The sequence below is a fragment of the Bubalus kerabau genome, chromosome 3 (genome assembly GCF_029407905.1).
Source record: "Bubalus kerabau isolate K-KA32 ecotype Philippines breed swamp buffalo chromosome 3, PCC_UOA_SB_1v2, whole genome shotgun sequence".
Taxonomy (NCBI): Eukaryota; Metazoa; Chordata; class Mammalia; order Artiodactyla; family Bovidae; genus Bubalus; species Bubalus kerabau.
The window spans coordinates 64,799,065-64,871,153 of NC_073626.1; the positions used below are offsets into that span (position 1 = coordinate 64,799,065).

At 38.0% G+C, this 72,089-nt stretch overlaps 1 pseudogene; it reads right to left on the reverse strand.

Annotated features, from left to right (window-relative positions):
• Positions 1–26,306: 26,306 nt before the first annotated feature.
• Positions 26,307–30,301, reverse strand: LOC129647681 (cyclin-dependent kinase inhibitor 3-like; annotated as a pseudogene).
• Between the last annotated feature and the right edge of the window lie 41,788 nt (positions 30,302–72,089).

Here is a 72,089-nt window from a genome sequence, read left to right on the forward strand (position 1 = left end):
AGGCAGTCAATTTTCCCTTTAAAAGAATGACACAGGCAAGTACTCATATGACAGAAAGCTTGAATATCTTCCTGGATAAAACAGTCCTCCCGGCAATAAAAACCAAACAAAATCCATCTTGAACACTGATTAGTCTTGATCTTTTAAAGTTTTATTTCTTAAGCTTGAGGAAGGTTTTGTGGAGTTTATACTGTATTTACGATTATTTTAACTATATGTGATATATCTTGTACCTTTAAGTGCCACCTAATTTTTATCTTTATCTTAATTACTTTATTCTAGTGTTAATCTAATACAGCATTATGTTGTGTTGTTATTTTTCTGAGCCTGAATTTCTTGTTTGGATTTTAAGCCATGGGTTGTTCTCCTTGTTCCATTCTATTTCTTCCCTAAAATATTTATATTAATTTCTAAATATGATAAAACATTCTAATCAGCTAGGGATTATCACAGGATTATGTAGGATATAGGAGTTCAATATAAATGTCAGATATCCAGTCTGTTTCAAGAAGGAAATAGGATATTTTTCTAGGAATTATGCAATTTTATTCTTTAAAAATACCTCTTAAACAACTTTCCTCTCATTCTTACACCCAAACTACCCCCAACACACACATAGAGTTTTACTTATTTTTTAAGCTTGCCAAAAGATAATTTAAAAGTAGTAATCTATTACTACAGTACATATAATACTTGCCTAAGAATATGCTTAACTTGAAGTAATAATGCCAACTCACAAGACAATGACCATTTTCCAGACTCATCAATTCAAGCTTGAGATAATCTCATTTTTAATATTTGTATGCCTAACTGGTTTGTGATAAGTATATAGATTTATTAAATTTTTGAAATTTGTAGCTGGAAATAAAAGTTATTACTGTGGTCTTTGCATGTTTATTTTCTTACAAATTTCTGCCTATGAACTTCATAAAGGTGCTATTCCTCTGTAATTGATTTAGTTCCCTGTGCTATACAACTTATGTAATAATGTAAATCATCTATATTTCAATTAAAAAGTATAAATGAATTAAGCCTCCTTCCATTATATTATCCTAAATTCCATATCCAAATGAGTGGTCATCTGATAATATGTTGTAGTGTGTGCATGTGTGTCCATCAGTCGCTCAGTCATGTCCAAATCTTTGTGACCCCATGGACTATAGCCTGCCAGGCTCCTCTGTCCATAGGATTTCACAGGCAAGATTACTGGAGTGGGTTTCCATTTCATCCTCCAGGGATCTTCCCTACCAGGGATAGAACCTGTGTCTCCTATGTCTCCTGCATTGCAGACAGATTCTTTACTGCTGAGCCACCAGGGAGGCCCAGTGATACACATAAAAGCTATTATTTTCTAAGCAATTTGTCAGACAGTGAGATAAGAACTTTGCATTGTCCTACTGAGCCAGATTTAAAGTTTCAGAAAAAAGAATAAAACTTCAATGAACCTTTAGGTATATTCATGAGAAGGGCCACCCCTGCACCTTGATTCCCAGATCTTTGTATTCTGATTACAGGAAAAGAAGGCTTATGTATAATAGTCACTGCTTCAAATCTTAGGACGTACTTCATAAAACTACACATTAGGCCTTCAGGGTTTTGTTTACCAGATAGTATCACAAATGTGCTGTGTGCTGTGCTTAGTCCCTCAGTCTGTCTGACTCTTTTTGACCCTGTGAACTGTAGCCTCTGTCCATGGGGCAGCAGTCACCATCAGCAGTGATTTTGGAGCCCAAGAAAATAAAATCTGTCTCTAATTCCACTTCCCCCTTCTCTTAATATTTGCCATGAAGCAATGGGACCGGATGCCATGATCTTAGATTTTTTTTTTTTTTGAGGAATAAATCATATGCTTTATTTTTTAATTGTTCATTAAATGGTTTATAAAGTCAGATCAAGATATTGGTCTATTTCTTCACACTATCCCACAAATAAGGATTGATGAGATTATATCAGATGTTAAAACATTCCTTTTTCAATTTATTCATGACAGTATACAATGAAAGTGGAAGGCAGATCCTTGCATGTTAGAGAAGTTGTATTAATGTTCCCAGTAACATCCTTGTTTAAGTGGAGCACCAGGGTAAGTTGTTCTAGGTAGCACTCATGGCCTCCACCAATTTCCGCAACATTCTGTATACCATTTCCACCAATCAACTCTTAGATGTCTCAAACCAAATGGCTCCCATTCAACTGTGTACAGAAGACAGGACACCAAGCCTGGTCACCCTTGGGATAATTTATAGTCTGGAAAAGGACAGATGAACCATGATCAAAAAACCAAGTGAGGATTTTTAAGGAAGCTTTGACAGAAATATTAAGAATAACATCTAATTCAACTCCAGAGAAAAGTGATACCAAGGGAAAATAAAGTCTTAACTGATGTTCTGAAACTGGCCATAAGAGCGGGTGGAAGAATGATCCTCTAGGCATGAAATCTTAAGAGCTCTGAACACAATCAGGGCTTCAGCTGATCCAGAGCTAGGCTGAACCAGATGACCTGAGTGAGGGACACCCAGCAAGCACACTGCAGTCTGTCTGGCTCCATCAACAGTGAGAGGCCTTCAGCTCCATCACAGAGTACTCTCCAGTGTGTTATAGTTGTCCTTAAAGCTCTTCAATTCGAGGAAGTGCTTAAGTTTCAAGTTTCAATTACACTCACTATGGTTGGATCTGTTACAGGATAGTCTTTAATTCAAGCCAATGCCCATTTGTGTCTCCTGTAGGGCTCCTAGTAGGGTCCACTATAGCTTACTCACCAGCTAACAGATACTTTTTCTTGGGGAATTTTGTTTAAAGCCATCTTCACAACATTTCTTTCCTGCTGATAAGGAAATACAGTAAGTTACCCCACATTTGTTACTTCAACATGTGGAAGCAAATATGTAATCACTTGATCCATCTTTGCACTACTTAAGTCCATTTATTTCATGAACCCAGGTCTGAACCCAGTTCTAAGGATCTGATTTAGGCAGTAATTTAAGTAATCCAATCCATTTCTGAGCTAGCTACCAGGTTTTGTTGATGAGTCTTCATGATTCACCCCAATTTTCTCTCTAAATTTCCACAGATATTTTCAGAATTTTTAGTGTGGAAAATGGGGATGGTTTTACCACATAATTATCTGGGGCCTGTTTACATGACCATACTACCAGCTTAGTTATGGCTTTAGGATCTATAAATTTCCAGCTCCTCGTCTGAGGACACAGGCCTATTCTATTACTAAATAGTGTCCCTCGGCTTTAGTAATGGTGTAGATTTGCCCTTATTCTTTTCCACTAAGCATCTTACCTTCTTTTTCCAGAGATTTATAGTCTGTGTGATATTATACATTTCATTGCCAAATAGCTGCTAAGCAGCTCCTTTAATGTCTGTATGTCTTACTTGCATTACCAGAGACATGATAGTTATTCTGGGCTGAGGATTACCTGATGTATGTATGCCATTTAGTCTCAACTGACACCTGATGGCAAGTTAACAATTGTCTTTGAAAATAGATTTCTTGAGGAAGTGCATCATGCACTTTTGTCTATAAATTCAATTTGCTTGCACTCTAACTGTAGACACTTCTGAAATCATTTGAGTAATTGAATTAAATGTGTAAATGTTGTAGCCTGAGCAATAGCAGTTTATGAATCTTTTTCTAAGAAAAAAACTTCAGTGAAGTATAATTTATATGCAGTAAGCTGCATATATTGAGTGCACAATATGATATATTTTGATATATGCAGACATATATACCTGCATATACCAGAGGGATGGAATGAAACAAGTATTTCAATCAATATAACTATATCAGTTATCCTCAAAATTTATCTCATTCTCCTCTGTAAATTCTCCTTCCCACTCCTTCCCACCACTTCCTGCCCCATACAACCTCTGATCTGCTTTCTGTCATGATAGATTAGCTTGAAATATATAAAATTCTATACAAATTAAACCATAGAGTGGATATTCAGTTGTATCTGTCTTCTTTCACCAAATATTATTAATTATAATACCATAATTATTTACTAATTCATCCTTGTACCTATTAAATTTTGTTACTTTTTACTGTTGACTAATATTCCTTTAGATTACATATCAACATTTTATACATCTTGTTTTTTTATTGGTGATTATCAATAAAACTGCTATCAGCATTCACATCAAAGCATTTGTGTAAACATAAATTAACACTGAACCTGCTGATCCATATGGTAAGCTTATTTTTAACTTATGCAGATGACACCACCCTTATGACAGAAAGTGAAGAGGAACTCAAAAGCCTCTTGATGAAAGTGAAAGTGGAGAGTGAAAAAGTTGGCTTAAATCTCAACATTCAGAAAATGAAGATCATGGCATCTGGTCCCATCACTTCATGGCAAATAGACAGGGAAACAGTGGAAACAGTGTCCGACTTTATTTTTTGGGGCTCCAAAAATCACTGCAGATGGTGACTGCAGCCATGAAATTAAAAGGCACTTACTCCTTGGAAGGAAAGTTATGACCAACCTAGATAGCATATTCAAAAGCAGAGACATGACTTTGCCAACAAAGGTCCATCTAGTCAAGGCTATGGTTTTTCCAGTGGTCATGTATGGATATTAGAGTTGGACTGTGAAGAAGGCTGAGCGCCGAAGAATTGATGCTTTTGAACTGTGGCATTGGAGAAGACTCTTGAGCGTCCCTTGGACTGCAAGGAGATCCAACCAGTCCATTCTGAAGGAGATCAGCCCTGGGATTTCTTTGGAAGGAATGATGCTAAAGCTGAAACTCCAGTACTTTGGCCACCTCATGCGAAGAGTTGACTCATTGGAAAAGACTCTGATGCTGGGAGGGATTGAGGGCAAGAGGAGAAGGGTACGACAGAGGATGAGATGGCTGGATGGCATCACTGACTCGATGGACGTGAGTCTGGGTGAACTCCGGAAGTTGGTGATGGACAGGGAGCCCTGGGGGTCGCAAAGAGTCGGACACGACTGAGCGACTGAACTGAACTGAAGCTGTTTTCTAATGTGGTCAAACTGTGTTGCATTTATACAAGCAAAATTAGAAACACCAATTTCCTCTATGATGTAGCATTTGGTACAATCTATTTTTGTCTTGCATCCATTTTAAGAGATGTGTTGTGGTTATAAATTGTAGTTTTAATTTTATGTTTCCCTAATATATTCCATGTGTCTATCTGTCATCTTTATATCTTGTTTGGTAAAGTGAAAATGAAATGATAGTTGCTCAGTCATGTCCGACTCTTTGTGACCCCATGGACTATAGCCCACCAAGCTCCTCTGTCCATGGAATTCTCCAGGCAAGAATACTGGAGTGGGTTGTCATTCCCTTCTCCAGACGAATCTTCCCAATAGCATGTGTTCAAACCATTTACTTCTGTAAAGAATGTTTTTTATTATTGAAATTGAAAAAGAATTTTTAATGTATTCTAGCTACAAGAATTTTAACAGATATGTAAGTTTCAAATGTTTTTTCTCTTTGTGGCTCATCTTTTCATTCCCCAACAATGTCTGGATTTAATTCATCTGAGGTCTAATTTGTCAATTAGTCTTTCATGGATTATGTTTTGGTTCTAAATATCTCTGCAAAATATTTAAAATATTTGCCTAATCAAGATCTCAGAGATTTTTCTCATGTTTTCTTTTAGAAATTTTTTCATGTTGTGTTTTACAATTAGTTCTATGATTCACTGTCAATTAATTTTTGTTCAATGTTATATGGCATAGATTAAAAACTGTCTTTCCACCTATGGGTATTCAATTGTTTTAATATCCTTTGTTGAAAAGTGATAATTTCTCCTTGAATTGCCTTTGAAGTTTTGTAGAGTATGAATTTTCCACTTAGTGTTGGCTTATTACATGGTTCTCACTGTGTTGATTTATCAGGTTGTCTGTCCTTTTGTCAATACCTCTTACTCTTGATTACTGAAGCTGTATAATGACTCTACAAAATAGTGTTCCTACATCAGTTCCGTTCTTTTCCGAAGTTGTTTTGACTAATCGAGGTCCTTTGCATTTCCATATGAATTTTATACTCAGTTTTTTAATTTCTACAGTTGATGGTTGCTGGAAATTCAATTGAATGGTGTTGAAATTATAGATCTATTTAGAAAAATTGGCATCTTTATAATTTGAGTATATCAACCAATGAGCATAGTGTAGCTCATTATTTCTTTAGGCTTTCTTCACTTGTAGTCAGCAATGATTTATAGATTTCCATGTGTAAGTCTTGTGTGTTTTGTAAAGTTTATCTGTAAATTTTTCAGTGTATTTGTAGTAATGTAATATTTATTTTAAAGTTACATTTGCTTGTTGATTAAAAAAGTAATACAATTGATTTCTGTACGTTGATCTTGTATCTTGAATTTTCATGAACCATTTCATTCCTTCTAGGAGGTTTTTCATAGATTGTGTCAGTTTTTCTACATAGAAAATCATGTCATCTGTGAATACTTTTCCTTTTCTAAACACAATGCTTTTTGCTGCCTTTTGTCACTGAACTTGTTAGAACCTCCAATATAATGTTGAATTAGTGAGAGTGGAAATCCCATTTATTCCTAATTTGGGGGTAAATATTCAGTCTTTCATGATTAAATGTAACAGCTGTAGTTTTTCCGTAATTGATCACAATTAAGTTGAGGAAGTTCCCTTTTCCTAGTTTGCTGAGAGCTTTTTCTTTGTCTATTGGCTTGGTCTATCGGTTAATGTAATAAGTTACATTAACTGATCTTCAAATGTAAAAATAAATTACACTCAGAATAAATATTAGGAGGGAGGAGCCAAGATGGCGGAGGAGTAGGACGGGGAGAACACTTTCTCCCCCACAAATTCATCAAAAGAGCATTTAAACGTCGAGTAAATTCCACAAAACAACTTCTGAATGCCGGCAGAGGACATCAGGCACCCAGAAAAGCAGCCCAACTCTTCGAAAGGAGGTAGGAAAAAATATAAAAGACAAAAAAAGAGACAAAAGAGGGAGGGACGGAGTTCCGTCCCGGAAAGGGAGTCTTAAAAAGAGAGAAGTTTCCAAACACCAGGAAACCCTCTCACTGCCTAATCTGTGCCGAGCTTTGGAAACACAGAGGGCAACATAAAAGGGAGGGGAAAAAAAATAAACAATTAAAAATCGCGGATTGTGAGCCCTACAGTAACTCCCCCAGCGGAGAAGCAGCGCAGACGCCTGCACACGGCATTAGCAAGCGGGGGCTGGGCAGGGAAGTGCGGCGCAGGCTGTGTCCCTTAGGGTAAGAATTGGGCCGAATGTCCTGAGCGCTATCTGAGCGAAATAATTTGGGCTAGCAAACCAGGCTGTGGGATATCTACCACGCGAAACGCCAGCCCTAACCTAAGACACCGCCAGGCCCGCGCACAGAACAAAGGACTGAACAGAGATAGCCGGCTGCAGACCTTCCCCCTCCGGTGACAGGCAGCCAGAGCCGGAAGGGGGCAATCGCAGCCCCAGAGAGACACTATCTATAAAACTGTAAGCAGGCTTCTTTGCTAACTAAAACTTCTTGGGGGTCTGGACGGTCAACATCTGCCTGAGAAGGTGCGCCGGTTTTACACCCAGATAACCGAGTGGCGGGGAGGCGATAAGTCGCAGCATTGGCGCCCGCCAAACACCTCATCACCTGAGCTGCTCGGATCTGGGAAGAACACAAAACGCAGGCCCAACCGAGTCTGCGCCTCTGAGGACTACCCGAGTGCCTGAACCTGAGCGGCTTGGACCTGGGAGCTCAGCCCAGGGCCGGCCTCTGATTGTTCCCGGCGGAACAAACTAGAGCCCGAGCAGTGTGGGCAGGGAGGCTACACGCGCCGTGAGCGGGGGCAGACCCAGTGTGGCTGAGGCACTGCGAGCGCACGCCAGTGTTATCTGTTTGCAGCATCCCTCCCTCCCTCCCCACAGCGCGGCTGAACAAGTGAGCCTAAATTAAAAAAAAAAAAAAAAAAAAAATAGTGTCCTCAACCATCCCCTTTGTGTCAGGGCGGGAACTAGACACTGAAGAGACCAGCAAACAGAAGCTGTAACAGAGGGAAACGCCTTGGAAGCTACAGGCCATAGATTAAAACCCTGTGGTTACTACGGATTACATAGGAAGGGGCCTATAGATCTTGAGAAATATAAGTCGGACTAAGGAACTGCCAAAAATGAACTGAACCCACAATACTCACAACAAACCCAGAGAAAGACCTAGATATATTTTTACTATTTTTACGATCAATTTTTCTTTCTTTTTTTTCTAATTAAAAAAAAATTTTTAAGTCCTCTATTGTCCTTTAATTTTCACTTTTATAACTATTACTTTGCAAAAAAAAAAAAAAAAAAAAGACCCTATTTTTTTTTTTCTTCTTCAGCAAACTTCATATATATATTTTATAATTTTTTGACCGTGGTTTCTTTTTTTTTTCTTTTTTCTTTTTCTTCTTTTCTTTAACATTGTATTTTTGAAATTCCAAACTCTACTCTAGATTTTTAATTTTAGCCTTTTGATATATGTTATCAATTTTGTACCTATAGTTTTTTTCATAATTTCTGTGACTTTTTTTCCCTCTGTTTCTTTCTCTTCTTCTTTTATATAACATCGTATGTATGCAATTCCAAACTCTACTCAAGATTTTTAATTTATGCTTTTTGGTATTTGATATCAATTTTGTACCTGTATTTTCTTTATAATTTTTGCGACATTGTTTTTGTTGGTTTGTTTGTTTTCTCTCTTTATTTTTCTTCTTCTTCTTCTTTTTTTTTTTTAACGTTGTATTTTTGAAATTCCAAACTCTACTCTAGATTTTTAATTTTTGCTTTTTGGTATTAGTTATCAATTTTGTACCTGTAGTTTCTTTATTACTTTCACGACCTTGTTTGTTTTTCTTTGTTCGTTTTTTCTCTCTTTCTTTTCCTTCTTCTTTTCATTAACATCGCATTTTTGAAATTCCAAACTCTACTCTAGATTTCTAATTTTTGTTTTTATGTATTTGTTACCAATTTTGTACCTTTAAGAACCCAATCTTCAGGACCCATTTTTCACTAGTGTACAAGATTACTGGCTTGACTGCTCTCTCTCCCTTTGGACTCTCCATTTTCTCCACCAGGTCACCTGTATCTCCTCCCTAACCCCTCTCTACTCTACCCAACTCTGTGAATTTCTGTGTGTTCCAGACGGTGGAGAACACTTAAGGAACTGATTACTGGCTGGATCTGTCTCCCTCCTTTTCACTTCCCCCTTTTATCCTTCTGGCCACCTCTGTCTCCTGCCTCCTTCTTCTCTTCCCTGTATAACTCTGTGAATGTCTCTGAGCGGTCCAGTTGTGGAGTGCACATAAGGAAGTGACTACTGGCTAGCCCACTCTCTCCACTATTGATTCCACCTCATCTCATTTGGGTCACCTCTAACTCCCTCCTCCCTCTTCTCTTCTCCATGTAATGCTGTGAACCTCTATGAGTGACCCTCACAGTAGAGAAACTTTTCATCTTTAACGTAGATGTTTTATCAGTGGTGCTGTATAGAAGGAGAAGTTTTGAAACTACTGTAAAATTAAGACCGATAACTGGAAGTAGGAGGCTTAAGTCCAAACCCTGACTCCAGGGAACTCCTGACTCCAAGAAACATTAATTGACAGGAGCTCATCAAACGCCTCCATACCGACACTGAAACCAAGCACCACACAAGGGCCAACAAGTTCCAGGGAAAGACATACCAAGCAAATTCTCCAGCAACAAAGGAACACAGCCCTGAGCTTCAAGATACAGGCTGCCCAAAGTCACCCCAAAACCATAGACATCTCATAACTCATTACTGGACATTTCATTACACTCCAGAGAGAAGAAATACAGCTCCATCCACCAAAACATCGACACAAGCTTCCCTAACCAGGAAACCTTGACAAGCCACCTGTACAAACCCACACACAGCGAGGAAACGCCACAATAAAGAGAACTCCACAAACTGCCAGAATACAGAAAGGACACCCCAAACTCAGCAATTTAAACAAGATGAAGAGACAGAGGAATACCCAGCAGATAAAGGAACAGGATAAATGCCCACCAAACCAAACAAAAGAGGAAGAGATAGGGAATCTACCTGATAAAGAATTCCGAATAATGATAGTGAAATTGATCCAAAATCTTGAAATTAAAATGGAATCACAGATAAATAGCCTGGAGGCAAGGATTGAGAAGATGCAAGAAAGGTTTAACAAGGACTTAGAAAAAATAAAAAAGAGTCAATATATAATGAATAATACAATAAGTGAAATTAAAAACACTCTGGAGGCAACAAATAGTAGAATAACAGAAGCAGAAGATAGGATTAGTGAATTAGAAGATAGAATGGTAGAAATAAATGAATCAGAGAGGATAAAAGAAAAACAAATTAAAAGAAATGAGGACAATCTCAGAGACCTCCAGGACAATATTAAACGCTACAACATTCGAATCATAGGGGTCCCAGAAGAAGAAGACAAAAAGAAAGACCATGAGAAATACTTGAGGAGATAATAGTTGAAAACTTCCCTAAAATGGGGAAGGAAATAATCACCCAAGTCCAAGAAACCCAGAGAGTCCCAAACAGGATAAACCCAAGGCGAAACACCCCAAGACACATAGTAATCAAATTAACAAAGATCAAACACAAAGAACAAATATTAAAAGCAGCAAGGGAAAAACAACAAATAACACACAAGGGAATTCCCATAAGGATAACAGCTGATCTTTCAATAGAAACTCTTCAAGCCAGGAGGGAATGGCAAGACATACTTAAAATGATGAAAGAAAATAACCTACAGCCCAGATTATTGTACCCAGCAAGGATCTCATTCAAGTATGAAGGAGAAATCAAAAGCTTTTCAGACAAGCAAAAGCTGAGAGAATTCTGCACCACCAAACCAGCTCTCCAACAAATACTAAAGGATATTCTCTAGACAGGAAACACAAAAATTGTGTATAAATTCGAACCCAAAACAATAAAGTAAATGGCAACGGGGTCATACTTATCAGTAATTACCTTAAACGTAAATGGGTTGAATGCCCCAACCAAAAGACAAAGACTGGCTGAATGGATACAAAAACAAGACCCCTGCATATGTTGTCTACAAGAGACCCACCTCAAAACAGGGGACACATACAGACTGAAAGTGAAGGGCTGGAAAAAGATTTTCCATGCGAATAGGGACCAAAAGAAAGCAGGAGTAGCAATACTTATATCAGATAAAATAGACTTTAAAACAAAGACTGTGAAAAGAGACAAAGATGGTCACTACATAATGATCAAAGGATCAATCCAAGAAGAAGATATAACAATTATAAATATATATGCACCCAACACGGGAGCACCGCAGTATGTAAGACAAATGCTAACAAGTATGAAAGAAGAAATTAACAATAACACAATAATAGTGGGAGACTTTAATACCCCACTCACACCTATGAATAGATCAACTAAACAGAAAATTAACAAGGAAACACAAACTTTAAACGATACAATAGACCAGTTAGACCTAATTGATATCTATAGGACATTTCATCCCAAAACAATGAATTTCACCTTCTTCTCAAGCGCACATGGAACCTTCTCCAGGATAGATCACATCCTGGGCCATAAAGCTAGCCTTGGTAAATTCAAAAAAATAGAAATCATTCCAAGCATCTTTTCTGACCACAATGCAGTAAGATTAGATCTCAATTACAGGAGAAAAACTATTAAAAAATCCAACATATGGAGGCTGAACAACACGCTGCTGAATAACCAACAAATCACAGAAGAAATCAAAAAAGAAATCAAAATTTGCATAGAAACGAATGAAAATGAAAACACAACAACCCAAAACCTGTGGGACACGGTAAAAGCAGTCCTAAGGGGAAAGTTCATAGCAATACAGGCACACCTCAAGAAACAAGAAAAAAGTCAAATAAATAACCTAACTCTACACCTAAAGCAACTAGAAAAGGAAGAAATGAAGAACCCCAGGGTTAGTAGAAGGAAAGAAATCTTAAAAATTAGAGCAGAAATAAACCCAAAAGAAACAAAAGAGACCATAGCAAAAATCAACAAAACCAAAAGCTGGTTCTTTGAAAGGATAAATAAAATTGACAAACCATTAGCCAGACTCATCAAGAAACAAAGGGAGAAAAATCAAATCAATAAAATTAGAAATGAAAATGGAGAGATCACAACAGACAACACAGAAATACAAAGGATCATAAGAGACTACTATCAACAATTATATGCCAATAAAATGGACAACGAGGAAGAAATGGACAAATTCTTAGAAAAGTACAACTTTCCAAAACTCGATCAGGAAGAAATAGAAAATCTTAACAGACCCATCACAAGCACGGAAATTGAAACTGTAATCAAAAATCTTCCAGCAAACAAAAGCCCAGGTCCAGACGGCTTCACAGCTGAATTCTACCAAAAATTTAGAGAAGAGCTAACACCTATCCTGCTCAAACTCTTCCAGAAAATTGCAGAGGATGGTAAACTTCCAAACTCATTCTATGAGGCCACCATCACCCTACTACCAAAACCTGACAAAGATCCCACAAAAAAAGAAAACTACAGGCCAATATCACTGATGAACATAGATGCAAAAATCCTTAACAAAATTCTAGCAATCAGAATCCAACAACACATTAAAAAGATCATACACCATGACCAAGTGGGCTTTATCCCAGGGATGCAAGGATTCTTCAATATCCGCAAATCAATCAATGTAATACACCACATTAACAAATTGAAAAATAAAAACCATATGATTATCTCAATAGATGCAGAGAAAGCCTTTGACAAAATTCAACATCCATTTTTGATCAAAACTCTCCAGAAAGCAGGAATAGAAGGAACATACCTCAACATAATAAAAGCTATATATGACAAACCCACAGCAAACATTATCCTCAATGGTGAAAAATTGAAAGCATTTCCTCTAAAGTCAGGAACAAGACAAGGGTGCCCACTCTCACCATTACTATTCAACATAGTTTTGGAAGTTTTGGCCACAGCAATCAGAACAGAAAAAGAAATAAAAGGAATCCAAATTGGAAAAGAAGAAGTAAAGCTCTCACTGTTTGCAGATGACATGATCCTCTACATAGAAAACCCTAAAGGCTCCACCAGAAAATTACTAGAACTAATCAATGACTATAGTAAAGTTGCAGGATATAAAATCAACACACAGAAATCCCTTGCATTCCTATACACTAATAATGAGAAAACAGAAAGAGAAATTAAGGAAACAATTCCATTCACCATTGCAACGGAAAGAATAAAATACTTAGGAATATATCTACCTAAAGAATCTAAAGACCTATATATAGAAAACTATAAAACACTGGTGAAAGAAATCATAGAGGACACTAACAGATGGAGAAATATACCATGTTCATGGATTGGAAGAATCAATGTAGTGAAAATGAGTATACTACCCAAAGCAATCTATAGATTCAATGCAATCCCTATGAAGCTACCAACAGCATTCTTCACAGAGCTAGAACAAATAATTTCACAATTTGTATGGAAATACAAAAAACCTCGAATAGCCAAAGCGATCTTGAGAAAGAAGAATGCAACTGGAGGAATCAACCTACCTGACTTCAGGCTCTACTACAAAGCCACAGTTATCAAGACAGTATGGTACTGGCACAAAGACAGAAATATAGATCAATGGAACAAAATAGAAAGCCCAGAGATAAATCCACGCACATATGGACACCTTATCTTCGACAAAGGAGGCAAGAATATACAATGGATTAAAGACAATCTCTTTAACAAGTGGTGCTGGGAACTCTGGTCAACCACTTGTAAAAGAATGAAACTAGAACACTTTCTAACACCATACACAAAAATAAACTCAAAATGGATTAAAGATCTAAATGTAAGACCAGAAACTATAAAACTCCTAGAGGAGAACATAGGCAAAACACTCTCTGACATACATCACAGCAGGATCTTCTATGACCCACCTCCCAGAATATTGGAAATAAAAGCAAAAATAAACAAATGGGACCTAATTAACCTTAAAAGCTTCTGCACATCAAAGGAAACTATTAGCAAGGTGAAAAGACAGCCTTCAGAATGGGAGAAGATAATAGCAAATGAAGCAACTGACAAACAACTAATCTTGAGAATATACAAGCAACTCCTACAGCTCAACTCCAGAAAAATAAATGACCCAATCAAAAAATGGGCCAAAGAACTAAATAGACATTTCTCCAAAGAAGACATACTGATGGCTAACAAACACATGAAAAGATGCTCAACATCACTCATTATCAGAGAAATGCAAATCAAAACCACTATGAGGTACCATTTCACACCAGTCAGAATGGCTGTGATCCAAAAGTCTACAAGTAATAAATGCTGGAGAGGGTGTGGAGAAAAGGGAACCCTCTTACACTGTTGGTGGGAATGCAAAATAGTACAGCCACTATGGAGAACAGTGTGGAGATTCCTTAAAAAACTGGAAATAGACCTGCCTTTATGATCCAGCAATCCCACTGCTGGGCATACACACTGAGGAAACCAGAAGGGAAAGAGACACGAGTACCCCAATGTTCATTGCAGCACTGTTTATAATAGCCAGGACATGGAAGCAACCTAGATGTCCATCAGCAGATGAATGGATAAGAAAGCTGTGGTACATATACACAATGGAGTATTATTCAGCCATTAAAAAGAATACATTTGAATCAGTTCTAATGAGGTGGATGAAACTGGAGCCTATTATACAGAGTGAAGTAAGCCAGAAAGAAAAACACCAATACAGTATACTAACGCATATATATGGAATTTAGAAAGATGGTAACAATAACCCTGTGTACGAGACAGCAAAAGAGACACTGATGTATAGAACAGTCTTATGGACTCTGTGGGAGAGGGAGAGGGTGGGAAGATTTGGGAGAATGGCATTGAAACATGTAAAATATCATGTATGAAATGAGTTGCCAGTCCAGGTTCGATGCACGATACTGGATGCTTGGGGCTGGTGCACTGGGACGACCCAGAGGGATGGAATGGGGAGGGAGGAGGGAGGAGGGTTCAGGATGGGGAACACATGTATACCTGTGGCGGATTCATTTTGATATTTGGCAAATCTAATACAGTTATGTAAAGTTTAAAAATAAAATAAAATTGAAAAAAAAAATAAATAAAAAAAAAAAAAAAAGAAAATAACTGAGGAGAGAAGGCTCAACATTCCAGTCTCCTACATGTAACAAGGGCAAGAATTATTTGGCAAAACTGTTGTTTCAGTTATATAAATTCTACAGTTTGAAAGCAAAAAAAAAAAAAAAAAAAAGAATAAATATTAATAACACTTGAACTTGCTATATTAATGATTTTAATATGTAGTTGGATTTGGTGTGAAAAAACTTTTACAAATTACACATATTTGTTTAAAAGGAACATTGGCCATTAATTTATTTTTCTTTTGAGGTCTTTGGTTTTATTTCTGCCATCATAGATAATGTTGGGAAACATTTATTCATTTTTTTTCAATGTTATGGAAATTTGATTATTATTAGCTCTATTTCTTCACTAAAGGTTTGATAATCTATCACTAAGGCCATGTAGTCATAGAATTATTTTTTAGTGGGAAAGTTTTAATTACAAATACAATTTCTTTAATAAATGCAGTTCTAATCAAATGTCTACATTCCTCTTTGCCTGAAATTTATAACTATGCTCTTTCTCTTTGTTTTTGTTTTGTTTTGATTATACTGGCTGATGGATTATCACTTTTATCATTCCTGTCAGTAAAATCAAGTTTTGGTTTCATTGATTTTCTCTATAGGTTTTGTCTTTTATATTTCATTGATTTCCACCCTGGTCTTTCTTGCTTTCTTACTTCTACTTACTTTTGGTTTATTAGCTCTTTGTTTTCTTAAAAAGTAGAAGTTGTGGCCACTGGCTGAACCACACCTTTCTTCTAATTTATTTATGCTGTAACATTCCTCCCAAAGTGATGTAATGGCATTTCACACATTCTCACAAATTATGACATATTGAAATTTCATTTTCATTCAGTATGAGATATTCATTAAATTTCTTTTTGATTTCTCATTTGGTCCATACGTTATTTTAAAGTGCATTATTTAGGTAACTAATTTTGAGAGATCTTGTTTCAGACATCATTTTGTTACTGATTTTACTTTAATTTTATTGTGATTAGAGATTAAAATTTGTATGACTTGATTCTTTTACAAATTATTGAGACTGTTCTTATAGAAGATACAGCCTATCTTGGGAAATACTTTGTGCACATTTGAATGAATGCGTTCTATTATCTGTCACTCTATTCCATCATCTCAGTGTGTTGTCAGTTGTAAGATATGCTATACTGTTACTGATTTTTCATGCTTAATTCTATTAATTTTAAAGGGAAGAACATTAAAATCTCTAAGCTAAATTGTGGATTTATCTATTTTCATATTTAATTTGCATTGGCTTTTGCTTTATTTATTTTGAAATTATATTATTGTATGGACAAATATTTGGGATTGTTATGTCCCATGAGGAATTCATTCCTTTGTTATAATCAAATACAATTCTTTATCACTGATAATACCCTTTGCTCTGAAACCAGGATTTGATTTTTTTTATTGTTTCTCTAGTCTCAATATCATTGATTTCTGCTTTAATTTTTATTATTCCTACCCTTGCTTGGGTTTAATTTGTTCTTACGTCTCCATTTTTTTAAAAGGAAAAACACAGGTTACTTACTTATTGCTATTTCTTATTTTCTAATATAAATACTTCTTGCTATAAATTTTTCTCTAAATCACTTTAATTGTACTTCACAATTTTGATATATTTTCTTTTCATTTACAGTTACATCAAAATATACATTTTTCCTTTGAAACATACACTGTGACCCATGGTTTGCTTATAAATATGTTGTTTAATTTTCTAATTATTTGGGATTTGTTTCAACATATATCCCTATTATTGATTTCTACTTTATTTTAGTTTTATTTTTAATTTAAATTGTTTTAAATGTATTCATATTTGTTTGATGATCCAGTATGTGCTCTAACTTGGTGACTCTTCCATGTGTTCATAGATAATATGTATTCTCCTGTTGAGTATATTTTCTATGTCAATCAGGTCAAGTTTATTGACAGTGCAGTTTATTCTATTTATATGATTATTGATTTGTTTCCTGTTTATTCTATCAGTTACTGAGTAAAGAGTGTTATATAGCCAAGTAATTATGAGTTTGATAGCTTATGGTGAAAGATGTCAGATTCCTGACCTCTGAAGAAGAAGATTTGACTTCAGGATCAGGGACTAGGCTTGATCACTCAGAGCCTCTGTGTGGCAGAAGTTTTATTACAGTGATAAAGGACAGAGAAAGCCTCTGACACAGACATCAAAAAGGGGACAAAGAGTGCCTCCCTCACTAGTCTTAGCAAGGGAACTGTATGTTTTTTCAGTTGGCTATTACAGTAAATCAAAAGACTGTCTGAAGGTTGTAAAGGTCTTACCAGATCCACTCACACAATTTACATTTTAAGAGAATAGTATTAGAACTAACAATAGAAAGAACTTACCAGACACACACATATAGATGCCCAGTATGCTACTGGAGATGAGTTGAGAAATAACTCCAGAAAGAATGAAGGGATGGAGCCAAAGCAAAAACAATATTCAGTTGTGAAAGTGACTGGTGATAGAAGCAAGTCCTGATGCTGTAAAGAGCAACATTGCATAGAAACCTGGAATGTTAGGTCCATGAATCAAGGCAAATTGGAAGTGGTCAAACAAGAGATGGCAAGAGTGAACGTCGACATTCTAGGAATCAGCAAACTCAAATGGACTGGAATGGGTGAATTTAACTCAGATGACCATTATATCTACTATTGTGGCCACGAATCCCTTAGAAGACATGGAGTAGCCATCATGGTCAACAAAAGAGTCCGAAATGCAGTACTTGGATGCAATCTCAAAAATGACAGAATGATCTCTGTTCTTTTCCAAGGAAACCATTCAATATCACAGTAATCCAAGTCTATGCCCCAACTACTAATGCTGAAGAAGCTGAAGTTGAATGGTTCTAATAAAACCAACAAGGCCTTTTAGAACTAACACCCAAAAAGATGTCCTTTTCATTATAGGGAACTGAAACGCAAAAGTAGGAAGTCTAGAAACACCTGGAGTAACAGGCAAATTTGGCCTTGGAATACGGAATGAATCAGGGCAAAGACTAATACAGTTTTTCCAATAGAACACACTGGTCATACCAAACACCCTCTTCCAACACACAAGAGAAAACTCTACACATGGACATCACCAGATGGTCAACCTGAAATCAGGTTGATTATATTCTTAGTAGCAAAAGATGGAGAAGCTCTATATAGTCAGCAAAAACAAGACCTGGAGTGGTCTGTGGCTCAGATCATGAACTCCTTATTGCCAAATTCAGACTGAAATTGAAGAGAGTGGGGAAAACCACTAGACCATTCAGGTATAACCTAAATCAAATCCCTTATGATTTACAGTAGAAGTGACAAATAGATTTAAGGGACCAGATGAGATAGACAGAGTGCCTGATAAACTATGGACTGAGGTTCATGACACTGTAAGGAGACAGGGATCAAGACAATCCCCAAGAAAAAGAAATACAAAAAACCAAAATGGCTGTCTAAGGAGACCTTAGAAATAGCTGTGAAAAGAAGAGAAGCAAAAAGCAAAGGAGAAAAGGAAAGATAGAGCATGTGAATACAGAGTTTCAAAGAATAGCAAGGAGAGATAAGAAAGCTTTCCTCAGTGACCAATGAAAAGTAATAGAGGAAAACAACAGAATGGGAAAGGCTAGAGATTGCTTCAAGAAAATTGGAGATACCAAGGGAACATTCCATGCAAAGATGGACTCATAAAGGACAGAAATGGAATGGACCTAACAGAAGCAGAAGATATTAAGAAGAGGTGGCAAGAATACACAGAAGAACTATACAGAAAAGAGCTTCACAACCAAGACAATCACGATGGTATGATCACTCACTTAGAGCTAGACATCCTGGAATGTGAAGTCAAGTGGGCCTTAGAAAGCATCACTACGAACAAAGCTAGTGGAGGTGATGGAATTTCAGTTGAGCTATTTCAAATTCTGGAAGATGATGCTGTGAAAGTGCTACACTCAATATGCCAGCAAATTTGGAAAACTCAGCAGTGATCACAGGACTGGAAAAGGTGTTTTAATTCCAATCCCAAAGAAAGGCAATGCCAAAGAATGCTCAAACTACCACACAATTGCACTCATCTCACATACTAGCAAAGTAATGCTCAAAATTCTCCAAGCTAGGCTTCAGCAATACATGAACTGTGAACTTCCAGATGTTCAAGCTGGTTTTACAAAAGGCAGAGAAAATAGAGATCAAATTGCAAACATTTCTGGATCATAGAAAAAGCAAGAGAGTTCCAGAAAAACATCTATTTCTGCTTTATTGACTATGCCAAAGCCTTTGACTGTGTGGATCACAATAAACTGTGGAAAATTCTGAAAGATATGGGAATACCAGACCACCTGATCTGCCTCTTGAGAAATCTATATGCAGATCAGGAGGCAACAGTTAGAACTGAACATGGAACAACAGACTGTTTCCAAATCATGAAAAGAGTATATCAAGGCTGTATATTGTCACCCTGCTTATTTAACTTCTATGCAGAGTACATCATGAGAAATGCTGGGCTGGAAGAAGCACAAACTTGAATCAAGATTGCCAATAGAAATATCAGTAACCTCATATATGCAGATGACACCACCTTTATGGCATAAAGTGAAGGGGAACACATGTATACCTGTGGTGGATTCATTTTGATATTTGGCAAAACTAATACAATTATGTAAAGTTTAAAAATAAAATAAAATTAAAAAAAAAGATTAATGAGAGAACTCCATTGATTCAACTTGATAATTAAATGAGATAACCTATATAAATCAAGTAGCAAAATACCTAGTTCACAGTAATGTTTAATAAATGTTTGCTATTATTATTATCTTTAAGAAAGCAATTGCTTTTGAGATGCTTGGAAGTAATTTTTAAAATGTAGATGGAATGTTCTCCCTGAAATTTTTAATACTAATTTTTATATGTTTTATTGACTACTGTTATTGCTGTTGATTTGCAGAGTTAAAACTTGGTTTACTATGGCTGATTAATGTTGATGTTTGCTAGAAAACAACATAATACTGTAAAGCAATTACCCTTCAATTAAAAATAAACAAATTAAAAAAAAATGAAAGAGGAGAGTGAAAAAGTTGGCTTAAAGCTCAACATTCAGAAAACGAAGATCATGGCATCTGGTCCCATCACTTCATGGGAAATAGATGGGGAAACAGTGGAAACAGTGTCAGACTATTTTGGGGGCTCCAAAATCACTGCAGATGGTGACTGCAGCCATGAAATTAAAAGACGCTTACTCCTTGGAAGGAAAGTTATGACCAACCTAGATAACATATTGAAAAGCAGAGACATTACTTTGCCAACAAAGGTCCATTTAGTCAAGGCTATGCTTTTTCCAGGGTCATGTATGTATGTTGGAGTGAGAGTTGTGACTGAGTGAGAACTGTGAGAGTTGGACTGTGAAGAAAGCTGAGTGCCAAAAATTGATGCTTTTGAACTGTGGTGTTGGAGAAGATTCTTGAGAGTCCCTTGGACTGCAAGGAGATCCAACCAGTCCATCTTAAAGGAGATCAGTTCTGGATGTTCATTGGAAGGACTGATGCTGAAGCTGAAACTCCAATACTTTGGCCACCTCATGAGTAGTGTTGACTCATTGGAAAAACTCTGATGCTGGGAGGGGTTGGGGGCTGGAGGACAAAGGGACGACAGAGCATGAGATGGTTGGATGGCATCACCACTCGATGGACATAAGTTTGAGTGAACTCCGGGAGTTGGTGATGGACAGGGAGGCCTGGAATGCTGCAATTCAAGGGGTCACAGAAGTCGGACATGACTGAGCAACTGAACTGAACTGAACCAGACACACTCCTATATCATACACTTTAAATGGACAGGATTAGTCAGAAAGTTCTTAAGAAGGAGAAACATGTCCTCCAGTAGGTTACACTGTTGTCATATAACAATTGGTACAGAGTTTAAGGAAAAATATATCCTTGAGCAAAATGAGTTATTTTGTTGTGCAATCATTATCTCTGAGACTAAAGTAGAGACAATGTTTTATATGACTAAGACTTCCCCGGTGGCTCAGATTGTAAAGCGTCTGCCTACAATGCGGGAGACCTGGGATCGATCCTTGGGTAGGGAAGATCCCCTGGAGAAGGAAATGGCAACCCACTCCAGTATTCTTACCTGGAAAACCCCATGGACTGAGGAGCCTGGTAGGCTACTGTCCATGGGGTTGCAAAGAATTGGACACGACTGAGTGACTTCACTATCTTCACTAAGCAATGTAGTTTTTTATTGACCATGATGGCTACTCCATTTCTTCTAAGGGATTCCTGCCCACAGTAGTAGATATAATGGTCATCTGAGTTAAATTCACCCATTCCAGTCCATTTGAGTTCACTCATTCCTAGAATGTTGACATTCACTCTTGCCATCTCCTGTTTGATCACTTCCAATTTGCCTTGATTCATGGACCTAACATTTCAGGTTCCTATGCAATATTGCTCTTTACAGCATTGGACCTTGCTTCTATCACCAGTCACATTCACAACTGGGTATTGATTTTGCTTTGGCTCCATCCCTTCATTCTTTCTGAAGTTATTTCTCAACTGATCTCCAGTAGCATATTGGGCACCTACTGAGCTGGGGAGTTCCTCTTTCAGTATCCTATCACTTTGGCTTTTCATACTGTTCATGGGGTTCTCAAGGCAAGAATACTGAAGTGGTTTGCCATTCCCCGGAGAATGCGATGGCACCACGCTCCAGTACTCTTGCCTGGAAAATCCCATGGATGGAGGAGCCTGATGGGCTGCAGTCCATGGGGTCGCTAAGAGTCGGACATGACTGAGCGACTTCACTTCACATCACTTGCCATTCCCTTCTCCAGTGTGCCACATTCTGTCAGATCTCTCCACCATGACCCACCCATCTTGGGTGGCCCCACAGTGCATGGCTTAGTTTAAATGAGTTAGACAAGGCTGTGAGCCTAGTGTGATTATATTGACTAGTTTTCTGTCATGATGATTTCAGTTTGTCTGCCCTCTGATGCCCTCTTGCAACACCTACCATCTTACTGGGGTTTCTCTTACCTTGGACATGGAGTATCTCTTCACAACTGCTTCAGCAAAGTGCAGCCACTGCCCCTTACCTTGAATGAGGGGTATCTCCTCACCCCTGCCCCTCCTGACCTTGAATGTGGAGTAGCTCCTTTAGGCCTTCCTGTGCCAGAGCAGCTACCACTCCTTGGGCATGGGGTAGCTCCTCCAGCTGCCACCCATGATCTCTGTTCATTTCCAAGGCAAACCAGTCAATATCACAGAAATCCAAGTCTATGCTCCAACCAGTAACACTGAAGAAGCTGAACTTGAATGGTTCTATGAAGACAAACAAGACCTTTTAGAACTAACACCCAAAAAAGATGTCCTTTTCTTTATAGGCCACTGGAATGCAAAAGTAGGAAGTCTAGAAACACCTGGAGTAACAGGCAAATTTGGCCTTGATTATGGAATGAAGCAGGGCAAAGACTAATAGAATTTTGCCAAGAGAACACACTGGTCATACCAAACACCCTCTTCCAACAACACAAGAAAAGACTCTACACGTGGACATCACCAGATGGTCAACACAGAAATTAGATTGATTATATTCTTTGCAGCCAAAGATGGAGAAGCTCTATACAGACAGCAAAAACAAGACTGGGAGCTGACTGTGGCTCAGATCATGAACTCCTTAGTGCCAAATTCAGACTTAAATTGAAGACAGTAGGGAAAACCATTAGATCATTCAGGTATGACCTAAATCAAATCCCTTATGATTATACAGTGGAAGTGAGAAATAGATTTAAGGGACTAGATCTGATAGAGTGCTTGATGAAATATGGATGGAGGTTCATGACATTGTAGAGGAGACAGGGATCAAGACCATCCCCATGGAAAATAAATTCAAAAGAGCAAAATGGCTGTCTGAGGAGACCTTACAAATAGCTGTGAAAAGAAGAGAAGCGAAAAGCAAAGGAGAAAAGGAAAGATATATGCATCTGAATACAGAGTTCCAAAGAATAGCAAGAAGGGATAAGAAAGCCTTCCTCAGCAATCAATGCAAAGAAATAGAGGGAAACAACAGAATGGGGAAGATCAGAGATCTCTTCAAGAAAATTAGAGATACCAAGGAAACATTTCATGCGAAGATGGGCTTGATAAAGGACAGAAATGGTATGGACCTAACAGAGGCAGAAGACATTAAGAAGAGGTGGCAAGAATACAGAGAAGAACTGTACAAAAAAGATCTTCATGACCAAGATAATCACGATGGTATGATCACTCACATAGAGCCAGACATCCTGGAATGTGAAGTCAAGTGGGCCTTAGAAAGCATCACTACAAACAAAGCTAGTGGAGGTGATGGAATTACAGTTGAGTTATTTCAAATCCTGAAAGATTATGCTCTGAAAATGCTGCACTCATTATGCCAGCAAATTTGGAGAACTCAGCGGGCAGTGGCCACAGGACTGGAAAAGGTCAGTTTTCATTCCAATCCCAAAGAAATGTAATGCCAAAGAATGCTCAAACTACTGCACAGTTGCATTCATCTCACATGCTAGTAAAGTAATGCTCAAAATTCTCCAAGCTAGGCTTCAGCCATACGTGAACCGTGAACTTCCTGATATTCAAGCTGGTTTTAGAAAAGGTAGAGGAACCAGAGATCAAATTGCCAACATCCGCTGGATCATGGAAAACGCAAGAGAGTTCCAGAAAAACATCTATTTCTGCTTTCTTGACTATGCCAAAGCCTTTGATTGTGTGGATCACAATAAATTGTGGAAAATTCTGAAAGAGATGGGAATACCAGACCACCTGACCTGCCTCTTGAGAAACCTATATGCAGGTCAGGAAGCAACAGCTAGAACTGGACATGGAACAACAGACTGGTTCCAAATAGGAAAAGGAGTAAGTCAAGGCTGTATACTGTCACCCTGCTTATTTAACTTCTATTCAGAGTACATCATGAGAAACGATGGACTGGAAGAAACACAAGATGGAATCAAGATTTCCAGGAGAAATACCAATAACCTCAGATATGCAGATGACACCACCCTTATGGCAGAAAGTGAAAAGGAACTCAAAAGCCTCTTGATGAAAGTGAAAGTGGAGAGTGAAAAAGTTGGCTTAAAGCTCAATATTCAGAAAATGAAGATCATGGCATCCAGTCCCATCACTTCATGGGAAATAGATGGGGAAACAGTGGAAACAGTGTCAGGCTTTATTTTTCTGGGCTCCAAAATCACTGCAGATGGTGACTGCAGCCATGAAATTAATAGATGCTTACTCCTTGGAAGGAAAGTTATGTCCAACCTAGATAGCATATTCAAAAGCAGAGACATTACTTTGCCAACAAAGATTTGTCTAGTCAAGGCTATGGTTTTTCCAGTGGTCATGTATGGATGTGAGAGTTGGACTGTGAAGAAAGCTGAGCACCGAAGTATTGATGCTTTTGAACTGTGGCATTGGAGTCCCTTGGACTGCAAGGAGATCCAACCAGTCCATTCTGAAGGAGATCAGCCCTGGGATTTCTTTTGAAGGAATGATGCTAAAGCTGAAACTTCAGTACTTTGGCCACCTCATGCGAAGAGTTGACTCATTGGAAAAGACTCTGATGCTGGGAGGGATTGTGGGCAGGAGGAGAAGGGGATGACAGAGGATGAGATGGCTGGATGGCATCACTGACTCGATGGACATGAGTCTGACTGAACTCCGGGAGATGGTGATGGACAGGGAGGCCTGGCGTGCTTCGATTCATGGGGTCGCAGAGTCAGACATGACTGAGCGACTGAACTGAACTGAACTGAATAAGTTCCTTTAGCATATAGGCACACCTTGAAGGTACTAAAGGTTTGGTTTCAGACTCCTGGCATTAAAAAAAGCACATTAAAGTGAGTCACACTAAATTTTCGGTTTCCCTGTGCATATGTTCAAGGTATGTTTACACTATATTGTAGACTATTAAGTGTGCAACAGCATTATGTGTAAAAATTAACATACCTCACTAAAAAATACTTCATAACTTCAAAAGGTTAACAATCATATGAGCCTTCTGCTAAGTCACTTCAGTGGTGTCCGACTCTGTGCAACCCCATAGACGGCAGCCCACCAGGCTCCCCTGTCCATGGGATTCTCCAGGCAAGAACACTGGAGTGGATTGCCAGTTCCTTCTCCAATGCATGAAAGTGAAAAGTGAAAGTGAAGTCGCCTAGTCATGTCCGACTCCCAGCGACCTCATGGACTGCAGCCTACTGGGCTCCTCTGTCCATGGGATTTTCCAGACAAGACTACTGGAGTGGGTTGCCATTGCATTCTCAGCATATGAGCCTTCAGCATGTTGTAATTTTTTTTTTTTCGCTAGTGGAGGTTGTGTCTTGATATTTATGGGTTCCCAGGGTGCCACAGGGTGGCTGATCTTGATGAAGGTAGTGTTTTCTAAGAGTTGGGGTAGGTGTAGCATTTTCTTAAAATAAGACAATGCTTAAGTTGCCGCATCAATTGACTCTTCCCCTCATGATTTTTCTCTAGGATGTAATGCTGTTTGATACTACTTTACCCACAATAAAGCTTGTTTCAAAATTGGGGTCAGTCCTTCAAACCCTCCCAGTCACTGCTTATCGACTAAATTTATGCCATATTCTAAATCTTTTGTTGTCACTTGAATAATCTTCACAGAATCTTCACCATGTGTAGATTCCATCTCAAGAAACTTTTGCTAATCCATAAGAAGTAACTCCTCATTAACATATTTTTTTGTCAATAAAAGTTTTAGGAATATCTGCACATGTATATTTACATTCATTACTTTCAGTTTTATAACACTGCTGCTGCTAAGTTGCTTCAGTCGTGTCTGACTCTGTGTGACCCCATAGATAGCAGCCCACCAGGCTCCCGAGTCCCTGGGATTCTCCAGGCAAGAACCCTGGAGTGGGTTGCCATTTCCTTCTCCAATGCATGAAAATGAAAAGAGAAAGTGAAGTTGCTCAGTCATGTCCGACTCTTCACTATCCCCTAGACTGCAGCTTACCAGGCTCCTCTGTCCATGGGATTTTCCAAGCAAGAGTTCTGGAGTGGGTTCCCATTGTCTTCTCCATACAAATGTTATTAGAGAACTCAAATTTCAGACATGGTCATATTTATATGCTATTTGAAATTCTTTTATCTAGATACAGATCTTGAGAGTGAATCTCTTGATGAAAGGTGTGTAGCTAGCTTGTCCTGGAACTCATGAAGATAATTATATTGCTTTATGGGTGAGGAGATACCCCTTGGCCAAGGTAAGGAGCAATGGCTGCACTTTGCTGGAGCAGCCGTGAAGAGATACCCCACACCCAAGGTAAGAGAAACCCAAACAAGACGCTAGGTGTTGCAAGAGGGCATCAGAGGGCAAACACACTAAAACCATACTCACAGAAAACTAGTCAATCTAATCACACTAGGATCACAGCCTTGTCTAACTCAATGAAACTAAGCCATGCCTGTGGGGCAACCCAAGACGGGCAGGTCATGGTGGAGAGATTTGACAGAATGTGGTCCACTAGAGAAGGGAATGGCAAACCACTTCAGTATTCTTGCCTTGAGAACCCCATGAACAGTATGAAAAGGCAAAATGATAGGATACTGAAAGAGAAACTCCCCAGGTCAGTAGGTGTCCAATATGCTACTGGAGATCAGTGGAGAAATAACTCCAGAAAGAATGAAAGGATGGAGCCAAAGCAAAAACAATACCCAGCTGTGGATGTGACTGGTGATAGAAACAAGATCTGATGCTGTAAAGAGCAATACTGTATAGGAACCTGGAATGTCAGGTCCATGAATCAAGGCAAATTGGAAGTGGTCAAACAAGAGATGGCAAGAGTGAATGTCAACATTCTAGGAATCAGCGAACTGAAATAGACTGGAATGGGTTAATTTAACTCAGATGACCATTATATCTACTACTGCAGGCAGGAATCCCTCAGAAGAAATGGAGTGGCCATCATGGTCAACAAAAGAGTCCAAAATGCAGTACTTGGATGCAATCTCAAAAATGATGGAATGATCTCTGTTCGTTTCCAAGGCAAACCATTCAATATCACGGTAATCCAAGTCTATGCCCCAACCAGAAAAGCTGAAGAAGCTGAAATTGAATGGTTCTCTGAAGACCTACAAGACCTTTTAGAACTAACACCCAAAAGAGATGTCTTTTTCATTATAGGGGACTGGAATGCAAAAGTAGGAAGTCAAGAAATACCTGGAGTAACAGGCAAATTTGGCCTTGGAATACAGAATGAAGCAGGGCAAAGACTAATAGAGTTTTGCCAAGAAAATGCACTGGTCATAACAAACACCCTCTTCCAACAACACAAGAGAAGACTCTATACATGGACATCACCAGATGGTCAACACCGAAATCAGATTGATTATATTCTTTGCAGCCAAAGATGGAGAAGATTTATACAGCCAACCAAAACAAGACCAGGAGCTGACTGGCTCAGACCATGAACTCCTTATTGCCAAATTCAGACTTAAATGGAAGAAAGTAGGGAAAACCACTAGACCATTCAGGTATGACCTAAATCAAATCACTTATGATTATACAGTGGAAGTGAGAAATAGATTTAAGGGCCTAGATCTGGTAGACAGAGTGCCTGATGAACTATGGAATGAGGTTCGTGACATTGTATAGGAGACAGGTATCAAGACCATTCCCATGGAAAAGAAATACAAAAAAGCAAAATGGCTGCCTGGGGAGGCCTTACAAATAGCTGTGAAAAGAAGAGAAGCAAAAAGCAAAGGAGCAAAGGAAAGATATAAACATCTGAATGCAGAGTTCCAAAGAATAGCAAGAAGAGATAAGAGAGCCTTCTTCGGCAATCAATGCAAAGAAATAGAGGAAAACAACAGAATGGGAAAGACAGGGATTTCGTCAAGAAAATCAGAGATACCAAAGGAACATTTCATGCAAAGATGAGCTCGATAGAGAACAGAAATGGTATGGACCTAACAGAAGCAGTAGATATTAAGAAGAGATGGCAGGAATACACAGAAGAACTGTACAAAGAAGATCTTCACGACCCAGATTATCATGATGGTGTGATCACTCACCTAGAGCCAGACATCCTGGAATGTGAAGTCAAGTGGGCCTTAGAAAGCATCACTACAAACAAAGCTAGTGGAGGTGATAGAATTCCAGTTGAGCTATTCAAAATCCTGAAAGATGGTGCTGTGAAAATGCTGCACTCAATATGCCAGCAAATTTGGAAAACTCAGCAGTGGCCACAGGACTGGAAAAGGTTAGTTTTCATTCCAATCCCAAAGAAAGGAAATGCCAAAGAATATTCAAACTACTGCACAATTGCACTCATCTCACACACTAGTAAAGTAATGCTCAAAATTCTCCAAGCTAGGCTTCAGCAATATGTGAACCATGAACTTCCTGATGTTCAAGCTGGTTTTAGAACAGGTAGAGGAACCAGAGATCAAATAGCCAACATCCACTGGATCATAGAAAAAGCAAGAGAGTTCCAGAAAAACATCTATTTCTGCTTTATTGACTATGCCAAAGCCTTTGACTGTGTGGATCACAATAAACTGTGGACAATTCTGAAAGAGATGGGAATACCAGACCACCTAATCTGCCTCTTGAGACATTTGTATGCAGGTCAGGAAGCAACAGTTAGAACTGGACATGGAACAACAGACTGGTTCCAAATAGGACAAGGAGTTCATCAAGGCTGTATATTGTCACCCTGTTTATTTAACTTATATGCATAGTACATCATGAGAAACGCTGGACTGGAAGAAACACAAGCTGGAATCAAGATTGCCGGGAGAAATATCAATAACCTCAGATATGCAGATGACACCACCCTTATGGCAGAAAGTGAAGAGGAACTCAAAGCCTCTTGATGAAAGTGAAAGTGGAGAGTGAAAAAGTTGGCTTAAAGCTCAACATTCAGAAAACGAAGATCATGGCATCTGGTCCCATTGCTTCATGGGAAATAGATGGGGAAACAGTGTCAGACTTTATTTTTCTGGGCTCCAGTATCATTGCAGATGGTGACTGCAGCCATGAAATTAAAAGACGCTTACTCCTTGGAAGGAAGCTTATGACCAACCTAGATAGCATATTCAAAAGCAGAGACATTACTTTGCCAACAAAGATTTGTCTAGTCAAGGCTATGGTTTTTCCAGTGGTCATGTATGGATGTGAGAGTTGGACTGTGGAGAAGGCTGAGTGCCGAAGAATTGATCATTTTGAACTGTGGTGTTGGAGAAGACTCTTGAGAGTCCCTTTGACTGCAAGGAGATCCAACCAATCCATTCTGAAGGAGATCAGCCCTGGGATTTCTTTGGAAGGAATGATGCTAAAGCTGAAACTCCAGTACTTTGGCCACCTCATGCGAAGAGTTAATTCATTGGAAAAGACTCCGATGCTAGGAGGGATTGTGGGCAGGAGGAGAAGGGGACGCCAGAGGATGAGATGGCTGGATGGCATCACTGACTCAATGGACGTGAGTCTGAGTGAACTCTGGGAGATGGTGATGGACAGGGAGGCCTGGCATGCTGCAATTCACGGGGTCGCAAAGAGCCGGACATGACAGAGCGACTGATCTGATCTGATCTTATGGTCTGTATTGCTCCAGATCCTCTCATGTCCCTCAGGCTGTCATGGCTTGCTGTGGTGATTCTATGTCAGATGGTATAGGGGGAGACAACAGCTACAAGACAAGGTCTCCCAAGTCCTCCATATCAGTGTATTAAGGTTTTTCAGTTATTTTTAAGCAAATTTCAAGCTCCTCCATAATTTCACAGCAGCTGGTGATGTCAGGAGTCCCTCCATCTGAAATTGAATGGTGATGTGTGATAATTCCATACTGATGGTAGTGATCCAAAAGGTTCGGAGCTCTATATTTTGACAGTTCCCCTCTGGTGCAGAAACAAATATGTCTTGTATACTATAGCTCTTTAGTTCTTCTGTATCTTTTTGGATATTTCTTCTAACATTTTCAAATTTACAAACTGGAAGAGCACATAAACCAAGAAACTGAGAACAATTCACTCATGATAAGGGTAGCCATGATAATCTAAATTAGAGTCTGTTCATCTTCAATAGGCTCTTCTTCTGATGAGTCAAACTCACTTGTCTGCATTGAGCTAGGTGGCTTCATTGCGGGCCACCCCACATTCTGATCGGCCACTGCCTCTCATTAACATTTTATCATGAGATTGTAGCAATGCGTTAATGTATTCAGGCTCTACTAATTCTAGTTCTCTCTGAAGTTGCTTCTTCCACTGAAGTTGTGAATCCCTCAAAGTTATCCAAGAGGGTTGGAACCAACGTTTCTCAGACTCCTGTGAATGTTCATATTTTGATGTCTTCCCTTGAATAATGGGGCTTCCTAAGTGGGGCTAGTGGTAAAGGACTCGCCTACCAATACAAGAGACATAAAAGACGCATGTTTGATCCCTGGGTCAAGAAGATACCCTGGAGGAGGTCATGGCAACCCACTCCAGTATTCTTGCCTGGAGAATCCCATGGACAGAGGAGCCTGGTGGGCTACAGTCCTCAGGGTTGAAAAATGTATTTATTGATCCATGCTACTTTTTTCTTTTTTTTTTTTTTTATTTATCTTTAAATGAACTAGAGTTTTCAGGATATGATATTTGTAGGAAATTTCTGACACAGAGGGTAAAAATGAGTAACATATTTTTCAGTCCAGCTAAATTTTCACAACCAAAAGATTCTCCTTTATTTACTGGCAAAAAAGTACACTTCTTCATGCAAATGTAGCTCATCTTCAGCAAGTAGTGCTGCAAAGTTGGACAGCTTCATGTAAATCAATGAAGTTATAACATATCCTCACATCATGCACAGAAGTAAGCTCCAAATGACTTAAAGACTCAAACATAAGATGACACCATAAAACTCCTAGAAGAGAGTGTAGGCAAAACATTCTATTACATAAATACTGCCAATGTTTTCTTAGGTCAGTCTCCCAAGGGAATAGAAGTAAAACTAAAAATAAACAAATGGGACATAATCAATCTTACAAGCTTTTGCACGACAAAGGAAACCAAAAAAAAGAAGAAGAAGAAAAGAAAGACAGCCTACAGGATGGGAGAAAATATTTGCAAATTATGTGACCAACAAGGGCTTAATGTCCAAAATAGACAAACAGTTCACACACCTCAATAACAAAAACAACAAAAAAAATGGGTAGAAAATCTTAACAGGCATTTCTCCAAAGAAGATATGCAAATTGCTAGTAAGCACATTAAAAGATGCTCAGATTCATTAATTATTAGGAAAAAAAACAGACAAAACTACCATGAAGCACTACCTAACACTAGTCAGAATGGCCATCACTAAAAAGCCTGTAAATAACTAATGTTGGAGAGTGTGGAGAAAAGGGAACCCTCCTACTGTTACACGGTTAACCCTCCCACTGTTGGTGGGAATGTAAGTTGATGCAGCCACTATGAAAAGAGTGTGAAAGTGCCTTAGAAAACTAAAAGTTAAATTATTATATAATCCATTAATCCCACCCCTGGGCATATGCCCAGACTAAACTATAAGTCAAAAGCATGCTGCAGTCCTATGTTCATAGGAGCACTATTCCAATAGCCAAGACATGTAAACAACATAAATGTGTATCAACAAAGGAATGGATAAAGATTTAGTGTATATATATACTAAATACATATATATATACTAAATACACACATATATATATATATACACATATATATAGTGGACTATAACTCATCCATAAAAATAACAAAATAATATCATTTGCAGCAACATGAATGGACCTACTGAGTGAATTAACTTAGACAAAGACAAATACCATATGATTTCACTTACATGTGGAATCTAAAATATGGCACGAATGAACCTTAGTACAAAACAGAAACAGACTTACAAACATAGAGAACAGATTGTGGCTGCCAAGGAAATAGAGGGAGGGAGAGGGATGGACAGGGATTTGGGGTTGGTAGATGCAAACTATGACATTTAGATTGGATAAACAGAAAAGTCCTGCTGTATAGCACAGGGAACTACATCCAATTTCCTGGGATAAATCAAAATGGAAAAGCATATAAAAATAATGTATATATGTGTATAACTGAGTCACTCTGCTGTACAGCAGAGATTGGCACAACACAGAAAATCAACTACACTACAATTTAAAAAGTAAAGATCTTAAAAATGTAGTTTATCTTCTTTTCGAACCAAGCAAATTCCAGGGAAGCTGTTGCCATCAGCTCTTCTAAGCTCAGCATTACCATTGTTGCAAACAAAAGTTATGTTCATTTTGAAGTTCTATTGCCTTTGGGGAGATCTGCCACTAATGGACCTTCTCAGTGTTCTATGTGCTTCTACTTAAATATTTTCTGTGATTTCTACTTGATCACAGTTGCTTTGGGAAGGAAACTCACGTATTTTGGAGTGTTTAAAATATTTTTATCTCCATATAGACATGTAAATGTATATTAATTAATATATGCATATATTTACTTTTCCATTATAAAGTAAAAAAGATTTACACATTTTATACAGCCAATATCTATAAATAGGCAAATGATACATTATAAACCTGAGGGTAGGTGTTATTTCCATTAACAATAGACATAACATGAAATGGATTACACATAGATCTTTATATATCCCTCCATCTAATATTTAATAATATGTTCATGATACATTCACATACATATATACTTTGCTATGTGAAATTAAATACATTTAATTTCACATAGCAAAGTGATGAAAAATAAATATCCTGACCTAGGTGAGATGAATTTAAAATGTTTGGACCTAGATAGTAAAGTAATCATTTCAATATTATCATAATTCTGTTAGTAAATATTTCTTATTGTGTCTATATTCCATCAACTTCTAATGTTAAACAACTTAAAAATCCTTAGTAAGTATCAGTAGTCAAATATTGTTATTTTGAGTTGTGATTAATATATTTATCCACATTTTATTTATAGGAAACTTTCAGGATATAATCTTGCTTATTTCAGTTTCCTTCAGAGTAAAGCTTGGCTCATGGATATAAGTTTTTATACATATTTTATTTACAAATTATTTAAATCATATGTCTGACTTTGATTTAGAGATCAATAAAGTGAAACATTATGGCTCTAGTTGATTTTTAGTATTCTCTAGCTAGGACCAGTTTGTGGAAAATGCAATTTTGTAAGTACTTAGTGTTTAGTGTTGGTGTATTGAAGTAAAAGTACCTCTAAAATCTGGTCATACTTTAAAACATCAAAATTTATTCCACAGCATGTGTAGTGGGTGATTTTATTTTTTCTCTAAAGTCAGCATTGGCAGCATATTAGAATTTTTTAATAGCATAATTCACCAGATTATTTTATCTGTTTCATATTTTAGCTATTCTTAAATACAGTAACTTTAAATTATGTATTTAAATATAGGGACACAGGGATATCATGAGTTTTATTTTTTTAAGTCATAACCATCCAATAGCATAAATCCCATGTGTTAAAAATCAAATACATATTGACATCATATATGATATCATTTTAAAAAGTGGAGTATACTGTGTTAATATGTAGATGTAATTTCCTCTTCAGTGTTATAAAAGCCATATATATGCATTATAATCATGTTATCTGAGAGATTCACAGAAAAAAAACCCACACTTCTTGCCTTCCTTATAATTTGAAATGACACTCCTGTAAACATTTTCTCTACTGTGTCATATTTCTTGCCTTTCTTTACTCTCTGTGCTTGCTCCTGGTGGGACTTTGACTTCAAGCGAAAAGTAGCGGGAATTTATCATTCCTGCAGCCAACTCATCCTTGGAGAGAGAAAACTTCCCACGTTGTTGTCTTTCATTGGCTTGCTACCTCAAGGTTTGCCCTAAGGATCAGATCAGATCAGATCAGATTAGTCGCATCCGACTCTTTGCGACCCCATGAATCGCAGCACTCCAGGCCTCCCTGTCCATCACCAACTCCCGGAGTTCACCCAGACTCAGGTCCATAGAGTCAGTGATGCCATCCAGCCATCTCATCCTCTGGCGTCCCCTTCTCCTCCTGCCCCCAATCCCTCCCAGCATCAGAGTCTTTTCCAATGAGTCAACTCTTCGCATGAGGTGGCCAAAGTACTGGTTTCAGCTTTAGCATCATTCCTTCCAAAGAAATCCCAGGGCTGATCTCCTTCAGAATGGACTGGTTGGATCTCCTTGCAGTCCAAGGGACTCTCAAGAGTCTTCTTCAACACCACAGTTCAAAACCATCAATTCTTCAGCGCTCAGACTTCTTCACAGTCCAACTCTCATACCCATACATGACCCCAAGGATGCTGTAGCGTAAATACAAATTATAAAGAAGTAACAATAATACTGTTCTATTTTAAACCATCTATTTTCAGATCTAATAAAAACTCATATTGATTTCATTTCAGTGTTTTGCTCATTTACTCTGTGATGAAAAATAAATTAAATGATGTTTCCTTTTAGTATGGAGGTTTGCTGTAATGAAACATGGGGTACACTGATATAATGAAACATAGGTAAACATGGTGAGGCCCCTGAGGCATAGGGGTCCCTATTATGTTGTCAAATAGCCGATCACCAAATTACTTTCCTTTTTTGATAGCAATGAATGTAGAACTGGCCTTGACTTTCTTCTTAATTGCCCATAGAAACCTAAATCTTTTAAGATGATGCCTCTTCACATAATTAAAATTGGTCTTACAGTTTTCCTTGAGTGCTTCAGTAGCTAAATAAAACTTTTCATTTTTTTTTTAACTTTATCTAGATAAAAGTATGTTCTTGATCATCTTTGTTGGTAAGCTTTAACAATTCTGGAGTTTCCACTGATATTTTATTGAGACTCTTGCTGCCATAAACTAATAACCTTATCTTACAAGTAGTGTTCTTATCTTCTGTCTAAACCTACTAGAGGCAAACTAGCCAATAGTAGTAAGGGAAGTCAATACTGAAGCTGTGCTCCAAAATCAAATGAATAAGATTTTCTGTTTCTTCCTCACAATGAAGGATTCAGATCTCTTTGCCTCTGATCTGTTTATATTCATTTTCCTTGATGAAAGACTGAAAAATGATTTTTGGCCACTAACCATACCCTCTGATTTTTGTTTGTTGGTTTGTACTTCTTGTTTATTAGATGAAAAAGAGGAACTTCAAGGTCCCCATAGGTCTGATAAATGTCTTTCCAACTGAAACTGAAGACTAAAACCCTTCTTAGACATTTCTTTTTGTGGGGCAAACATTGCCTTGTTTCATTAACAAACAACACGACATCAACACTTTCCTCAGAATTGCTGAGTATACAAATTCAGTTCAGTCACACAGTAGTGCCTGACTCTTTGCGACCCCATGAATCGCAGCACACCAGGCCTCCCTGTCCATCACCATCTCCCGGAGTTCACTCAAACTCAGGTCCATCGAGTCGGTAATGCCATCCAGCCATCTCATCTTCTGTTGTCCCCTTCTCCTCCTGCCCCCAATCCCTCCCAGCATCAGGGTCTTTTACAGCGAGTCAACACTTCGCATGAAGTGGCCAAAGTATTGGAGTTTCACCTTCAGCATCAGTCCTTCCAATGAACACCCAAGACTGATCTCCTTTAGGATGGACTGGTTGGATCTCCTTGCAGTCCAAGGGACTCTCAAGAGTCTTCTCCAACACCACAGTTCAAAAGCGTCAATTCTTCAGCATTCAGCTTTCTTCACAGTCCAACTCTCATGTCCATACCTGACTACTGGAAAAACCATAGCCTTGATTAGATGGACCTTTGTTGGCAAAGTAATGTCTCTGCTTTTGAATGTGCAATCTATGTTCGTCATAAATTTCCTTCCAAGGACTAAGCGTCTTTTAATTTCATGGCTGCAGTCACCATCTGCAGTGATTTTGGAGCCCCCCAAAATAAAGTCTGACACTGCTTCCACTATTTCCCCATCATTTTCCATGAAGTGATGGGACCAGATCCCATGATGTTCGTTTTCTGAATGTTGAGCTTTAAGCCGACTTTTTCACTCTCCTCTTTCACTTTCTTCAAGAGGCTTTCTAGTTCCTCTTAACTTTCTGCCATAAGGGTGGTGTCATCTGCATGTCTGAGGTTACTGATATTCTCCCAACAATCTTGATTCCAGCTTGTGTTTCTTCCAGCCCAGGGTTTCTCATGATGTACTCTGCATATAAGTTAAATAAGCAGGGTGACAATATACAGCCTTGATATACTCTTTTCATATTTGGAACCAGTTTGTTGTTCTATGTCCAATTCTAACTGTTGCTTCCTGACCTGCATATAGGTTTCTCAAGAGGCAGATCAGGTGGTCTGGTATTCCCATCTCTTTAAGAATTGTCCACAGTTTATTGTGATCCACACAGTCAAAGGCTTTGGCATAGTCAATAAAGCAGAAATAGATGTATTTCTGGAACTCTCTTGCTTTTTTGATGATCCAGCAGATGTTAGCAATTTGATCTCTGGTTCCTCTGCCTTTTCTAAAACCAGCTTGAACATCTGGAAGTTCATGGTTCACGTATCGCTGAAGCCTGGCTTGGAGAATTTTGACCATTACTTTACTAGCATGTGAGATGAGTGCAATTGTGTGGTAGTTTGAGCATTCTTTGGTATTTTCTTTTGGACTGGAATGGAAACTGACATTTTCCAGTCCTGTGCCCACTGCTGGGTTTTCCAAATTTGCTGGCATATTGAGTGCAGCACTTTCACAGCATTATCATTCAGGATTTGAAATAGCTCCACTGGAATTCCATCACCTCCACTAGCTTTGTTCATAGTGATGCTTTCTAAGGCCCACTTGACTTCACATTCCAGGATGTCTGGCTCTAGGTCAGTGATCACACCATCGTGATTTTCTTGGGCATGAAGATCTTTTTTGTATAGTGCTTCTGTGTATTCTTGCCACCTCTTCTTAATATCTTCTGCTTCTGTTAGGTCCATACCATTTCTGTCCTTTACGTGAGCCCATCTTTGCATGAAATTTTCCCTTGGTATCTCTAATTTTCTTGAAGAGAGCTCTAGTCTTTCCCATTCTGTTGTTTTCCTTTATTTCTTGCATTAATCACTGAGGAAGGCTTTCTTGTCTCTCTTTGCTATTCTTTGGAACTCTGCATTCAGATGCTTATATCTTTCTTTTTCTCCTTTGCTTTTTGCTTCTCTTCTTTTCACAGCTATTTCTAAGGCGTCCCCAGACAGCCATTTTGCTTTTGCATTTCTTTTCCATGGGGATGGTCTTGATCCCTGTCTCCTGTACAATGTCATAAACCTCTGTCCATAGATCATCAGGCATTCTGTCTATCAAATCTAGTCCCTTAAATCTATTTCTCACTTCCGCTGTATAATTAAAAGGATTTTGATTTAGGTCATACCTGAATGGTCTAGTGGTTTTCCCTACTGTCTTCAATTTAAGTCTGAATTTGGCAATAAGGAGTTCATGATCTGAGCCACAGTCAGCCCCTGGTCTTCTTTTTGCTGACTGTATAAAGCTTCTCCATCTTTGGCTGCAAAGAATATAATCAATCTGATTTCGGTGTTGACCATCTGGTGATGTCCTTGTATAGAGTCTTCTCTTATGTTGTTGGAAGAGGGTGTTTGCTATTTTGCCATGCTTCATTCCATATTTCAAGGCCAAATTTGCCTGTTATTCCAGATGTTTCTTGACTTCCTACTGTTGCATTCCAGTCCCCTATAAAGAAAAGGACATCTTTTTTTGGTGTTAGTTCTAAAAGGCCTTGTAGGTCTTCATAGAACCTTTCAATTCAGCCTTACTGGTTAGGGCATAAGCATGGATTACTGTGATATTGAATGGTTTGCCATGGAAATGAACAGAGATCATTTTGTCATTTTTGAGATTACTTCCAAGTACTGCATTTCGTACTCTCTTGTTGACCATGATGGCTACACATGGTATACTGTGATGGTTTACAAAGTTGGCTTTTAAAAACTGTTTCTCTCTGAAAATTCCACCTGCCAGGAGAACTGCTGATTTCTCAAGTCAGCAGGCAGAAGCAGCTTGTCCTTAAGATTGAGTATCAAAGTTATGCACAAGAGATATTTTTACTTTTGACTGATCATCAGCCAGCTTCTAATGAATTGGTTCCTGGTAAATGTGTTAGCCCCTGGCACTTGCTTTTGTATTATCCTTCTTCCATTTTTCTTTCTTAATGGCATGATTGTGCCAAGGACAATTTAAAATTGTAGTAGTAACATTGTAGACCTTTAGCTATAACCAAAATTGTGTTTTTGAGATGCACCTTGGAAAAAAATGGGGAAAAATGAGGAAAAGTAGAACAAAAAAATGGAAAAAAACTCACAGAGAAATAAAATCTTGTCATATAAAAGAAAGCTTACTTTGTTTAATTGAGCAGACTTCCCTCTTTTCTTTTTCTGTATTGTGAAGATTAATAAGTACCAAATTTTAATCATGAAATCTTGATGGAATTATTTAAACCAGCTACAGTAACAAGCTCTCTCTCATCTAAATTAATTTTGCTTCATAGATGCCTTCTTCCCATCTTGTGAAGAGAACACAATTAGCCTCTACAGTGAACTTTAACTCTCTTCATGTCTGTTTATAGCTGGTGAAAGCTAGTTTCCATTATTTTTTATTCTTCTTTTTTTCATTTTCCCCCTTCACTTAGGAAATTAATTATCATGGAAATGGGCACTTTCTAAGAATATCTGGCATAGAAAATAGATATAACAGAAATGGGAACAAATTATAGGAGAAAATTTCCTACACTGTAATGCTTTTATAAACAATTTTGTTATGTTAAGGTCTACATACATTTGACATTTGGGAATTCAAAACTTTCCTATAAGTAAAAGAAACAACTCTGTTTAAAATTTTGTTTGTTCTTCTAAAGAAGCAATTCTATAATAGAAAAATAATTAAGCTGCTATATTACTGGCCTGTAACTACATTAAGGGAAAGCAAGATACTCAGTTTTAAAATATGATCTAAATATTCTTTAAAATTTGATATTTAGATACAAATATTTCTAAATTATATTCGAAAAAGTTTTTGTAATATTTATATCAAGATGGATATTTATGTATCTTTATTTAAATGGCTTTGAAAAAAAAATGTCTCCTTTTTGATTTTACCAAAGCAAAAATATTTTATTTTTATACAGTACAAGTCTACAGTATCTTAGCTTGTACAAGATTAAGGTTCAGCTTCCTGTGACTTAGCATTCTAACTTTTTACATTGGTTTTAAGGATCAAAAGAAATGTAATTGATGTTACAAATTGTTTAAAGCTGCAAAAACATAAAATTATGTCTATTCAAGTAATTTTAAGGCTGAAATTATTTTACAGGAATTTAATCTTCTGAAATTCTTAGTCTTACAAATCACAGAGACCTGACATGTGAACTTTATATTGCAATTTTCAGATCTTTGATTAGCTTTAGGATTTTAAAGTGATATAAATAATAGATAATAATATTGTATTTCTGTACAACAAAATTTTAATTTACTGAGCTGTTTTAAATGCATCATAGATTAGCCATTGAAGAACTATACAGAAAAAGGTCTTAATGACCCTGATAATCACAATGGTGTGATTACTAATCTAGTGTAGGAGACAGTAAGAATAAAAGAAAAGCAGGCCCTGGCAAGGGCCACAAAAGAAATTTATAATTATTGATAAACTGGATGCTATATGGCATGAGACTCTTGGAACAAGGCCAGAGGGAACAGTTCATAATCTTGAAAACAAGATATGATCCTGGGGTCGGAAAACCGACCCCAGACTGTTTCTCAACTGGCATCTCAGAGTCACATGTTTTATGTATCTGGTGGAAAATCTATAGATCGCTCAGTCATGTCCAACTCTTTGCGACCCTGTGGACTGTAGCCCACCAGTCTCCTCCATCCATGGGATTCTCCAGGCAAGAATACCAGAGTTGGTTGCCATTTCCTTCTCCAGGGGATCTTCCTGACTCAGGGATTGAACCCAGGTCTCCTGCATTGCAGGCAGACGCTTTAACCTCTAAGCCACCAGGGAAGCCCAAAGTGAAGTGAAGTTACTCGGTAGTTACTCTTTGCGACCCCATGGACTGTAGCCTACCAGGCTCCTCTGTCCATGGGATTTTCCAGGCAATAGTACTGGAGTGGATTGCCATTTCCTTCTCCAGGGCATCTTCCAGACCCAGGGATCGAACCCAGGTCTCCCACATTGTAGACAGACACTTTACCATCTGAGCCACCAGGGAAGTCATATTAGTCTCAGTTACTGATTTGTTATTAATTACCGTTTCCTAATTTCTCAGTGGTTAATGATCATTTTGTTCTTTGGCCTTTAAGGCCACATGAGTTATAGTTTAACTCCCCACATATTCTTTCATTCACTGCTGAAAGTATAATAAAGCTGGCTTGGATTCAGTTTCAGCACCTTCACCTTAGAGTGGTGTTGGTCCCCTGATCCTTGCTTTTCTCTGAATTCTCTCTTTTTAATTTTATTTTTTAATTAATTTATTTTAATTGGAGGCTAATTACTTTATAATATTGTAGTGGTTTTGTCATATATTGACATGAATCAGCCATGGGTGTACATATGATCCCCATCCTGAATCCCCCTCTCACATCCCTCCCCATCCCATCTCTCAGGGTCATCCCAGTACACCAACCCTGAGCACCCTATATCATGCATCGAACCTGGACTGGCGATCTGTTTCACATATGATAATATATGTGTTTCAATGCTATTCTCTCAAATCATCTCACTCTCACCTTCTCCCACAGAGTCCAAAAGACTGTTCTATATATCTGTGTCTCTTTTGCTGTCTTGCATGTAGGGTTATCATTACCATTTTTCTAAATTCCATATATATATATATATATATATATATATATATATATTATATATATATTATATATACTTTTGTATACTGTATTGGTGTTTCCTTTCTGGCTTACTTCACTCTGTATAATAGGTTCCAGTTTCATCCAGCTCATTAGAACTGATTCAAATGTATTCTTTCTAATGGCTGAGTAATATTCCATTGTGTATATGTACCACAGCTTTCTTATCCATTCGTCTGCTGATGGACGTCTAGGTTGCTTCCATGTCCTGGTTATTATAATCAGTGCTGCAATGAACATTGGGGTACACATGTCTCTTTCAATTCTAGTTTCCTCAGTGTGTATGCCCAGTAGTGGGATTGCTGGGTCATATGGCAGTTCTATTTGCAGTTTCTTCAGGAATTTCCACACTGTTCTCCATAGTGGCTGTACTAGTTTGCAGTCCCACCAACAGTGTAAGAGGGTTCCCTTTTCTCCACACCCTCTCCAGCATTTACTGCTTGTAGACTTTTGGATAGCAGCTGTTCTGCTTGGCATGAGATGGTACCTCATTGTGGTTTTGATTTGCATTTCTCGGATAATGAGTGATGTGGAGCATCTTTTAATGTGCTTGTTAGCCAGCTGTATGTCTTCTTTGGAGAAATGTCTGTTTAGTTCTTTGGCCCACTTTTTGATTGGGTCTTTTATGTTTCTGATATTGAGCTTCAAGAGTTGCTTGTATATTTTTGAGATTAATTCTTTGTCAGTTGCTTCATTTGCTATTATTTTCTCCCATTCTGAAGGCTGTCTTTTCACCTTGCTTATAGTTTCCTTCATCTGAATTCTTGTGTCTTGTTTCTCATTCTCACTGTATCGCACTTTCGGAAACCCTGCTTGTCGAGTGGGTCTCAACAAGTGGTGCCCAAACAGGGACCAGAATGTGAATCCAGCCTGTAAGGCTAGCTCCTAACAGTGGAGAATGAAGGGAAATCTGGCCAGCCTGGCGGATGAGGAAAGTACTTGGTAAGTATACCCCTGCGGATTTGTCAATCAGGGTAACAATGGGGCAAAATCTTTCTAAGGATAGTGACTATATGCAAGTGTTAAAAACTTTGCTAAAAAGTTTGGGGGTTGAGATATCTCATTCTTATTTTAAATAATTGTTTTCTGCCATTGAAAAATATTGCCACTGGCTAGATCCAGATAAAGGGACCTTGAGGCATGAGGAATGGCAAGAAGTTATGTGTTGCCTGTGCTGTGCCTACCAATGAGGGGAAAAGATTCCTCTTTGGTCTGTATGGTCAGTAGGGAATCCACTAGCACAGCTTTAGGACCACTGCAATCTGAAACCTCAGATTCAGGGGATTCTGTAGAACAAACACAAGAAAATGGAAGGAAATGAATTTATATGATAACATAGGTGATGAGGAAGAAAAACAATCAATAACATTAAAAATAAGAGCCAAAAGAATGGTAGAAGTCAAGAACAGATCTTTCTCGCTCAACCAACTGCACCTTTGGTGGAGCCCCCTCCTTTCAATCCTGAAACCCCTTGAGATGATGAATTTGCTTTTAAACCACAGATAACTGTGCCTAATTGGAGAAGGCAATGGCACCCCACTCCAGTACTCTTGCCTGGAAAATCCCATGGATGGAGGAGCCTGGTGGGCTGCAGTCCATGGGGTCGCTGAGGGTCGGACATAACTGAGCGACTTCACTTTCACTTTTCACTTTCATGCATTGGAGAAAGAAATGGCAACCCACTCCAGAGTTCTTGCCTGGAGAATCCCAGGGACAGGGGAGCCTGGTGGGCTGCCGTCTATGGGGCCGCACAGAGTCGGACACGACTGAAGTGACTCAGCAGCAACAGCAGCAACTGTGCCTAATAAAATGACGCCTTTACAAAAGGGAGTTCATATGGCACAATTATAGGGGTATGAAGACTCTAATTCTCCCTGTGGCTGTAACTCAAACCCCACCAGATCATCAATTCCCACAAGGAGGAATGCACTATGATTATAATGCCATACCATTTAAAACTATAAAGGAGATAAAACAAGCATGTTCCAATATGGAACTAATTCTCCTTATACTATGGGACTAATTCAGGGACTTTCACAAGCTGAACGGTTAATTCCTTATGACTGGGAAATGATAGCCAGAACTTGCCTATCCACCTCAGAATTTTTACAATTTGGGACCTGGTGGCAAGATGAGGCAAATCAACAAGCTTGCAGAAATATGACAGCCAACCCATCAATTGATATAACACTTGATCAATTAATGAGTAGTGGGGCACATTTTGGGATTCAAGCTCAGTTACAATTTGATGATTAATTACTCACTCAAGTGAGAATGTTATGTTTAAGCCTGGGGGAGAATAAATCCACCTAGACAAGCCTCGATTTAATTTACCCAAATTAAACAATCAAATGGGGAAACTTATGTAGATTTTATTGCCAGGTTACATCAAAATTAAATAAAACTGTCTCCCAACCTGGTTTGAGAGATTTGCTGATGCAAGTTCTGGCTTATGGCAATGCTAACTCAGAATGTAAAAAGGTGATTTAGCCTCTCAAAGCACAGGGTGCCCCTCTAGAATAATATCTTAAAGTTTGCCAGGATATTGGGTCAGAACCATGTAAAATGCAACTTCTGGCTCAAGCATTGTCTAAGGCTAATAAAAAGAGGGATATGAGATGTCACCAATGTGGAAAATTAGGACACATTAAAATAGACTGTAAAGGAAGAAGAAGGTAGTCAGTTGATAAATTATACTATTGGCTCTGATGCCACTCCTATTTGCATTGGTTTGGAAGTATATGTCTTAAAACAGGATATCAAATTTGGCTGTCAGTTGTCAAAGAAATGAATGAGGATAAGACTTCCCTCTTTCTCTTAACTGCTCTTACTTTTCTAGAAAAAGAGGAAACTTCCAGAATGGTGAATCCACCTGACCTTCCTGATTGTGTTGCTGAAATTAGCCATGGTATTGAAAATTGGTTAAGATGGAAATTATGTAAAGGATCAGAAGGTCACTTATTATTAAATGTTGCAGAAGGCTCCATTATTGATTAGGGACCCCAAAGAACCCCTAAACTTATTGAATCTAAAGTGTCTTCCCCATGAGTATATAATGATAAAACAATTAATACTGATGGTAGTCAACCCTTCATATGGCATGGGGTAGGATTAGCTCCCCCTGTGCCTCGTTTAGATCATTATCCTATTCATGATGAAATATGGAAAATACCCATGGCATTAAAAGAACTAATTGCTTAGAAGGGATGATATACTGAATATATTTTGAATGACCCAAAAGCTACCTTTAATTTTACAAAAACTCTACCCACACTACTCAGACTTGTGTAAGAATTCCTTTTGTTTTTATGCTTGGACCAGCAAAATATGATCCCAGTTTGGGATTAGTAACATGTATTAACTGTTCATTTTATACATATATAAATAATACAATTCCCTTTGATGAAAGTTGGCAGAGTATTTACATTCTTAAAACCGGAACTGGCATATGGGTTCCAGTTGATTTACAACGACCTTGGCAAGAAAGCCCTACATTATATGTTATTGAAGAAATACTGAAAAATCTTAAATGTGTTAAATGTTTTCTGGGATCGCTAATTGCTGCCATCTTAGGCATTATTGCTATTACCACTACGGCAGCCATAGCTGGAATGGCTCCTCATAAATCTGTACAAACAGTTCATTTTGTACAAGTGTAGCATAAAGATGCTGATGTCCTTTGGACCACTCAACAAAAAGTTGATGGAAAGTTGCCCTCCCAAGTGGCCGACCTTCAACAATCTGTTATTTTATTAGGAGATAACTAGTCAGTTTACAAAAACAGGTGAGACTAAGATGTGATTGGAACTATACTTCCTTTTGTGTAATGGCTTTCAAATATAATAAGACACAATTCAATTGGGATAAAGTTAAACAACACCTATTGAAACAAGGTAATATTTCTGCAGATATTCAAGATCTACAACAAAATATATTAAAAGCTTTTAACAAACATCTCGATGTAATTTCTGGATCAGATTTTCTTGATCCTGTTGCTGATAATCTTTTTTCTCTTAATACCATAAAACAAATTAAGACATTTGGATATGGAATTGACTGGTTATGGGAGTGCTACTAATTATGTGTTTTTGTTTCTGTATAGTCTGGAGACGAATGATCAAGAGACAACAAGGCCAACAACAGCAACTAGCATTTCTCGCCATTTCTCGCCATTTCTCATCACATACAAAATCAAAAAGGGGGAGATGTAGGAGACAGGAAGAATAAAAGAAAAGCAGGCCCTGGCAAGGGCCACAAAAGAAATGTATAATTATTGATAAATTGGATGCTATACGGCGTGAGACTCTTGGAACAAATCCAGAGGGAACAGTTCATAATCTTGAAAACAAGATATGATCCTGGGGTCGGAAAATCAACGCCAGACTGTTTCTCAACTGCCATCTCAGAGTCACATGTTTTATGTATCTGGTGGAAAATTTATAGATAAGAATATTAGTCTTAGTTACTGATTTGTTATTGTTTACTGTTTCCTAATTACTCGATGGTTAATGATCATTTTGTTCTGTGGCACTGAAGGCCACATGAGTTATAGTTTGACTCCCTGCATATTCTTTCATTCACTGCTGAAAGTATAATAAAGCTGGCTTGGATTCTGTTTCAGCACCTTCACCTAGGAGTGGTGTTGGTCCCCTGATCCTCGCTTTGCTCTGAATTCTCGTCTTTTCTCTCATTCTCTCACTGTATCGTGCTTTTGAAAACCCTGCTTGTCAAGCCAGTCTCGACAATCTAGAGCCAGACATCCTGTAGTGTGAAGTCAAGAGGGCCTAAGGAAACATTACTCTCAACAAAGCTAGTGGAAGTGGTGGAATTCCAGCTGAACTATTTCAAGTACTAAAAGATGATGCTGGGAAAGTGCTGCACTCAATATGCCAGCAAATTTGGAAAACTCAGCAGTGGCCACAGGACTGGAAAAGATCAATTTTCATTCCAATCCCAAAGAAGGACAGTGACAAAGAATGTTCAAACTACTGTACTGTTACTGCTAAGTCGCTTCAGTCATGTCTGACTCTGTCCGACCCCATAGATGACAGCCCACCAGGCTTCCCCATCCCTGCAAGGGATGTTCTCCAGGCAAGAACACTGGAGTGGGTTGCCATTTCCTTCTCCAATGCATGAAAGTGAAAAGTGAAAGTGAAGTCGCTCAGTCATGTCTGACTCTTAGCGACCCCATGGACTGCAGCCCACCAGGCTCCTCCATCCATAGGATTTTCCAGTCAACAGTACTGGAGTGGGGTGCCACTGCCTTCTCCCAAACTACTGTACAATTGTGCTCAATTCACATGTAACTAAGGTTATTCTCAAAACTCTTCAAGCTAGGATTTACCAGTGCCTGAATTGAAAACTTCCAGATATACAAGCTGGATTTAGAAAAGGCAGAAGAACGAGAGATCAAATTGCCAACATTCATTGAATCATAGAAAAAGCAAAAGGATTCCCCCCAAAAATAACATCTATTTCTGCTTCACTGACTGCGTGAAAGCCTTTAACTGTGTGGATCACAGCAAACTGTGGAAAATCCTGAAATTTCAATGGGAATACTAGACCACCTTATCTGCCTTCTGAGAAGACTGTATGTGGGTCAAGAAGCAGCAGTTAGAACCAGACATGGAACAACTGACTGGTTTCAAATTGGGAAAGTAGTACAACAAGGCTGTGCAACGCCACCCTGTTTATTTAACTTATATGCAGAATACATCATGCAAAATGCTGGGCTACATTAATCACTAGCTGGAATCAAGACTGCCAACAGAAATATTAAAAACCTCATTACGCAGATAATGTCACCCTAATGGAAGAAAATGAAGAGGGACTAAAGAGCCTCTTGATGAGGGTGAAAAAGGAGACTAAAAAGCTGGCTTAAAACTCAACATTCAAATAACTAAGATCATGGCATCCGGTCCCATCAATTCAAGGCAAATAGAAGGGGAAAAAGTAGAAACAATGACAGATTTCATTTGTTGAGCTCAAAATTCAATGGGGACGGTGACTGCAGCCATGAAATTAAAAGATGCCTGCTCCTTGGAAGGATGAGTTCAGTTCAGTTGAGTCACTCAGTCATGTCCGACTCTTTGCGACCCATGAATCACAGCACACCAGGCCTCCTTGTCCATCACCAACACCCGGAGTTCGCTCAGAATCACGTCCATCGAGTCAGTGATGCCATCCAGCCATCTCATCCTCTGTTGTCCCCTTCTTCTCCTGCCCCCAATCCCTTCCAGCATCAGAGTCTTTTCCAATGAGTCAACTCTTTGCATGAGGTAGCCAAAGTACTGGAGTTTCAGCTTTAGCATCATTCCTTCCAAAGAAATCCCAGGGATGATCTCCTTCAGAATGGACGGGTTGGATCTCCTTGCAGTCCAAGGGACTCTCAAGAGTCTTCTCCCAACACCACAGTTCAAAAGCATCAATTCTTCGGTGCTCAGCCTTCTTCACAGTCCAACTCTCACATCCATACATGACCACAGGAAAAACCATAGCCTTAAGGTACATGGACCTTTGTTGGCAAAGTAATGTCTCTGCTTTTCAATATGCTATCTAGGTTGGTCATAACTTTCCTTCCAAGAAGTAAGCGTTTTTTAATTTCATGGCTGCAGTCACCATCTGCAGTGATTTTGGAGCCCAGAAAAATAAAGTCTGACTCTGTTTCCACTGTTTCCCCATCAATTTTCCATGAAGTGCTGGGACCGGATGCCGTGATCTTCGTTTTCTGAATGTTGAGCTTTAAGCCAACTTTTTCATTCTCCACTTTCATTTTCATCAAGAGGCTTTTTAGTTCCTCTTCACTTTCTGCCATAAGTGTGGTGTCATCTGCATATCTGAAGTTATTGATATTTCTCCCGGCAATCTTGATTCCAGCTTGTGTTTCTTCCAGTCCAGCGTTTTTCTCATGATGTATTCTGCATATAAGTTAAATTAGCAGGGTGACAATATACAGCCTTGACATATTCCTTTTCCTATTTGGAACCAGTCTGTTGTTCCATGTCCAGTTCTAACTGTTGCTTCCTGACCTGCATACAAATTTCTCAAGAGGCAGATCAGGTGGTCTGGTATTCCCATCTCTTTCAGAATTTTCCAGTTTATTGTGACCCACACAGTCAAAGGCTTTGGCATAGTCAATAAAGCAGAAATAGATGTTTTTCTGGAACTTTCTTGCTTTTTCCATGATCCAGTGGATGTTGACAATTTGATCTCTGGTTCCTCTGCCTTTTCTAAAACCAGCTTGAACATCAGGAAGTTCATAGTCTACATATTGCTGAAGCCTGGCTTGGACTATTTTGAGCATTACTTTACTAGCGTGTGAGATGAGTGCAATTGTGCAGTAGTTTGAACATTCTTTGATATTGCGTTTCTTTGGGATTGGAATGAAAACTGACCTTTTCCAGTCCTGTGGCCACTGCTGAGTTTTCCAAATTTGCTGGCATATTGAGTGCAGCACTTTCACAGCATCATCTTTCAGGATTTGAAAGAGCTCAACTGGAATTCCATCACCTCCACTAGCTTTGTTTGTAGTGATGCTTTCTAAGGCCCACCTGACTTCACATTCCAGGATGTTTGGCTCTAAGTCAGTGATCACACCATTGTGATTATCTGGGTCATGAAGATCTTTCTTGTACAGTTCTTCTGTGTATTCTTGCCATCTCTTCTTAATGTTTTCTGCTTCTGTTAGGTCCATACCATTTCTGTCCTTTATTGAGCCCATGTTTGCATGAAATGTTCCCTTGGTATGTCTAATTTTCTTGAAAAGATCTCTAGTCTTTCCCATTCTGTTGTTTTCCTCTTTTTCTTTGCATTGATCGCTGAAGAAGGCTTTCTTATCTCTTCTTGCTATTCTTGGGAACTCTGCATTCAGATGCTTATATCTTTCCTTTTCTCCTTTGCTTTTCGCTTCTCTTCTTTTCACAGCTATTTGTAAGCCCTCCCCAGACAGCCATTTTGCTTTTTTGCATTTTTTTTCCATGGGGATGGTCTTGATCCCTGTCTCCTGTACAATGTCACGAACCTCATTCCATAGTTCATCAGGCACTCTATCAAATCTAGGCCCTTAGTTGTGACAAATCAAGACAATGTATTAAAAAACACTGATCACTTTTCCAACTAAGGTCCATATAGTCAAAGCTGTGTTTTTTCCCAGTAGTCATGTACAGATGTGAGAGTTGGACCAAAAGAACACTGAATGCCAAAGAATTGATGCTTTCGAAATGCGGTGCTAGAGAAGACTCTTGAGAGCCCCTTGGACAGCAAGGAGTTCAAACCAGTCAATCCTAAAGGAAATCAACCCTGAATATTCATTGGAAGGACTGATGCTGAGGCTGAAGTTCCAGTACTTTGGCCATCTGATGCAAAGAGTCGCTCATTGGAAAAGACTGACACTGGGAAAGATTGAAGGCCAGAGGATGACAGAGGATGAGATAAAGTTAGATAGCATTGCTGACTCAATGGACATGAATTTGGGCAAACTCCAGGAAATAGTGAAGGACAGGGAAGCCTGGCATGCTGCGGTCCATGAGGTCACACAGAATTGGACAGAACTTAGCAACTGATCAACAATAAAAGAGGTTAAGAAGGATGCATAAATGTCTTTGATTTACATTAGCATGAGTGTTCTCTTCTTAAAAAATGTAAAATAAAGTCCATAACAATACAGCAGATGTTAATGGAAGATCATAAATATGTTTTGGTTTGTCCAGGAAACATTTGTCTTTAAAGGAAAAAGTTTTAATTAATGTCAGAATATTAAAATGAAGGGAGGATGAAGGGTGAATTTGAAGCAGTACATTAAATAAACTTTTATCCTTCGGTATAATGCATACAAGTAGTGAGTTTGATGGGAGCAGTGGAGTATGCTACAGTAAAACAAGTGGCTATATTGCATTATTGGTGTTGGTGTTTGCAAGAAAGAGAAAGCATAAGAATCTTTTATTGCAGATTTTTTCTTACATGATATAAAGAAAGGTTAAGCTAAACTTTAAAAATTTTTAGTTTAAAATTCTTGGCCCTGTTGAACTTTTATCACAAAAATGTTCTTTTTTTTCATTGTGCTTTTGATGTAACATTGCTGTATACCTGAAACTAATACAATGTAGTAAATCAAATAGACTCCAATAAAATTTTTTAAATAAAAGTTCATTGTTTAAGAAAAATATTTTTGGGGAATATAATCGATATTTATTCATGAACTTGGGTTTTCCTGCTGGATCAGACAGTAAAGAATTCAGCTGCAATGTGAGAGATTTGGATTCAATCCCTGGTTTGGGACTATCCCCTGGAGGGGAGCATGGCAACTCACTGCAGTATTCCTGCTTGGAGAATCCCCATGAACAGAGGAGCATGGCAGGCTACAGTCCAGAGGGTTGTAAAGAGTCAGATATGACTAAGTATCTAAGCAGAGCACACATGAACTTAAAAATGTTGTCTCAATATCTTTATAAACTTATGACTTATTTTCTTGTCTTTTCCAAAAAAAATTATTGATTTTTATTCTTTCCTAACTCAAGTACCAAATTCAGAATAAAAATACATATGAAAATAACTTTAGTATCAAAGCTATCTTTGTGTAACCTAAATAACAATTAATAGTTGACCTTTCACATTACAAAAGGAAGGAAAACCAGAATAATTTTATTTTTCTGTAAATCTATAGATTTTAACTAACTTACAAATATACTGAGAGCCATTTTTATTTAGGAAATATTTGAGTCCCTGCAAAATCTGAAAAATTAAAGAGTAAATTAGCCTAACTAGTTAAAAATATTGTCAATATAGAAATGCTTCAATGATGTATTTTGCAGATTAAAGCAATATACCCATCTTTTTTGCAGAAGGACACAAACATTGGCAACAAAATAATTAGGGGGAAAAAAAGGAATTGTTCCTAGGTTTCCATATTTTATAAATTTCTGATATTCATAATACACTAGTGCATAAATTAAAGGCCTAGAGATTTGTTCATGCATTCATTGTTCATATTATATTCCTATTATCAGAATAATCAATGAAGAAATGTATTTATGGTATGTTAAAACACATGGGAAGATTTTGCTACATTTTTTATTAGTCAATATGAAAAATAAAATCTCAGAACTATCTAGTGTTATGGTCAACAAAGTACTGATTGTCTTCGCTTGCCAGGGAAGAACTCTGTTCAGTTCAGTTCAGTTCAGTTCAGTTGCTCAGTTGTGTCCGAATCTGCAATCCTATGAATCGCAGCATGCCAGGCCTCCCTGTCCATCACCGACTCCCAGAGTTTACCCAAACTCATGTCCATTGAGTCAGTGATGCCATCCAGCCATCTCATACTCTATCATCCCCTTCTCCTCCTGCCCCCAATCCCTCTCAGCATCAGGGTCTGTTCCAATGAGTCAGATTTTCACATGAGGTGGCCAAAGTATTGGAGTTTCAGCTTCACCATCAGTCCTTCCAAAGAACACCCAGGAATGATTTCCTTTAGAATGGACTGGTTGGATCTCCTTGCATTCCAAGGGACTCTCAGGAGTCTTCTTCAACACCACAGTTCAAAAGCATCAATTCTTCAGCGCTCAGCCTTCTTCACAGTCCAACTCTCACATCCATACATGACCACTGGAAAAACCATAGCCTTGACTAGACAGACATTTGTTGGCAAAGTAATGTCTCTGCTCTATAATATACTATTTAGGTTGATCATAATTTTCCTTCCAAGGAGTAAGCACCTTTTAATTTCACGGTTGCAATCACCATCTGTAGTGATTTTGGAGCCCCCCAAAATAAGTGAGCACTGTTTCCACTGTTTCCCCATCTATTTGCATGAAGTGATGGGACCAGACGCCATGATCTTCATTTTCTGAATGTTGAGCTTTAAGCCAACTTTTTCACTCTCCACTTTCACTTTCATCAAGAGGCTTTTTAGTTCCTCTTCACTTTCTGCCATAAAGTGGTGTCATCTGCATGTCTGAGGTTATTGATATTCTCCCACCAATCTTGATTCCAGCTTGTGCTTCTTCTGGCCCAGCGTTTCTCATGTGTACTCTGCTTATAAGTTAAATAAGCAAGGTGACATTATACAGCCTTGACATACTCTTTTCATGATTGGGAACCAATCTGTTGTTCCATGTCCAGTTATAACTTTTGCTTCCTGACCTGCATATAGGTTTCTCAAGTGGCAGGTCAGGTGGTCTGATATTCCCATCTCTTTCAGAATTTTCCATAGTTTATTGTGATCCACACAGTCAAAGGCTTTGGCATAGTCAATAAAGCAGAAATAGATGTTTTTTCTGGAACTCTATTGCTTTTTTGATGATCCAGAGGATGTTGGCAATTTGATCTCTGGTTCCTCTGCTTTTTCTAAAACCAGCTTGAACATTTGGAAGTTCACGGTTCACGTATTGCTGAAGCCTAGCTTGGAGAATTTTGAGCATTACTTTATTAGCATGTGGGATGAGAGCAATTGTGTCATAGTTTGAGCATTGTTTGGCATTGCCTTTCTTTGGGATTGGAATGAAAACTGACCTTTTCCAGTCCTGTGGACACTGCTGAGTTTTCCAAATTTGCTGGCATATTGAGTGCAGCACTTACACAGCATCATCTTTCAGGATTTGAAAAAGCTCAACTGGAATTCCATCACCTCCACTAGCTTTATTCGTAGTGATGCTTTCTAAGGCCCACCTGACTTCACATTCCAGGATGTCTGGCTCTAGGTCAGTGATCACACCATCGTGATTATCTTGGTCATGAAGATCTTTTTTGTACAGTTCTTCTGTGTATTCTTGCCACCTCTTCTTAATATCTTCTGCTTCTGTTAGGTCCATACCATTTCTGTTCTTTATTGAGCCCATGTTTGCGTGAAATGTTCCCTTGGTATCTCTGATTTTGTTGAAGAGATCTCTAGTCTTTCCCATTCTGTTGTTTTCCTCTATTACTTTGCATTGATCTCTGAGGAAGGCTTTCTTTTCTTTTTTTGCTATTCTTTGGAACTTTGCACTCAGATGCTTATATCTTTCCTTTTCTCCTTTGCTTTTTGCTTCTCTTCTTTTCACAGCTATTTCTAAGGCCTCCTCAGACAGCCATTTTCCTTTTCTGCATTTCTTTTCCATGGGGATGGTCTTGATCCCTGTCTCCTGTATAATGTCATGAACCTCCATCCACAGTTCATCAGGCACTCTGTCTAACAAATCTAGTCCCTTAAATCTATTTCTCACTTCCACTGTAGAATCATAAAGGATTTGATTTAGGTCAGAGCTGAATGGTCTAGTGGTTTTCCCTACTTTCTTCAATTTTAGTCTTAATTTGGCAATAAGGAGTTCATGATCTGAGCCACAGTCACCTGCCGGCCTTGTTTTTGCTGACTGTATAGAGCTTCTCCATCTTTGGCTGCAAATAATATAATCAATCTGATTTCATTGTTGACCATCTGATGATGCCCATGTGTAGAGTCTTCTCTTGTGTTGTTGGAAGACGGTGTTTGCTATGACCAGTGTGTTCTCTTGGCAAAACTCTATTAGCCTTTGCCCTGCTTCATTCTGTACTCCAAGGCCAAATAGCCTGTTACTCCAGGTGTTTCTTTTCTTCCTATTTTTGCATTCCAGTCCCCTATAATGAAAAGGACATCTTTTGGGGGCTACCCCACATCCGAGGTCAAGGGCGGTGGCTGAGAGGAGCAACCCCATGTCCAAGGAGTGGCAGTTGAGCAGGCACAGGAGGGCTGAGAGGAGCTACTCCATGTTCAAGGTCAGGAGGGTCAACCTCATCCAAGAGAAGCAGCAGCAGCTGTGCTTTGCTGGAGCAGCCATGAAGAGATACCCCACGTCCAAGGTAAGGGACACCCAAGTAAGATGGTAGGTGTTGTGAGAGGGCATCAGAGGGAAGACATACTGAAATCATAATCACAGAAAACCAGCCTATCTGATCACATGGACCACAGCCTTGTCTAACTCAATGAAACTAAGCCATGCCCTGTGGGGCCACCCAAGATGGACGGGTCATGGTGGAGAGGTCTGACAGAATGTGGTGCACTGAATAAGGCAATGACAAACCACTCAGTATTCTTGCCATGAGAACTCCATGAACAGTATGAAAAGGCAAAATAATAGGATACTGAAAGAGGAACTCCCCAGGTCAGTAAGTGCCCAGTATGCTACTAGAGATCAGTGGAGAAATAACTCCAGAAAGAATGAAGGGATGGAGCCAAAGCAAAAACAATACCCAGCTGTGGATGTGACTGGTGATGGAAGCAAGGTCTGATGCTGTAAAGAGCAATATTGCATAGGAACCTGGAATGTTAGGTTCATGAATCAAGGCAAATTGGACGTGATCAAACAGGAAATGACAAGAATAATATTCTAGGAATCAGCAAGCTAAAATGGACTGGAATGAGTGAATTTAACTCAGATGACCATTATATCTACTACTGTGGGCAGGAATCCCTTAGAAGAAGTGGAGTGCTCATCATGGTCAACAAAAGAGTCTGAAATGCAGTACTTGGATGCAATCTCCAAAACGACAGAATGATCTCTGTTCGTTTCCAAGGCAAACCATTCAATATCACAGTAATCCAAGTCTATGCCCCAACCAGTAACACTGAAGAAGCTGAAATTGAACAGTTCTATGAAGACCTACAAGACCTTTTAGAACTAACACCCCTGAATATGCCATTTTCATTATAGGGGACTGAAATGCAAAAGTAGGGAAGCGCTAAATGAACCTAAATTAGTAGACTGGTGTATTTTGATAGCAAAATCATCCTCAGAATCATAATCCTAAGAAAAGCACTCTACTTGAAAATGATTGGGAAAAGTCTTATCAGTAATATTGACTGATATCTATTTGAAGTAAAACTTCAAGGGATTGATCTTTGAATGCTTATTTCCTGCTAAAACTACAATGCCAGTTACTGAGCAAAAAATGTTAGAAATTCTACAATATTGGAAACTGAAACAATGGATTCTTAATAATCTTTCAAAAGCAGACAACCTTAACAAGGAGACAGCTAATTCAAAATCTTGTAATTAAACAGATGATATAATAAGAAGTAGAAAGCTTCCACTTAAGACAAAAGGATTGTTTCTCTGAGAACTTCTCCACTCTTTTCCTTCTAACTTTATTTTTAGTCATCTGTACTAAAGTCATCCGTTATACTCCTTATCGCCCACGTGGGAACGTGCTGAGTCCCTTTAGTCCTGTCTGACTCATTGTGACCCTATGGACTGTAGCTTGACAGGCTACTCAGTCCATGTGAGTCTCCAGGCAAGAAACTGGAGTGGGTTGCTATTTCCTCCCCCCAGGGGATCTTCCTGAACCCACATCTCCTTGGCTCCTGCTTGGCAGGTGGATTCTTTACTTCTGAGCATTTATATAGATTCAAAGAGTTCCATTTTCATCTTACATCTGACAGCTGAATTGGTTACCTTCCCTATATGATCTTATTGTCAAAATATTAACGAGTTCTCTTAACTACTACAGAAATAGATAATCTTTCATTAGTCCTTTATGACACTGATTTTTCTCACTTAAAGAAAAAAATACTTCCACTGATATTGCATTGTTGTCTTTGGAACTAAGCTCCAGTGATTAAAAAAAAAAAAAAAAAAAAAGATACTGCAGCAGTTGTTAGTCTGTTCTCTTTGAAGACTCTCCAGCCTGTTTGCAGGAATTATTCAGGCCAACAAAGACCAAGAATCAGTAGGAATCAGTATCGAAATTCAGGAGCAGTCTGTTTTAATATGGCAAAAAAGAAGAGGATACCTTTACTTTCTTGCCCAGAACTAGGTGAACTCTCTTGCATTTTTCTTGATATTCTCTTTAGGGACTTTTTTCGTATTGAAATACGACAGCTCTATAATGTTGATTTTTTTTTTAATCGACATTGTTTTTGTTGTTCAGTCACTGAATGGTGTCAGACACTTTTGTAACCCCATGGACTGTAGCCAGCCAGTCTCCTACGTCCATGGGATTTCCAAGGCAAGAATACTGGAGGGGGTTGCTGTTTCCTTCTCCAGGAGATCTTTCTGACCCAGGGATGGAGCCTGCATCTCCTGCTTGGCAGGCAGATTCTTTACCACTGAGCCACCTGGGAAGCCCTATTATTGACATTATATTCACAGTATTGAGCAGAAAAGTAGAATTAGATTTATGCTTTACAATGTTGGTAAAGAGTACTATATTTCAAAATAAATGGATTGATTGGTACACTTTTATTTGTAATATGTTTCTCAAACGTACTGGTGAATAGCAAATTGAATCAATAATAACCCAGACTGAGTAGAAAGACACAGATTCTGAAGCTTTTAAGAGTTGTACAAAAAGCCCTGTGCAGCTGACTGACTGTCAGAAGGTGAAGGGAACATAGAACAGGCAATGAAAGAAGACAGCCACGATTACCCTCTGAAGCCTCAGGAACTGTACCAAGGTGGTTACCTATCTCCATCTTTCTAAAAATCAGTTTTCCCCTCATCTTTCTCCATATATATTTTGTGAGGAACACCTGTGATGGCAGGTAGTTCAGATTTAAGTAGGTATATGAGGGAGTTGACCCTGCCCCACAACAATATGATGAATGATGAAATGTGTGTGTGTGTTGGGTAACATCAATGGACTATGACAGATATACTTTATCCATCTTTCTTACCCCTGTTCTCTATTTGGGACTAACTAGATTTTGCACAAATATCACCTGTGTCTTCTGGTTGAGTTGGGCCGAATGGAAATCTGGGTAAGAAATAAAAGGAAGATAGAGAGTGAGATCAGGCAGTCTGTTCCTTTGATTCCTTCTCTGTGTGATCAGCATGGACTTGTCATGCACTTTGACTCAAGTTCAGTGATTCTCTCAAGGAGGTCTACTCTACACAAGCCACTTTCTGATTCGGATGATCGCTCCTTCCACTTATCGCTTCAGGTTTGAGGTGAGAAGAGCTCTGCTTCTCGTAACTCTGGGTTACTCAATGAAACTGTTTACCTTTCACACATTTTCTAAAAGACCATTTGTAAATAAACCCTCCTTTCAGTTTTTTGAGTATTCTGTGTATTTCCAGATGGGACCTAGGTTGAAGTAGTGGTTTACTTTAAAATACAATATTAAGTTATTGTGTTTATAGACTAGCTTTAAAAATGTTGTTTTTTTTTTAAATTAGAGAGAATAATTTAAATAAGCAGTAGAGACTTGATATTGTAAAAGGTTCCCTAAAGGATATAATTTCCAACCAAATAGAACATCTTACTTTCGATATGTGGTATAGAAATAACGGGGAAACTTAGCAAGAGAAATTTGCTAGGAAAGAGAAAGAAGAATGATAGTAAACATAGGGACAGAGAATTAACAAATGGGCCTTAAAGAAGATAATGTCTTTATATGGAAAAGACGAGAGAGAGTGTGTTGCTCATGGCACATCACAACAATGAGGAAAAAATAAATTATACATATGTAAAATAGCAATAATATAAGCTATTAATTCACCTGTAACGCATAAACTTAGTGAAGTTCATTTCTTATGTGATATTAAAAACAAAGAGGCTACACACAAGTTGATACAGATAAAATTATGTTTTTCTCACGTGTGCTAAGTTGCCTCAGTTGTGTCCATCTCTTTGTGACCCTATGGACTGTAGACTGCCAGGTGCCTCTGTCCATGGGATTCTCCAGGCAAGAATACTGGAGTGGGTTGTCATTTTCTCCTCCAGGGGACCTTCCCAATTCAGGGACTGAATCTGCATCTCTTACGTCTCCTGCATTGACAGGCTGGTTCTTTATCATTAGCACCAATGTTTCAATGTATATCCATAAAAAGATAGGAACAATCAAAAAGCTGTTGCTATAGTTTCAAACTCTTATTTCTGGTTAGAAATATGTAAATACTGAAACTGATAATGAAATTTAGCAAAAACAGTGCAAATGTAGTTGCATGAAAATGGTTTTTCTAAGTAACAGTCACAGGTAACAAAGAAAATCCTCATGTGATCACAAAAAGCAGAAACTGCTTCGTAAAGGAGTTTAAATCATAGATTATGATTGTGACCAAAATGCAGGCTTTTAGGTCATAAGCAGACAGTTTTAGAAAAATAAGGTATAATATCTGCAATACCCTAAATTTATCTGAGTAAGTCTTCTGTACGAAATAAGTTACAATAAGTAACATTTATACTGATTATAAGATTATAAAATTTCTTCACGTATATGGTTTTATTTAAACATTAAATAATCTGTGATATAGGAATTATGTTTAAGTTATTATATCATCCCCTTTTTGTAAACGTGGAAACCAAGAATAAAAGGTTAAATGGGATACCAAATATATTTAGCAAAAGTAATTGAACTGAAGCTAGAGTTCAGGTCCTGAAAAAACAGGTTGTTTTTCACAGTATCATGCTTTTCTATATAAAGTTTTTATGTGTTTTAGAAGCACAGTAGTACCTGGATGGACAATAAATCTGGTTTTGGATCATGCTTTTAGGATATCCTCTAAGTGCATTAAAACTATTTCTACATATCATAATGTTTATTCAAACTATATCAGTATTTTATGAGAGAAACCTTGTGTGTTTTCATGTCAATAAGCAATTGTTTGTTGACTTTAAATGTGGACTGGGCATAATGCAGTTTGGGGTAATATCAATGCTTTCATACACTCTAATTTTTGAGATTGCTCTTTACTGAAGGGAGAAAAAAGCTACTCAGCATAGAGAAGATGCATATTTTACTTGCTTTTCAATTAAACAGATGGGATTGGATTTGAAGGTCTGACTTACTGAAATAATCAAAGTTATTAGTTCATAACTAGAGGCAGAGTTGTGAATTTAGAACACAATCAGGGGCATCAGTCAAGCATAACAGGAACAGTTCTGTTCACATATGTTCTGTTTTAAAATGGAACATCCATAACAGTTCAGTGGAGCTCAAAATTACAGCTGAGAAGTGATCAGTTAACTACCCTGAAAAACTGCATATGGGAAATAGACTGAAAAATTAGTTTCTTAACTCTGACATGTTGCTACAACATTATATTCGTGGAAAGATCTTAAGAACATTTTCCTCAAAATGAAAGATATATATATATATATATATATATATATATATATATATACTTTAAAGCAAATTTTTTTAAAAAAATTGAAATAAGCATATATTTTAAAAATCACATTTTTAAAAACAAATACTAAAACCAATGCTAGGAAAATAAACTAAGAATTATGTTGGGACACTATTTAGTGTCCAACACATTATAATAGGTACTGAGGGCAAGAAAGATAATGTAGAAGGTTGTTCCATTTTTTCTTTTTAAACCAGGAAAATTTTTCATGTGTATTTGCATTTTGGATGTTCTTGTTTGTTGATTTTCCAAAAAAAAATTTTTTTGGACTTTCATAATAGTATGGAAACAGAATTATGTGCCAAGAGAGCAAAGCTACCACATAATCTCACACTGTTGTTTTTTTTCTCATGACAGGAATCATAACAGTAATTCTTATTTATGCCAGTGTTGGGTATTCCAATTAATTAGAAGGTATAGATTCTGTAGAGAAAAGCAAATAAGAGTAGAAATGAAGATCAATGGTCGTTGCTTCTTTTTATAATTGCCAATAAACAGCAACAAAAACAACTTTCTGAAGTAAATTCACCTGGTAGAGAAGCCATATAGTAAATTGGTCAGGAATACAAACTACTAAACTGTCTAAGTGCAAATCCTAGATCAACCATTTACTGTGTGACTATAGATAGCTAATTAACTTATCTGTGCCCCCAATTCTTATTTATAAATTTAGGATAATATTAGTACCTGATTCATGGAACTGTTGTAAAAATCCTATATTGGTTAACAAATGAAATGTATTAAGAAGCTCTTGCTGCTGCTGCTGCTAAGTCACTTCAGTCGTGTCCGACTCTGTGAGACCCCATAGACGGCAGCCCACCAGGCTCCCCCGTCCCTGGGATTCTCCAGGCAAGAACACTGGAGTGAGTTGCCATTTCGTTCTCTAATTCATGAAAGGGAAAAGTGAAAGTGAAGTTGTTCAGTCGTGTCCGACTCTTAGCAACCCCATGGACTGCAGCCCACCAGGCTCCTCCGTCCATGGGATTTCCCAGGCAAGAGTACTGGGGGGGGGGGTGCCATTTTGTTTTAAATATTGCACATATATCAGTATATTCTTATTTTTATTATCCATTAAAATACCTTCTCCAAACAGTTAACTTTTTTTTTTTTTTTAACAGATATACTGGTGTCTTTCCCCTGTTTGATGGGATTGGTCCGCGAGTTTGTGAAGTCTTCCAGGTGGGGGGGACTGGTGCCTGTGCGCTGGTAGGTGGAGCAGCGTCTTGTCCCTCTAATGGGCAGGGCCATGGAGTTTCCTTAAAAAACTGAACATAGAGCTACCAGATGAGCCAACAATCCCATACCTCAGCATATATTTGGAGAAAACCATAATTTCAAAAGGTACATGCACCTGCAGTGTTCATTGCAGCACTATTCTCAATAGCCCGTCAACAGAGGAATAGATAAGATGTTGTGTGTATATACAATGGAATATTGTTTAGGAAATGGCAACCCATTCCAGTACTTTTGCCTGGAAAATTCTATGGGCAGAGGAGCCAGGCAGGCTACAGTCCTGATGTCACAAAGAGCTGGACATGACTGAGCAATTGAACATGCATTGTTGTTTAATGACTAAGTCGTGTCCAACTCTTTTGTGACCTCCTGGACTGTAGCCCACCAGGCTCCTCTGTCCATGGTGTTTTCCCAGGCAAGAATACTGGAGTGTGGGTAGTCATTTACTTCTCCAAGGGATCGTCCTGACCCAGGGATTGAACATGCATCTCCTGCATTGGCAGGGATCACACACATTTGTAAAGCAGATTCACTTTGTTGTACATTTAAAATTAACACAACATTGTAAATCAATTACACCTCAATGAAAATTTAAAAACAAAGATGTACTAATGGTGTTTTTGTAACATAATAGACTGACACAAGTTGTATTCTGAATTAGGACTTGCCCCCTCCCCAATCGTCTTGCTCCCTAGATCTGGAACTCAGTGCAAAGAATTTTCATATTATAGGGAGAAAGTTTCCAGGAACAAAGTCTCTTGAATGCACTGCCTGTGGCCTTGGAAAGTGTTATTCTCATTGTACATTTGTACCATTAATTCCTGTTTGTCTTTAATTTCTCAAGTTAGGTGTCACCTTCTAATTGACATCTACTTTGGTACCCAGTTTAAGAATCTTCTCTCCTACTCAGCTCTAGAGTCAGTGTTTCCCCTTCCTAAAATCCTGATTGATTTAGTGGAGAATGGTACTATCTGTCCGTACTGCTGACACTGTCATTGCTTCTACTCCAGTTCTCATCCAATACCATATGGTGCAGTCTAGACTTCTCACTTCCTGTGTCTGTAATCACCTTCTACAACACTGAGAAGTCTGACTTTCATTACCCTCAATGTGTCTATTCATTTGTTCAAACATAGAACACACAGATATTAGTTTAAGAATTGACATCTTGCATTGCTACAAAAATCAAAGCTTTTAGCTAGAGTCCAATATTGATTTATAGTTTCTTTTTAAAAGTGTGCACACGGTGAAATGTACAGATCTTAAGAATACAATTTGATGTATTTTGACATATGCAGACATTCAGTTAACCGTACTCTAATTATTATCTAAGTTCACATTCTCAGGAAATTCCTTCATGTTCTCTAGTCAATTCCCCCCAAAAGCAATCTACAATCACAGATAAATGGAATCATATAGCATGTACTCTTCTGCCTCTTCATTCTGTCATTCAGCATTACGTTCAACAGACATATCATTTAACATGCTACTTCAAAGGCTGTATTGTTCAAAAAAATGTGTGCAAGAAGACATAAGTGGAAGGTTTTGTAACATGTTTTGTTATAAAAATATCCCTTGAGGCAGACAGTGCTTCTACTGGCTCACGAGCTCACTTTTCTCTTTGAAGCACGTCCATAACTTTTCCACAATCAGCAGTTTAGCATCATCAGGATCTTTTCTACTTTAAGTACATACATTTGTTAACCTGACCCCAGACTATTGGTCTTGCTAATGGCAAGCCTTTTATATTCTAAGGCTATCTTATAGTGACAATTATTAAAATATTTTTTAAATATTTTAATTAAAATATTTAGTATTTAATTTTTAAATTTAATATTTAAAAATTTTAAACTTAATATTTAATTAAAATATTTTCTTTAAAGTCCAATAATAGCATAGATGCAGTGAATTAGCAGATCATAACATAATGAAATGTACCAAATATCTAGTGTGGCAATATATATATATTTCAGGAAATGTTTCACTTTTAAGAATATATGAAAGTGAGCTCAGTCATGTCTGACTCTTTGTGACCACACGAACTATACAATCCATGGAATTCTCCAGGCCAGAATACCAGAGTGGATAGCCTTTCCCTTCTCCAGGGAATCTTCCCAACCCAGGAATTGAACCCAGGTATCCCACATTGTAGGTGTATTCTTTACCAGCTGAGGTATCAGGGAAGCCCCCAAGAATATATGAGTCATGTCTTTAAAAGACAGACAATTAAAAAATAGGAAAGTAATGAAAAACAGCACCAAGGTTCCTTAAAAATAGAACTACCATATGATGGTGCAGTCCCACTACTGAACATTTATCCAGACAAAGCTATGATTCAAAAGCTATGTGCACCCCCAGGGTTCATTGCAGCACTACTTATAATAGCCAAGATATGGAAGCAACCTAAGTCCCCATTGACAAATGAATGGATTCGTCAAGAGGGAGGGGGCGTATGTACACCTATGGCTGATTCATGTTGATGTTTGACAGAATAAAACAAAATTCTGTATAGTGATTATCCTTCAATTAAAGAATAAATACATTTTTAAAAAGATGTGGTGTATATAGAGAATGGAATATTTTTCAGCCATAAAAAAAAATGAAATAATATCATTGGTAGTAACATGGATGGACCTAGGGGTTTCCCAGGTGGTGCTAGTGGTAGAGAAACCACTTCCCAATGCAGGAGACATAAGACATGCCAGTTCAATCCCTGGGTCGGGAAGATCGCCTGGAGGAGGGCGTGGCAAACCACTCCAGTATTCTTGCCTGGAGAATCCCCATGGACAGAGGAGCCTGGCGGGCTACAGCCTTTGGGGCCACAACGAGTTGGACGCAACTAAAGCGACTGAGCACGCATGCACGCACGAATGGACCTAGAGATTATCACACTCGATGAAGTAAGCTAGACAGAGAAAGATAAATATATGATGTCACTTATTTGTGGAATCTAGGGAAATGATACAAATAAACTTATTTACAAAACAGAACATAGACTCACAGACAGAAAAAAAAAAAAAAAAGGTTATCAAAGTGGATAGTAGGGGTGAGGGAGAAAAATAAGGAGTTCAGGACTGACACATACACACTGCTATATATCAAATAGGTAAGCAAGGACTTTACAGTATAGCACAGAGAGCTACACTCAATCTATTGTAATAACCCGTAATGGAAAATAATCTGAAAAAGAATCTATCTACATATATATGTATATATGAATCAATTTGCTGTACACTTGAAATTAACACATTATAAATGAACTATACCTCAATTTTAAAAAACTAGAAAGCAAACTAATTTTGTATGCTTTATCTACAAGAGGAAAAAGAATAAACTACTGGAAATGCTTTAAAATTTTTGAAGAGGAAATGATAATTTGGAAACTTACTAAAATTAATGAGACATTTTTAAAGTAATATTTAAGAAGACAAAAGAAGTATATAAAAATTGATATTTAATATGGTTGTCTTTGGAGATCAGAATCAGAGGTTCCCTATAGATAGTAATGGTATTTTTTGAAGCAATTACTTTTCAATTTCATTAAATCATTCTTACCAATATATCAAGTTAATATTAAATATCTTCTGACTCTGTATCTATTTCCTCTGTCAGTAAATGATAAGATAATGGAAATACCACTAACAAATAAAAGAGGAATTATTACCTTCATAATGTTAAAGATGCTATAAAATTTGAGGCTGTAAGGATGAGTATTCTTTTTTTTTTTTTTTTTTTAATTTTATTTTATTTTTAAACTTTACATAACTGTATTAGATTTGCCAAATATCAAAATGAATCCGCCACAGGATGAGTATTCTATTTCAAGCTGGGCAGAGTATTTGAGTTTCAAAAATTCGCAAAGATGATTTAAAGAAAATGTTAGAACAAGCTGATGCTGCTGATCATAATTACTAAATATCTGAAGATAATTGATTATGGAAGCCCTCTATCCTGGTTTTGAAATCAGTAGTATGTTTACTATTTTACCTTTCAGAATTTAGCTTCAAAATGAAGCATTGTTTTTGATTGACACTCTGTAAGACACTTTCAATTAGTTTAGTACAGTCACTCATTCATGTCCGACCCTTTGCGACCCCATGGACTGCAGCATGCCAGGCTTCCATGTCCGTCACCAACTCCCAGAGTTTACTCAAACTCATGTCCATCATGTTGGTGATGCCATCCAACCATCTCATCCTCTGTCATCCCCTTCTCCTCCTGCCTTCAATCTTTCCCAGCATCAGGGTATTTTCCAGTGAGTCAGTTCTTCTCTTCAAGTGGCCAAAGTACTGCAGCTTCAACTTCAGCATCAGTCCTTCCTATGAATATTCAGGACTGATTTCCTTTAGGATTGACTGGTTTGAACTCCTTGCAGTCCAAGGGACTCTAAAGAGTCTTCTCCAACACCTCAGTTCAAAAGCATCAATTCTTTGGCACTCAGCTTTCTTTATAGTCCAACTCTCACATCCATACATAACTACTGGAAAAACCATTGCTTTGACTAGACAGACATTTTTCAGAAAAGTAATGCCTCTGCTTTTTAATATGCTGTTTAGTTTGGTCATAGCTTTTTTTCCAAAGAGCAAGCAATTTCTAATTTCATGGCTGCAGTCACCATATGCAGTGATTTGGAGCTCCCAAAACTAAAGTCTATCACTGTAACCATTGTTTACCCATCTATTTGCCAGGAAGTGATGGAACCAGATGCTATGATCTTTGTTTTTTGAATGTTGAGTTTTAAGCCAGCTTTTTCACTCTCCTCTTTCATATTCATCAAGATGCTCTTTAGTTTTTCTTCACTCTCTGCCATAAGGGTGATGTCATCTGCGTATCTGAGGTTATTGTTATTTCTCCTAGCAATCTTGATTCCAGCTTGTGCTTCATCAAGCCTGACATTTCACATGATGTATTCTGCATATAAGTTAAATAAGCAGGGTGACAATATATAGCCTTGGCATACTCCTTTCCCAATTTGGAGCTAGTCCATGGTTCCATGTCCAGTTCTAACTGTTGCTTCTTGACCTGCATGCATATTCCTCAGGAAGCAGGTCAGGTGATCTGGTATTCCCATCTCTGTAAGACTTTTCCACAGTTTATTGTGGTCCACATGATCAAAGGCTTTGGTGTAGTCAATAAAGCAGAAATACATGTTTTTCTGGAATTCTCTTGCTTTTCCTTTGATCCAATGGATGCTGGCAATTTGATCTCTGGTTCCTCTCCCTTTGTTAAATCCAGCTTGAACATCTGGAAGACACTGTATCCAGACAAATTAGTAAAATTGCTTCTTGTATTACTAAATTTTCCTCTGGGCTTGCTTCTTATAAACTTTCAAAATTCACATATGCTAAATATTCAATATTTCACAGTTTGTTTCTATATTTTAAACACAGTTAAAACCATTTACATATGAACATAGGTAGCAGAAGTATAGTGAAAATGAAAGTTGCTCAGTCATGTCTGACTCTTGGTGACTGCATGGACTATACAGCCCATGGAATTCTCCAGGCAAGAATACTGGTATGGGTAGGTGTTCCCTTCTCCAGAGGATATCCCTGACACAGGAATCAAACTGTGGTCTCCTGAATTGCAGGTGGATTCTCTATTGCTGAGCCCTGTGGAATCCCCTCAGAATTATAACTATTCTTCAAATCATGTTGAGATGTGCAATCGCTCAAGGATGATAAATCCTGAGACCCTTGAAACAGTGATACTCAAAGTGTCTTTGGACTATTAAAATGTCTTCAAACTGTTAGCTCTCCATCTGTGACAAGGTAAGGATCTTGAGTCAGAAAATGAAAATGAATCTACCACATGACCAAACATATGGATTAGTCGACGCTTCCTTGTTTTTTTTCCTAGCAAGAGTTTTCCCATATAGGAAGTAGTGCATTAATTCACACACTGGCACAAGCACCTAAACTTGTTGCAAACTGGCACTCTGAGTAACATTTCTCTCTAAACTGAGTTCAGCAATTTTTTTCAACAAAGGGCCAGACACTAAATATTTTAGACCTGAGGCCCACACAGTTTCTGCTGCAAATACTTAGCTCTGCTGTACAGTATTGACAATATGTAAGTGACTATGTCTGATTGTGTCCTAATAAAACACTTTTATGGACAGTGACATTTCAATAGTATACATTTTCGTGTGTCACAAAAGATTATACTTTGTTTTTTTCAACCTTTTAAACATGGAAAAAGCATTCTTAGTTTATGAACCATAGGGGTGAAAAAGTGATTTCCTAACTCCTGATCTAAATCATCATCTAAGTATCAGATAAACTGCCATTTATAATGTGACCTTTCCCTAGCTTATGTAAAATATTCTCTAACTCAATCAGATTTAGTATTCCTCCTACTCTTTCTTTAGAATTCATATATACTAAAATATTTTATTGTTTTATTTGTGTGACAATTATTTTTTTTTCTTTTTCTCCAGAAGATTGAAATAACTTATCTCAGATTCTACACCAATTACGTGTAGTTGAGACTTGAGTGTAAGAGTTCACAGCAGAGAGTGCTAGTCACACTATTAAATGTCAGTTCTTAAGTTCTCTCTCTCCCATCTGATATAAATAGAGGCTGAGGGACAGAACTCAATAGGTGAAGAAAAGCATAACTTGGGGATTTAATGAGTAGTGTTTAGGAGATCTGTGTGTTAGGTGGTTTTGCTGGACTCTGGACAAGTTGTTTAGTTTCTCAGTTTCTGCTTCTTCATCTGGATGTTGAAAGGCTATAATGAGACATTCTTTAAGTTTCTCTCATTTTTTTCATTTGTATGATTCTAAGACATTAGGACAATATACAGTCATTAAATAGTTTATATAGTGAGTATCAAATATATGCATATTTTCATATTTAAAGGACAAGAGGAGAATGTTAAAGAGGTAACACAAAGTAATATTTTTAAATGGCTCATTAATCAATGGAAGTACCGGAAATAGTTCAGTAAACATGTTAGCATATGCTGCACTGATTTTACCATCAAATTATTGAAGCCGAAGTCTGGTCCAGCATTGAATTACAGCATTTAGATAATGTCCTCTGTATACCCGGAAACTATCTATGCACCAACCTGGGCACCTTCAGACAAATCCTGCAATCATATGTTGCTCTGCCTAAGCTCATCTAGAGCATCAAGAGACCAAAAATTCTACTTTTGTCAGATATCTGACACTAAACTCTTCAGACTTCAATTTACGTTATCATCAACGGTGCTATTCTACCAGAAATCTGTTTGGAATTTTGAAGTCCATTTATGGTATCTTGCCTGATGTTCCTATCATTCTTGGTCATGACTCATAATAAAATTCCCTTAATTTTTATTCTCATGTGCATGCTACTCAGAAACTGTCTATTTACTTAATCTAAGTTCTCCACTACCTTTCTCCAAAATTTTTACACTGGGGTCTCTTCATTCCTTGGATTCATAGTTGTCTAGAATATCGAACCATTCAAAGAAAATCTAGCAACAAATGAAATCTGAATTTCCTCGATAAAAAGAGGAGAGGCTGCTAAATTCCCCAGAAACCATATTCTTTGAGATGGGAGATAAACTTGTCTTACTTCTTCTCATTATTTAAAAAAGATAACCCCGATTACTTCTCCTTAGACTATTTCTTTTAAAAGACAGCCCAACGTTTCACTTCATTGCACTCCTCATATGCTATATATTGCCTTCATGGGCATGGATACATCCTCTACTGACTCTATTAATATTGCAGAGGGGAAGAATCATTGGAATGATATTATATGATACTGTCTCTCTGGCAGGTAGGCTACATGGGTTGTCAGAATTACCAAATAGAAAACAACATCTAGCTTGAGAGCCATAGAAAAATAAATAATAACACCCAGTGGAATTTGGCTTTTGGATAAAATCAATTTTTACAGTATCCTCATGCATTATTGGGCTTCCCTGGTGGCTCAGATGATAAAGAATCCAACCACAATGCAGGAGACCCAGGGGTGCTGGGTCAAGAAGATCCCCTGCAGAAGGGAATGGCAACCCACTCTAGTATTTTTGTGTGGAGATTTCCATCGACGAGGGAGTCCTTGGGGTCACAAAGAGTCAGATACAACTAAGCAACTTTTACCTTCCATGGGTTATTACATTTTTACATGTACTTACATTAAATAGTTATTGTTTATCTGAAATTCAAATGTATTAAGCATTTTGCATTCTAAATGACAGTCTTAATAGATGATACATAAGGCATATTATGAAGTGAAATACACATATATTTGGATAAGGAAAATCAATTATATGGATGTATGGGTGTGTATGTGTGTGTTTTGAGAGCAAAGTGGATACCACTTTTATTGCCCATTCCTAATGTTGGTAGGATCGATGGATCCTGTGGCTATATACCTGTTGCCACCCTACCTTTATTATACAGTGAGTTTCTTTGTCTGAGGCATTACTATGTGGAATACCATATTAATAAATCAGACATAGTGTGAACCCTCAAATAATGATGCTGATGAAGTCCTGTCAGGAAGAAAGACAAATCCATACTCAGAATCCATGTTAATCCTGATAAGGATAAATTATTGTCCTTTCCATAATGAAATAGGTATTAAAGAATCAACTCAACACCAAGTGGATCGTTGGCCTCATGACAGATCATGTATGTAGGGGCCTCAGAGCCATTAGTGTCCACTGCTGACAGGCGGGATATTTAGCACATCTGGTGGCTAGAACAGCTTTAGCAAGAGAGACATTGTGGTTTGGCTTATATATAGTCTCTGTATCTGCCAACATGGCTTCTCCATTTGTGCGCAACCACTGGGAAGGCGGAAGGAAGAGACTAGCTGATATCTACTGCATATCATCCTTACCCCCTGGTTACTGAGAACCACTTGTGCTCAATAACCAGGCTGCTACCTTTGTGGGTGCTACAGAGGTCCTCATGTTTTGGGCCTACTCCTGTAGTCACAGTATCATACTTCTTTTCAGACCTCCTTGTCTATGAACTTTTCTCTTACTCTATGTTCCTTACCAAACATGCATTACTTCCCAGGGGTCAATGTAAGTTGTTACTTAGGCCAGTCTCTCACACTGGTGGGTGGCCAGATGTGTAATCCAAACCTCTGTCCCAGGAGGACCTTTATCTTTCCAAGTTAGCCTGTGAGGGATTGTAGTTAAAAACACATCAATTATTAGCTCACAAAATATACTGAATTAACTAATTAATCCACTAAGCCCAGGTGTTTTCCTTCCTTTTCTCAGTTGATATCTATGAGGTCCTAGGTGTAAGCTGAGAATAATAGAGTCCAGACCCTATGGGGGTAGGAGGCAGAATTACGCTTCCAGGCAGTTGTACGTGCAAACATGAGTTAAGTGTGTAGCTCTAGTAGCCTGGTTGCAGCCCTGTCAAATGGATTGCAAGCACTGGCTATAGAAAGCAAAAGCACACAAAAGCCAGAGAGTGGTGCATAAAGAGGGTAAAATGAGTCTTAGAAATATCAGAATGGAGCACAGACAGTGTCTGCCCATTTTGTAAGCCTGTTCTTAACATTTGTTGAGCAATTCAACAAATTGAATTTTAATACAGGCAAATCTCAATTTCAGACCACTACAATAAAGCAAAAGCAAGTCTCATGACTTTTTTTTCTTTTTTTTGGTTTTCCACTGCATACAAACTTTATGTATACACTGTACTGTATTCTACTAAGTATGCAAGGACATTGTTTCTAACAAAATAGAAAAAGTGCCTATCTTTAATAGAAAATATTTTATTGCTCAAAAATGGTGCCTATCATCTGAGCCTTCAGCAAGTCATAATCTGTTTGCTGGTGGAAGATCTTGCTTTGATGCTGATGCTGCTAACTGATCAGGGTAGTGGTTCCTAAAGGCTGAAGTAGCTATGGCAATTTCTTTCTTTTTTTTTTTTTTTCGTTGTACCAGTTTATTGCTACCAACCCATGCCCCTCCACCCTGATGCACACATGCTTAGTCATGTAACCCCATGGACTGCAGCCAGCCAGGCTCCTCTGTCCATGGACTTTTCCAGGCAAGAATACTGGAGTGGGTTGCCATGGCAATTTCTTATAGAAAGACAACAATGAAATTTGCCACCTGGGTTGACTCTTCCTTTCATTAATGATTTTTTGTAGCATATAATGCTGTTTTATAGCATTTTACCCACACAGTAAAACTTTTTTCAAAATTTGAATTAAACCTCTTAAAACCTGCTGATGTTTAATCAACAGTTCATGTTGTAATATAAATCTTTTGTTGTCATTTCAACAATATTTACAGCATCTTCACCAAAGGTAGATTTCATATCAAAAAATCACTGTTTATCAGTAAGAAGCAACTCCTCATCAATTAACATTTTCTCATGAGCTTGTAGCAATTCATTCCCATCCTCAAGCTCCATTTCTAATTCTAGTTCTCTTGCTATTTCCACCATACTTGCACTTACTTCTTCCACTGAAGTCTTCAGCTCTTCAAAGGCATCCAAGAGGGTTGGAATTGATTCCAAACTCATGTGAATGTTGATACTTTAATCTATTCCCATAAATCATGAATGTTCTTAGTGGCATCTGGAATCTGGAATGGTAAATCCCATCCAGAAGGTTTTCCATTTTCTTTGCTTAGTTCATCATAGGAGTCACTATCTTTGACAGCTTTAGCCTTAAGGAATATATTCCTTAAATAATAAAATCCAAAAGTCTAAATTCCACCTTGATCCATGGGCTGCAGAATGGATGTTGTGTTAGCAGGCATGAAATCAACATTAATCTCACTGTACATCATCTGAGCTCTTGCGTGACCAGGTACATTGTCAATGAGCAGTGATTTTTTGAAAGGATCTTTTTTCCTAAGCAGTAGGTATCAACATTGGGCTTAAAATAAACCATGTTGTAAACCTGTGTGCTGTTATCCAGGCTTGTTGTTCTCTTTATAGTACGTAGGCAGAGTATATGTAACATAATTCTTAAGGGCCCTAAGAGTTCAAGAATGGTGAATGAGCACTGGCTTCGGCTTAAATTCACCAGCTATTAGTACATTATCCCCTAACAAGTGCTTTGACTCTTTGAAGCCAGGTATGTCTTCTCTCAGTGAAAGTTCTAGATGACATGCTTTTCTTATAAATGGCTGTTCCCTTGTATTGAGAATCTGTTGTTTAGTGTAATCACCTTCATTTTATTATCTTAATTAGATTTTTAAAATAACTTTCTATAGCTTTTACATCAGCACTTGCTGCTTGACTTTGCACTTTGATGTTATAGAGATAGCTCCATTCCTTAGAACTTGTGAATCCACCTCTGTTAGCTTCAAAATCTCTATTTTCTTTTGTAGCTCCCTCACCTCTCTCAATCTTCCTAAATGTGAGGAGAGTTTACACAAATTGCTACAAATTACACTTTGGCTTAAGAAAATGTTGCACCTGGTTCGGTGTCTCTAGACAACTACAATGTTCTCCATATCGGCAATCAGGCTGTTTTGCTTTCTCATCATTCCTGTGTTCACTGGAGTAGCACTTTTAATTTTTTTCAGTAGCTTTCCCTTTGCATCCACAACTTGGATGTTTAGCACAAGAGGCCTGACTTTGGACCCATCTCAGCTTTGATATGTCTTCCTCACTGATCTTAATCACTTTTAGCTTTTGACTTAAAAGATGTGTGACTCTTCCTTTCACTTGAACACTTGGAGGCCATTATAGGGATATTATAATAATTGGCCTAATTTCAGTACTGCTGTGTCTCAGGGCATAAAAAAGGCCCGAGCAGAAGGAGAATGGCTTGTCA